Genomic DNA, 72,089 nt, shown 5'->3' on the forward strand with positions numbered 1-72,089 from the left:
CTCTAGAAAGGAAGGGCATAGCTGCATTGAGCAGTTTGGTTGAGAAAGCTGCTGCAGAGGAAATGGTGTTTACTTGTTGGGTCATGGAGAGAGAGGAATTGAGGAAGATGCATAGTGTTTTTACCGAGGTGGAGACTGCTATCAAGGATCCATCAATATTTATATTGGGAGTCAAGGGTTTTTAGAGCAGCTGCCAGGCCGACAATGAGGAGCTCAGTCTTTCCGTCATTGAGACAGAGGCCATGGGTAGCCATCCAAGCTTGGATCATGGCATAGGTAGTGCTAAGGGTGGCTGAAACTGTGTGGTATGAACCTGTGAGTGGGAGAAGAATCTGTGTGTCGTCGACATAGGTGGTGTAGGCTATGCCGAGTGAATATAGGTGGTCAAAGGGAGCTTTGTGAAGATGTTGGAAATCATAGGTGAGACACAGGATCCCGGTGGGACCTTGCAACTGATTGTGGATGGAGTGGCATCTCTGGCATCAGAGTTATTTCTTGCTCAAGATTTACATTTCCAATCCTGAAGAGTGTGTTGTGATATTGTTTGTGTCCTAATGTTCTGCAAATAGGTTGAACTTTTACTGGTTAAATGGTCTCTGAAATCAATAACATGTTTTATCCAAACCATTCTTCATAATCAATTTTTAGGACTTCTTGCATTCTGAGATGGATTAAAGACAGCATGAGGTTGGAAACCATGCATACTTCATCAATCAGGAGGACTTTCATTTGTTTTAGAATTCTACATACTTCAGTAGCAGCTTCTGCTGTTAATTTGTAGGATTCTAATTTGTGTTTCTGTTCTATTGGGAGGAGCAATAGTTAGTGTAAAGTTACACCTCCAATATTGTAGGCATTGAGTACTGTGGGGGCTGATACAACAGATGAAACCTTGTGTTTGTTGAGTCTCGTAGAAGTGTGCTGATTATTTTAATTGAGAACATTTTGACAGAACTAGCTTCACCACTTACATAAGGAGCAGAGGTTTATAATTTTTTACAGCTCCAAGTTTTAGTTTAATTTTTAACACCATGTTCCATTTCTTCAATGACTTCTAGACAAACGGTGAGTTGTTCATTATTTAGCTGTGATTTGAGCACTGACAAGGCTGCTTCAGATTGTTTATATTGATAAGCAATACAATTGCAAGCTCTGCGTGGTGAAAAGGTGTGCACGCATCAATTGTGAGAGTAGCACTGCAAAAGAGGAAGGGGCTTCTTTTGTTCATTACACAGGTCAAGCCCAAAATAAAAGTAATTTACATGTAAAGGAATTGCAGGAGCACTGGTAAGTATAAACAAACGTAGAGGTAGCTAGAATGCAGTACGCCTTTGCAGAAAACATGTGTTCATTTTTTAATCTGCAACAACGCCGTAGTGGCTAATAACACATCACAGGCCCCACAATCCAAAGTTGGTATGATAAAAGTTGTTATTTTTCCAAAGTCACAGAGTATAACCCATGGGTCCCGTGGACAGACATAGAGAGCATAACCGTTTTAATAATTCAAAGTGATTAGCAAAACATGGTATTTAGATGGAGTCAGGAGAACTGCAGCAGTTTCAAATTGCCCCTTAGTGCGTTTTGCCTGGGAAGAAGGTCAACAAGTTCTTAATATGCAACATTTGTATAACAGTACATCCGTGGTTCAAGGCTCTGGCAGTGTCATGATAGGGAGCGCTTCTCATGAGAACCTAGATGAGATGTCCAGGACAGAAGAATAAAGTTCCACTGGTTATCTCACATGTTTCAATGAATTGTCATTATGATGTGGGAAGTTGGGGTAGGATTGTGACATTACATATTTTAACTATGGGCAGTGTGGGAAGGATTGTGGACCCAATTGCAGAATATAATGTATGTTTTTCTATAAGGATATAATGTGCAAGCACCAATCAGCTGTCCAAGAACTGTGTGGACAGATTTTTTCATGTTACAAGGTTACTAATGTTAATTAGCTCAAATATTATAACAGCCTCAGATTTAGGGACATTTCTTTGACAGCACCTTTTCATGCAATTCTGTTCCACGAGCTGTGAATAAGCCTGCATTACTTCTTGCCTGAGTGCACTCCTTGTTTGAATACTTTTGTAATTTTTATTGGGGAGTTCCGAGACGGCCCCCGACACAGATACATGGTATTTTCAACCTCAGTCATGTGGTTCTTGGCTTCCTGTAAAAAAAAAGTTTGAATGCTTTCAGGAGTGTCCTTATCTATTATAGCTATTGGAGATTCAATGTTTTCCTCTTGTTCCAAAATGTGTTTGTATTATTTAAAATTGAGATTTGTTATACTGCTTTCAGTTGCCTTCAATGCAGCTTAACATGAGTCATTGTCACCTAATCATTATTCTTCTATTCTCCAAGGTTTGAAAAGTTGTAGTAGGATCATGCAATAAAGTTGTAGAAATCTAAATGATACATGTATATGATTAATTAGACATGGGTCCTCATTACGAGTTTGGAGGTAAGGTATGGCCCTTACCGGCATGGAGCAAATACTGTGTCTGCGTTGCCACAAGGCCGCTATTAGAGGGTGATTACGAGTACGCGGGCACAAGCTTTGCGCCATGCCAGTAACGACCTTACCACCCTGCCATAAAAGGGTGAAAAAAATCGCCCTTACCGGCATTGTGCAAAGCGCAGATAGCTCCACCGCCATCCAAGCCATCGGCATTAGCAGTAACCGCTATTAGCGGTGTCCGCAATTAACGGTCAGAGCTAATAAGCGGAACCGGAAGTAGCGTAATCGCACAGGAACGGGAATGAGCACGGCGGCCATCTTTAAAAACACAATCCTTTGCCAACCTCTGTAACCAGGACCCATCTCACCACCACACCTCTACCACACCTCTACCTCTACCTGCAGCATATCACAATGCCCAAGGCACCCAAAAAAAGTGTGCAGCGCTTCTCACAAGAGGAGTTGAACATGCTGGGCGAGACGCTGCAAGAACATGCGGATGTCGTCTTCTCCACCAACATGTCTCGACCTGCAGTGCAGCGGAAGACGGAGAAATGGGCGGAGGTGGCGCAGAAAGTGAGTGCCGTTGGCACCACCCCCCGCCCTCCTAAAGATGTCTGGAAGCGCTGGGAGACCTGCGCTTACGCGTGCGGAACATCCTCTTGGCCAACTGCAAGCAGGGGATGGCAACAGGTGGAGGTGCGGAGGGGAGACGAGGAGGGGTTGAGGGTGTGTGGGGGAGTTGAGGGGGTAGGGGGAGAGGGTATGTGGGGTGGAGGGCTTGTGCACTTGATATGTTATATATTCTGAATATACCTGTTGTGAAATCACATGTGCGGACATTGCTTATTGTGTACATATGCTTTATTGGTGAACAGTGTACAGTGTCCATGTCCCTGACCCACCCAGTGCCCTGAGTTCCACCTCCATGTCACATTCTCCATCCATGTGTGCTAGAAACATTGGTCAATTAGAGTCTGACGCATGGCACGTCCCTCCTGTGCATCGCTGCCTTTCTGAAGTGCAACCCCATCTCCACCCTCCTCATCCTCATCGTCAGGTGGTTGGAGTTCAGCGTCAGGGGGCAGAGGCACATTCTGTCTGATACACATATTGTGTAGCATGACACATGCCATGACAATCTTGCCCACCTTCTCATGGCCGTACAGGAGTGTCCCACCGGACCTGCTGAGACAGCAAAGCCGTGCCTTCAAGAGGCCAAATGTCTTCTCAATCACCACACGGGTACGTGTATGCGCACAATTGTAGTCCTTCTTGTGCCTGTTCTGCGGGTTCCGGACTGCGGTAAGGAGCCACCTCTTCAAGGGATAGCCTGCATCACCTGCATGTGGGCAACAATGAGTATGTGTGGGTCCTCACATCATATGGCACCTGCATCAATTACACCATAGCATGCATTTATTTCCTGTTTGCACCCACAGTCCATGCATGAATAGAGACACATGATGTGACTGCTATGTGTGTATTCCTCTTATAGACAGGTGTGCGTGCCATCGTGTAGTGGGCACAGGGGGGGCCAATTCCTTGTGAGTGCTCATGAACTGTGGTAGTCCACACTGGTTGTTCCCATGATATGGGTGATGTACAGTGATTTGTATGCTTTCATCCAGTCAACGTTGATGCAAGCCTCATGATGATCTCACTATGCACGACAAATGTTGACATGCTGTTTTGGTGGACCTCTGTGTTGGTGTAGGGGTGTGTTCATGTATTTTGCCCTCATGTGGCTCCTTTGTACGCAGTAATGGAGACCTGTCCTTTTTGATGATGGTATTTGATGCTGTGCATTGGCCATCCTAATAATTGCTTGTCGCTGCATTGTGTTGTGGGGGCTATGGTCTGATTATGTGCAGTGTACATGTTGATGGCTATGGAATGGTTGTTGCACTGCATCATTTTCATGGTAGGGCAGCTTACGTCTTGTATTTTGTGGTCAGGTGTCGGGTCAAGTCTGGCCTGCTTTGGGGTATGAGCATGGTCCATCCTCTCAGGTACTCTCAGCCAAGTGAAGTATGCATCTCCACCCCCCCCCATCCCAGCCAGGTGAAGTATGCATCTCTCCCCCCATCTGAGCCAGGTGAAGTGATTAATCGAACTACGGTCGTTGCCCCCACGCGCACGTTATTTTAACCCCTTGACTAGGTCTTATGTTGGACACGTAGTGCCCTTCTCTTAATGACCATTTGTCATTTAATAGCTGTTATGTGCATCCCTTTCTCCGGACTGCTCGAGACCGCCCCGTCTCTTTCAGTGTGTCACTCTTGTTTACTGTTACATTACCTTGGCAACGCTGCACTCGTTGGCGCCCACACCAAGATGGACGTCGCTTTTGGTGCTCTCACGTGCATGCGCGGGGTTACCAAGATTACGCTGTAGTTTTGGGAAGCTCAGTTACTTTGCTCGCACTGCAGCGGCGAGATGTTCATTGCGTGTTCGCATTGGAAGCTATGCATTTTTTATTTCCCTGAAACCAGTTACACGTTGCAATAACCTGGTCCACGTACCTCGCTTGGTTGAGACTTTAGTATTATATTATTGTACTCGCTTTTATTAAATACCTTGGACTTCACTGTACAGCTAAACCTTACCGGTATGTGTTGCTGCACTTGTGCAGTGTTCTAAAGCCTCCAATTCCCCTTGTTCATGCGGTTTACTTGCATTTGTTCGCACGGGCAAATGCCTAACGATTTGTCGTAGTCTGTCATTGTTTATTGTCTGTACTTATATTTTAAATCTCTCTTTCTCTTCACTATGGACTGATTGCCCATTATTGGTGGGCTTAATAGCTTAACTTTTGTCCTTACCTCCATAGATACCCCAACATACTGTGGTTTTTGGCTATCCGTTGTTTCTTGTCTGGATTACCTGTCTGTTTCCTGGCACTTATATCAGCAAGGTTAGTGACTCTGACTCGTCTCACTATGTTAATTGACTTCATGTAAATCAGAGAGTTTTTATTGAAATATCTTTTTTCTTTCCTACCCCACAGAGACTGTGTTAGAATCTAATGTTTATGAAAATAAAAATGAAGTCTATCCCCTAAAGATGGTTCCATGAACCGAAACGCGTCGGTCTTATTCGGGTCACACCTGAATATGAGACTTCATTTATGAACTGTTGAATGATAAAATCCATACATCTAGAGTTTGTTTGCACTGTAACTATTATACAGCTTTACAATTGTGTTACTCCTTACAAGCGTTTTTTTGTAAACGCTTATTGCTCTCACCTTTGTTATATTGAATACCTACAAGTGTCCTTTCCATGTGCAAATAGGGAACACTGATTGTACTACTGTTTGCTTACTAATGTACGACTTGCTGGACTCAGAAGATTAAAATCCATAAGTCAGCTCTAGTGTTTTCGTTCTGATTGTTCTATCGGTTTGGCCTCTATGACTGTATATTTTATCCTGAATAATACTGACAAATGCTGTAAATGACCCTTTCTGTTGCAAATAAGAGAAGTTCACACGTTGTTAACACATCGTAAAATTTACGCCTCTTTTGGCACCAAATGTTTAATGAATTTTAATAGAAATAGAGGGATATCTTTTTCCCTATTTGAGTGCATCTGGGCTTGCTGTGTAGCAATACACAGCTTTGGATTCTTTTAGTTATTAGTGATAGCACGTGTTGGCATTGGGTTATTTGTCAAGCTTTGTATTGCCGTACATGCAGAGTATTGAGGGGTCAGTTATTTTGTTTGCATTTTCTGCTGTTAGCTATGAAGCTAATTGGAATCATTGGGATTCCTCATTGTCCTCTATTTTGTAGGCTATGTTTACTAGTTTTGTGCTCTTTTTATAAAAAAATGTCTGTGACAACAGGCACATTCTTTGTCTGGTATTTCAGCAGATGTGTTTTGAAACATTGCTATTTCTTTTTGTATGTGTTTGTAAGATGTTCGCTAATGTTTTCTAAAGTTACTGAATTTTCTACTTCAGTTCCAAAATATTTACTTTGGATGTGCTCTATTTCTCAAAGTAGTGCTTTTGCTGTTCTATGCAGGGAAATGTTGCAGCACTACAGCAGGACATTTTGTGTGTTACAGTCTATGCACAAGGTTTTGAATAGCGGAATGCTATGTTGCTAACATTTTGATGTGGTAAATGGTGTTCTTACAAGCAGGCTAATGAATGCCCTTGCAGTCCAGTGTAGATACGTACTGTGCAGGAGTACATGTTCTGTAAAATTTTGATTCTACTTTTGTCTTATAGTTCCACACAGTGATTGAGGATTTGTTGAAAAGATTTGAAGGATTTTTAGCGAATGTTACATATTGAGCTGCACGTCTATTTTTATACTGGATGGTTTGTTTGGGCAAAACAAACATGGTTGAAAGTTTTTTGGGGACTTTTTTTTCCATAAGGGTTTCTTTAGCCATAATGGTGTATTCTACCACTTCATAGTCTTGGTCAATCGTTTTTCTTTGTTCTTGTTTATAAGCCTCTCATTACAATATGTTTCAGTGCTGCTTGTGTGAATACATTCACCATCACAGAAGTTTGAAAAGGTATCTATATTTTCATTCCGCTTGTTTAGAAGTGCTTTTTGTAAAGTATTGATTAGTTTACTTTTTACCAATCAACCCTAATTTCCTACAAGTTCCTCATAGCTATTTTTCAAATTACACCACAAAATAAGACTCACCTCCAATGTAGCAGCTCTAGAGTCCACAGGCATTATACACATCCCCAAACTGCAGGTAGCATCAACAAAACCCAGAAGCACATGGGACAACAGAACATTTTCTACCCTTCTAATAACAAAAACATATACATAAACCAACATTACTAATAATTACTACACGCAATTCGACATTTACAAATGCAAAAATGAATGTTTCCTTTAACACACAATATCATAGAATCTACCAAATACAAAGCATAACTGTACATCTCATTTTATCAGTTTAGTACAACGTTTCAGAAGGACTCAGATACAGCAATAGCACATTGGAAAATAATCTTTTACCAAATAGTAAGTACACTTTATTTATTTCTCTATCATTGCCATGCATTATATGAACATTTCTCATAAGCAAGTATAAACATTCTTTATTTTGACAGAAATGGCAAACACACTTGCGTGGCTAGAAGAGTACTTTCCTAAAGAAAAAATGAGTGATGATGAAATCTCTAATGGTAAACAATATATCTTTTACATATACCTATTACCTGATTTGTCCTATATATCCAATGTAGTTCCCTACAAGAGGCTAATGTCCCATTGTTGCATATACCTATTACCTGATGTGTCCCATGTATGCAATGTAGTTCCCTATAAGAGGCAAATGTTGCATTGTTGCACATACCTATTAAATATCCGTGTCATCAAACCTAGCTGTAACCATTGGTCAGATTTCGCTAACTGCTATTGTTGTTCTTTGCTATGTATGCAACTCTCAAGTTTTTCCAGCGCCCAGTTAGCTCAGGGTTCGGAGCATGATACAAATAATAAACATATACAAAAATCTTTTAATGCAAACAAATAATGTAACTTGTATAGAGCTTATTGAAATATGAATTTATTTGCTTATAGTGCACATTGTAGTTCAAGAAACCACACTGCAGAGTAATGATGGAGAATCTCAACAATCAGAAAGACAATTCCAATCCCCAACTGTACAGAATGAAATAGTGAACTTGTCTTCAAAATTAGATGTATTTAGCAATGACTTTAAAGAATGTTTAATTTATGTTAGAAATCATGTCATTAGAAATCTTGATTATCACTACCCTACTTGTACCTTTCTGTTCCTCTTGCCCACAGCAATCACACCATCATCACCAGAAGACTCTCATAATAAACATTGTTGACATTTATATCCCAATTCCCCAAATCATGAAAGTATTCAACCCCCAAATCCCCCTATTATGCTTCCTACTCAGATTCCCAGTCCCTTTCTTGAAATAAATAATTATAAATGTCTGCCCAGAACTCTCATTGTGTGAGGAGCGGCTGCGACTGTTTTGATTTTCTTGCCTTTTTTTGTACTTTTTCTGCTGGCCCTGTAACTTCACTTTGACTCCACATTAAAAGTTGTTTGCGGGCACGGAGCGCCGCGCAGAGTCCCGTGAGAGTCCCAGTCTTCCCCAGTCCGCCTCAGAGCAAGGGGCGAGGAGCGAAGTGAAACTTGCTAATGGCAGCCTATAGCCCCCAGACTCTGCAAAAATGCTATATGAACGCCGCCAAAATAGAGTGGAGAAACTTCACGGTGGAATCGTAACTCTGGAGGTAAGCGGTGAGAAACTAGCATCTGAAAGAAACCATGAGAGGTTAACACAAACCTGGTGTGTTCCTTCTTTTTCGGTGCTAGCCAGGGCATGCACGAATAATACGATCTGGATTAACGCACTGACATATAATCAAACAGAGTGTTTGACAGTCTGTGCTGACAAACACATGATCATTGGTGCCTTAACTGTGCCTTTAAGATTGGCTGATACTCAAGACAGAAATAACACAGTCAATAATTGTAACAACGTGGATGGTGTTGACGTTGATACTACCCTATTCCAATAACTCTTTGATGTTACTGATACTGAACTGCAAGAAATACATGTTCCATTTGGAACTATTGAGCAAAATGACCTGTCTTTTGTTCCGCCCATAACAGCTGTAGAAATTGTTGCAACGGCCCGCAAGTCAGACCTTCATCAAGAAACTAGCAATGGCATGTGGCTCCAATGTTTCATTTTGAACAAAATGACATGCTTTCAAAAAGCAGCCAGGAGGTGAATTTGATAAAAATAACACTGACTGCACAGTCACTCCCTCCAATAAGGCACGTTTAGTTGGAAACTTCCACCGCAAAAGTGACTAACTTTCAAACGGGATAACAATTAGCAAATAGCACAAGTTGTATCAGTGCAGCTAAATGGACAGTAGGCAGCATAAACTTACCAAAATCACACCAACGTACTGATGACAGCCATGATAGCAGTGGTCAAATGAATAACAAGTTTCACATTCGAATAAGGATGAGGAAACGCAAATACAAACAACAATTGCCCCAGCCGAATTGGCGAATCCGGTGGTTTCAAAAATGCATCATTATCTATTTTGGAAACTCAGGGAGTTGATCTTGCTTGGCGTGAAGCCCGGTTAGCAGAACGCTTGAAGGTGGATTACTTGATAATCAAGAAAAAGCTGATCAATAGCTTTGCATCTTCTGGAGGGCATAAGACATTATCCCAAGAAACAGACACACAAGTCGATGATGAGATGGCTAGATCGATACCTCTCTCATTACAGAAGCAATGTTATGAACGCACAAGTACGCCCTTGGCAAGCAACCACCTATGACAACTCCAGGAAACAATATTCCAAATGAGATAAATGATTTGGAGAAACATATTTCAATTGAACCACAACAGAAAAGAAAAAAATATAATTGACGGCAGATGTAAATGGTCAGCCTCTAAATAGAATCAAGCATGGCTATGAGAGCGAACTTGAATACACTAACAAAACCAACTTATCTGTGGCCACAGCAACTCAAATTCATAACAATGTGCTGGCAGCAACATCTCTTGCACTTATTCCATTTGTAAAATGATACAATACTCTTAGTGAGTCATTGAAGGGTCAGGGATCCCTGTTAACTAACTTGAATGCACAACTGTCTAATATAGAACATAATAATGACATATTGCAACAAAAGATTGAAAGGGAAGCTGAATTAACATCACAATGGCAAAACCGATTAGGCATCCTTGCTATGAGAGAACATACAAATAAGGCAGACCTAATGGATGCAATTCTTGAATGCATGAAATGGTTTCGACATCTCAATAAGAGTCACCTTGATCCAAAGGCTAGCATCGCAAACCAGGCATCCTGCCAGCAATCAGCGGAACCACCGCCACTGCAATACAATGATGACATACAACTGGAGTAGAACAACAAAACGTTGGACACACAAAAATCTTAACGCATAACACGTAATTCACAAAAAACAACAATGTTAGATTCTGGTTTGGAAAAGACAAAGGATTCATCTAAAAAACAACAGGATGGTCAAGTGACTAAAGTACAGATGAATCTTTGGAATTTTTGCTGGGTCCGCAAAAACACTGGTGATAAAATCACAACCACTGAGACCATTGAAATCCTTAAAAACATCAGCAATTAAAAAGTCCACGAAGAAGGGAAACACTAAGAGACACCCGGCTAAAACAAAACAATGTGTATGAAATTTAACAACACCACAAAAGTGGGGGGTATTTCAGCATAGCACTATGACCCAAATCAACAGACCTGCCAGCTCTGTCTGAAAAAAATGATAATAATTCTGAATTGAAAGAGGTGAAAAATCCCCAAAAAATGTGTGAGGCTTGACTCAGAAGTTGAATTCAATGGTTCCCATGAAGGCTCGGTCAACCTATGTGAGTGGTCGACCTATTCAATTGACACACATGAAGACATTATGTTTTCTGACTGCCAAGTGGACGCTGCACCAGTTTGTACAGCAAGAATTATACCAAAACCAACTCATAAAGCCACTGACCTAAAGGCACATGTGGACATGCCGACAAGCAAGGAAAAATCTGTGACGAACCAGAGTAATGCCTTAAAGAGTGCAAGTTCAAGTAAAAGTTCCAGTCCACGAAGAACTATACCCTTAAAGGAAAGTATAATGAAAAAATCATCAATAACCTTAATTCCAAAAATGACGACAGCCCAATGGCAGAAACAAAAAGCAAAGAAACCAATTGAGTGGACTGAAAGAAAAAAGAAGAGTCACTGCATGAAATGGAAGGTTCGGATTGAAAATACGTTCCCAGGTGGAAATTAGGTAAACCTAAACAGAGGGAATGTGATGCATTTACTGCACATTATTCCCTCACTGAGAACAATCACCTCTGAAGGCATCCTAATAGTCGAATACATCACTGAAGAATGCTCTGATCAGGTATTCTTACATATTAGGTCTCAGGCTGTGGAAAAAACCCTTTTGGCAGCAAAGGACAAACTTTTTTCATATGGTTTTGATCATTCTGTAGAAAAGGAACGTCAATCCCTGCAAGATGACAGCTCAATGTCAGAAGTTGATATTAGATCAGCCAATGAAATAAGTGTGTGCACCTACCTGGGTGGAAAAGAAAAAGTTCAACGGCAGTCCCACAAAGCCCCGGCATGGTCCCTGTCCGTTCCCCCGAGGGAAATTCTGTAATACTGCCTAGCCAGATCTCCAGGATGGTAGGGGGTAATGTCCCTGGCCTTGGGTGGCTGTGCCTCATGTGGGTTGACCGACCTCAAGTCCAGCAGCAGTTTCAGGGAGTCTCCGCTTGCTAGGCCTCATATGACACAATAACCATATACACTAGTGACATGACCAACATGAGGTTTGATTTCCAAACAAGTCTGGCTTATTTTCAAAGTATCTCAGTCGGCCGACTGGGTCTCACCGTCTCGCAACATGTGTTCCCAGACCTCGTGAGGCGCAAGAGAGCGAGCAACGCTCAAGCAACAATATTTATATATATTACATATTCAGTAAAAAAAACTTTGTTAAAGGGACGTTATGGTTAAGTTGCGCTACTAAAAACCTATGTGATGGCATCTTTGATGTCCTGTGTGTTAGTCTTAGCAGTGCACCGTGGTGGTGCGAGTTATGGTTGCTTAGCTTACCATAACTGGCGAATTTCAGGGGTTTTTCGATTTTACTTGGAACCATAATGTCCCTTTAACCAAGTTTTTTCACTGAATTTCATAGGTTTTTAGTAGCGCAATTTAACCATAACATCCCTTTAACAATGTTTTTTTACTGAATTTCATGGTTTTTAGTAGCACAACTTTACAATAATATTCCTGACTTTATGTACATGTAACATAGAACATACTGAACCCCTGCTACTGAATTCGATGTCCGCAAACTTTTCCTATGTCCGCGACAGGCGCAGACAACAGCCGCACTACTCAAAAAGTCTGGGGGTATCTTAAATTGTTATATCATAACATATGAACACTGCACAAGTTCAGAAACCAGCACACATACACATTATATGTAGTAATAAATAAAAAGTGTAACCCATATATGTAACACATCAACCATTCATTTAAATACAATATGTTCTATAATGTAATATACAAAAAGAAGAACGTTAGGCTTCCAACATGATTACCTCAGAGAAACTGCACAACTAGGAACAACAGCAGAGCTACAAACAAGTAAGAACACACCTTACCAGAAGCTAATAAGTGTACTTAATTTTACTCATATATTTCTAAAATTTCTGTAATAGATACAAAAAAAGTGATATATATATTTTTTACTCACAGAAATGTCTAGTACTCTGGAGTGGCTAGAGGAGAATTTCCCACGTGAGGAAATGTCTGAAGATAGTGAACCTAATGTTAGACACTTTTCTATATAAATCAATTAATAAATATTATTGTATATACATTTAACATACACACTTTTTTTTCAACAGACCATACAAAAACTTTGTGGAGGATCACTTGAAAGAAAAAATTAGATACCATTGCCCCACATGTACCTCTCCGCCCTCACCATATCCCAGTCAATTATCCCCAAACCCTCTTCATGAACAAAAACGTTTTGATGAGACTTCCAGCCCTTCTTCACCTCATATGAATCCTCTTGCAACCCCCAATTCTCCTGTGCTTGTTTCAGTTTCTGCTTCACCTTCTCTGTCATAAATTTAACATCCATATATAATAAGTAAAATTATTATATTGTGTCCTAATTCATTTCTTTTTTTTTTTTTAAACAGTTGAGGTGTCCGCGGACAGTGCGGGTGTCCGGAATGTTCGTAAGCAGATTAAAATGGGGGCGTCCTAAGGACACTATACCTGTCCGCACTGTTCGCAGGCAAGTTGTAACAGTTCTAAGAATAAACCTGGTGTTCGGGATGTCCGTAATTAAACAAAATGGAAGTGTCCTAAGGACACTATGCCTGTCTGCATTGTTCGCAGGCAAATTGAAACTGTTTTAAGAACAGAAGAGGTGTCCGCGATGTCCGTAATTAATCAAAATGGAGGTGTCCTAAGGCACTATACATGTCTGTACTGTTCGCTTGCAAGTTGAAACTGTTCTAAAACAAAAGAGATGTACGGGATGTCCGCAATTAACCAGAATGGAGATGTTCTAAGAACATTATGCCTGTCCATAATGTTCTCAAGCAAGTCCAATCTGACACATCCAGTGTCTGGGATGTCCGCAATCAAACTAAAATGGCGGTGTCCTAAGGACACTATACCTGTCCGTACTGTTTGTAAGCAAGTTGAAACTGTTCTAAGAACACAAGAGGTGTCCAGGATGTTCCCAATTAACCAAAATGGAGGTGTTCTGAGGACACTATACCTGTCTGAGATGTTCGCAAGCAAGTTGAAACTGTTCTAAGAAAACAACTGGTGTTTGCGATATCCGTAATTAATCAAAATGGATGTGTCCTAAGTACACTATACCTGTCCGTACTGTTTGCTGGCAAGTAGAAACTGTTCTAAGAACACACGAAATATCCAGGATATCCATAGTTAATCAAAAGGGAGGTGTCCTAAGGACACTACACCTTCGGTACTGTTCGCGGGCAAGTTGAAACTGTTCTGAGAACACACTCGGTGTCTGGGATGTCCAATTAACCAAAATGTAGATGTTCTAAGAACACTATTCCTGTCCATACTGCCTAAAGAACATCTACGCACATGTGCACCACAACCGTAAGTTCTGCGAACATTGCACCTGTCCGTTACTGTTCGCGTCGTTTGTGTCGCACTTTTAATTAATTTCAGGACCCGAACATTGTCCGTAGAACACCCGCGCACATGCGCATAACCGTTCCTGTGCAGCTGATGTCCTGCGAAAACCTCTTCCGTTTGCGGACATGTTTGCAGCGCCATCATGTGACCGCACCCACGCTGAGCGTGTGTCCTGAATTGCGGACACTGTCCGGGTCCCTGAACATTTTAAAAGTACCTTTTTTGGGCAATCCACAGTATTTTATACTATAAATGCACCATGGCACATGTCCCAGACAATAACCCTGACTTTCCACATATTTGATATTACTTTTTTGAGCCCTTTTGGGGTGTTTGTTCTGTCCGCGGACAGCTCGGATGTCCGCGAATCGCGCACCAGCACCCCTCTAAAAGGCCACACCTCAGAGCTCATCGTCATTGTGTTTCTGGCTACCTAACAGAACACAGTGCATTTTGCTGCCAATATTTGAAGATTTTCTTCTGAATCCTGATGGCATGCATGGCTCCTCTACTGCCACCTGGTGCTACATCTGCCTCAGCACCACCCCCACCTCCTCCACCACCACCACCTCCCCAAGGGCCTGAAGAGGGGAACAGGCGTGAGGATACAGAGGAGGATGAAGAGGATGAAGAGGATGAGGTAGTGGAAGTCCCTACTACCAGCACTCACCTTGAGTCTTGGCTGTGGCGGTTATTTACCATTCATGGTAACGTACCCAAGGCACGTGCGAACCAAGTCACCTGCAATGAGTGCAAATGGTACTGAGTCACGGGAGGCCTGGTTCGTACAGTTTTGGTACGACTACTATGAAGCGTCACCTAAAGTCATTCCACGGTAGGGCCGTTCGTGAGGTTGTACTTTGCAACGAACGTAGTAGGTTGAGTTCCTCTACTTCATCCTCTGTTTCCGCTCCTCTTACCACATGAGACACTCTTGTGGGAGAGCGCATCCCTCCAGCTGCCTCACAGGCCATTCACAATGCTGATGACCCTTACCTTTCGAGGGTCACAGTTTTGTGTATGTACTGCAATGCAGTACTCTGCAGTGGAGAGAGACTTTGCTTTTGAGACTCTGGTCTCAGAGCACGAGAATACTTGCTCCCTACCTAAATAAGGCCCACCCTACATCTTCCTCTCTCCACCCGCCCTTTCTTATCCCTGTGGTTGGTGTCCCCCCACTTATCCTCCCTCCCCCTCCTCTCGTAGTGTGTCATGTGTAAAAAAACAAAAAAAATACAAAACAACAAAAAATAAGAAAAAAGCTCTTTTCAGAGCCGGCTTTCACAGTCAAAAAATAGAAGTGTGAAATAAACTGAGCAGGCTACTGTTTTTTTTTTAGAATTCCGCGGCCAGTTCGCGAACATCAAAATAAATTGGAGTATTGCCCTATCAAAATTATTGCACTTTTATTTGGGAGGAAGTGGTGGCTCCGAAAAGAGCCTTTTGTGGTATTTTTTGTATTTAAAAAAAATTTACAAAATCAACACCTACTGCAAAAAAGCTGGCTGTAATTTCACAAAAGGACACAAGGCATCTTGTATATTTCTCAGAAAAATCTGATTACAAGCATAAGATGGACTCCATCTCTACGAAAAATGTTTGTGCTACGAAACATAATATTTTCAATGTGAAAAGAGGACATGCCAACATCTCTTTGAAAGGCACAAACAGCCTTATTGACATTACGCCTCGCTTTCTCCATTTGAGGACCAAATGAAGAAGAACGCAGCCACATTTGTCTTTGCGCAATACGAGAAAAAATCACTTGGGAATTTGGAAAAATATCCATCCCAAGTCCTTCTTTCATCGCAAATTGCAAAGAAATTCCTGACACATGTCCCAAACTGTTCCCTCCACAATGAATTATAATTATGTCTGGATGATGCTCTGTCTGCAAACTAGCAAAGAGAGGTAGCAAGTCTAGCCACTTCATTCTGCATACTCCATGCCAGTGCACTTCCATATGAGGGAATCCAAGATCTGTAGTTACTCCACAGCGTTGTGCAAGTACCTCCAACCAATGTATCCATGAGTCTCCCAAAATCCAGACAATCTGTTTTCTGAAACACACAGCCATAGCTAACTGTTCTTCTCTCAGGAGAAAGACCTTCTGACAAACTGCCTTCTTACACAACACACCAACCAAACTTTATTGACCAATCTATTCCTCTGCTCATTCTCATTTGCATGCCTCTCCACCCCAAAATCCCTGTATGTAATTTGCGGTGTCCGCAGACTTCCGTTATGTCCTGTGGACATATCATAACCAAGACAGTCCTTCTACCATTTCCACTTCACTCTCTGTGCCATTCCCTGATTGGGTAAACAGTCACACAGCCATCCACCAATCACATTCAAGACCTCTACATCTAACTGCATCATCAGAGTTCAGCACTTCAAATATACTGTAGATTACTCTGAGTACAAGTTTCATATTATTGGAAAGCACCTACTACAAAAACTACTGCACAAGTCTCCAAGATTTCTACTTGCAGCTGTATGCATATCCACATGCATGAATACAAACAACAGGTATGTATTTTTTCTGCCCAGTACAAATACAAATCTTATGAATGCATATAAAAAGAGTAACTGTCCCTTAATCTGTATAACCTAAAAAATAAACTTACTGTCATTTTTCTCATCTACTATAATCAACGGTCACTTCCAAACCTGTCTGCGATCTAATTTTTTTTTTACATATACAGCTATCGAAAAAATTACACACAGTCAATATAAGGTCAAGCACCTTCAAACACTCACAAACATAAACAGTAACATTGAAAAACTCCCAACTGCAATAACACCACTACATGTACATCATATCCTTCTGATCTATTACCCACACCTTCACAAATGCATACATTCCATGCTTTTCTATAAACTATCTGTCATTTACCTTATAAAAATTGCAAAATAAGTATATCATTATTTTTTCTATCTCCTAACATCCAATAACACAGGCTTACAAAATCAAGCATATTTCATATACTTTCTATTCTATTTATTTGCATAGCATGTTCAACTAACATAATGTAAATAAAATATAAAGGCTGCACATAGTCAAAGGAAACTACATACTATATACACACAAAATTACTAACTTCTTTGCTTTACAATTACAATGAAGAACCCACTCCTGAAAAGCAGCAGAATCCGAAGTACAAACAACAACTCAGAAGAAACCTAATCTTTCCACACAAAAAAGTAAGTACAATACTCAATACTGCCATAATGTACTTACTGTTACTCAAACACACTGTGTGGTTGATTCATGGTATTTGTGCATCAAAAAAAGATAAGAGCACCATTCTGTCCACAAATACCCATTTGTTAAACAGGAATTTGCAGACAGAATTCTGCACAAATCCCAATTTTTTCGGAGCACAAATGACATAACTCAGCCTCTTGAATGTTATTACTGCAGAACAAAGTACTGTTTTAATCCTGTACCATTAGATTTAGTATGTGTGCTTCTCCTCACCATTAGCTTACTTTCTACTGTCATCTGAACCCCAGCATAGTAACACACAAATAGAAGAATAGCCTCCACACACCATCTCATACATCTCTACCATCATACTCAGACAATCATGCACACAGCACACAAGCATTGCAAAACAACCCAACCCATACCTTCTTTATTTTTTTCAACAGACCCCAAAAAATACCTACCAAAAAGCAAGTCCGTAGAAAACAACGTAGAAGTAGAGCAAATTAAAAAAGAAGTATCCAAAATAAGCATCCATCTCTAGCAGAATTTGTACAAAAAGTTCTAACAAAACAGCTAATACAGTCATTTAGCAAAACTAAACATGTTTCCAGTTCAGAAACTTTTCTTCCTCTATCAAAATGTAAAAGGAAACAGAAAATGATTTTCAAGAATTCAGCTACCACTACTGCTAAATCTACTCCTATAAATCTTGATATAATGGCAAGTAAAAATACCCCAAAAAAATATTTGAGCAAAAATGTTTCACCGCAGAGTCCTTCAAAATCTTATAAAACCAGGAGAGAAATCATACACAATCCTTAAAGCCTACCTACCATAGAAAATTAATATTAGAAGCCTTGATAGATAGTGAAATCCTACTCAAAAGAAAATTATTTATTTTAGTGTTAAAAAGAATGAAACCACTAACAAAACCAATTAGTAAATTACAAAAAAGACTTCTCAATAAACAGAATGTCAACAAAAATAACTTCTTAAATATCTGTGGAGGTGAATGGAGTCACACCACAAACAAAGAACCATATTTTAATGAAGAAGCATACAAACAAAAGAAAACAAATACGATTGCTATACATAGCAGTGGACGAGGTTATGAAAGCATTAATAATACCATAATAGAACAAGAAATACTGCTTACAAAAATATCCCCTGAAAATGTGTAACATTCCCAAAAAATATTTCACATCTTTACGCCAATTTCTCAATCAATATGTGAAAGGCAAAGACAAAATCAAAATGAAACTGCTGCAAAATATGGATAGCTATCCAGTATGTAAATACACAGGGCTACAAGGACATTGATTAGCCTGCATTTCAGGACCAATTTGCAAAAGCACCTTCCATCATATCAAAATGATTTCAACTCATCATCCAACTACAAGAAATCTAGTCTATAAACTGTACTATGCCCAAAGTCCTGCATTAGCTCCAGTCAATTTAAATAACAATCTTCTACATGGTACAGAACTACTTGAAGAAATTGACCATATCCAGGAAAAATATTTTGGAAGTGAAAGCCACTTACAAAACGCAATACCTTTACAACAAACTAGCAACAATTGTACACATGGCAACCTTCTACTACACACATACAAAAAAAGAAATACTAAAATGTAAAAGCACATCCGCTGAAATACCAAACCATGTGTGTGTGTGTTTCCGCAGAACTTTTTTATAAAACTAACACAAAAACTATAGACATAACATACAAAATAGACGACAATGAAGATTCCAAATGGTTTGAATTAGCTCTCTATCTTATAGCAGAAAGCAAATATGAAATAACTGACCCTTTAATACTTTGCAGTTACTGCACTACAAAACTTGACAACAAGCAAATTCCTTCACGTGCTATCACAAATAATTTGGAATTATTTCCAATACCGAAATCCCTGCAACAACTCAATTTATATGAGAGCATCACAATTCAAACAGTACACCCATTTCAAACAATAGTATGTCTTCAACCAAAAACAGCAAAATTACCTCCCTCAGAATTGGTAAAAGGTATTTGTGGCAAAGTAGTTTATTTACCATTAAATCTGACAGAAAATGTACACACTCTAGCAGTGCAACGTCCAATAGAACAATCTTTAATTATCTTAGTAAATGGTGTACCAACAAAAGACAAAAACAATTTGGCAACAACTTGTCGACTTACATAAAGTTAGACAAGCCTTGCAATATTTAAAAGACAATAATGAGTACTACAAAGAAATAAATATTGAAGAAAACTTAAGTGGCACAACTGAAATAATTCAAGAGTCACAAGAAACTGGTCAATTTGAACGTTTGGATACTGATGCAGTATCCAATATTTTAAACCTTTATACAATACATCCATTGCACTCTAAAGGCAGCATATATGATGCACTAGAAACATACCAAATGCGACAAACCAAAGGATCACCAATGAGCATATGGGAAAAAAGTATAGAAGCATGTGCTTTTCCTCTACTATTTCCTACTGGCAAAGGAGGAAGATACGATGACAGACCCACACAAATAACAGCATCAGAATACTGCTCATTACAAATGTATTCTGAAGACCCCAGATTTAGACAAAATGTGGAATACATATTCCACCTATTCTTTGAAAGTGAAATAGCAACTCTATGTTTTACGGAGTTGCACATATATCGAAATCAGGAACACAGTTTCAAAATATGTCGGATGCACAATTAATAAAAAAAGTGTAAGAAAAAGATGAGGTTTTACAATCAAGTATTACAAATCTGTTGCAAACATGCATGGTACGAAAAAATACTGGTTCCGACGTATGATCAGAAACCTTGGACCACCCACTTGGTTTGTTACATTAAGTTGTGCAGAATATGCATGGGAAGATTTACATGAATTCCTACGCATATCAAACAAAAACAAAACAAACATAGACATACTCTAGGCCCTGACGGCAACCACCGCAGCATATCACACCCATAGATCACACCCATAGAATCAAACATGGGTGTAATGTATGGGTGTACTAGATATACTAACACCTGGAGAAATTTGCTCTCTAGATCCTGTTAATGTTTCAAGATATTTCCATCATCGTTTCATTGCTATGCTATACTTTATTTGTAATAAAACTGTTCCTCCACTTGGAGAAGTGCAACACTCAGAGGAGCACCACATATCCACATGCTTTTATGGATTAAATATGCTCCTAAAATTTGGTCAAGACAGTGATGCCACTATTTTGCAGTTTATCCAAAAATATGTCACTTGTGAAATCCCTTCACAAATGACAAATAGTGACCTTCATGCACAAATTGTACAATTTCAAAGACACAATTGTAGCCAATATTGTTGTTGCAAATACAAAAATAAAGGGAAATACTACACCAAATGCCCCTTTGGTTTCCCTAGACCAGACACAGAAACAGGTGAAGTAAACAACTTCATGTCTTCAGTTAGACATAATGTTAAAGGTAAATCACCTAAGAACACATATTACATAAAAAGAAAAGAAGAATCAAAATATATCAATGATTACAATGCAATCATTTCCCACCTATGGAATGCAAACTTAGATGTGCAGTACATTGCAGACAATTCCACTGCAGTTGCATGATATGTTACAGCATACTTAACAAAAGCAGAAAAAACAGCTTCAAGACCTCTGGAATGACCTATCATCAGACAAAACACTATCTCAGAAATTGTACAGTTTAGGAATAAAAATGCTCCCGGATAGAGAATGTGGCACCTACGAAGCTGCAGATTGTTTAACTGGTACTGCTTTGTATGGAAAATCTGAACATATAGTATGGCTAAGTCTTCGTCCTGCTAAATCTAGAAAAAGAGTTCTCTAATCATATGGTGACATAGAAACAATAGCCAAAAATGATCCAAACAGCCAAGAAACTTTGAAAAACAATTTAGTAGACACATACTACCCGAACAGGAGTACCACTTTGGAAAACATATGTCTATACCACATAGCCCAAAACTTTGCATACAAAAATAATATAAAACCTGATGAAAGCAAAGGTAGATATACAGTGACAGATTGTGAAGGCAGCTTAGTAAAACTTACTAAACCAAGTTTAATTAATAATATCAAATTTCATTAAAAACTCCTCAACAGAAAGAACTATATTACATGTCCCTCCTACAACTTTTTAAACCATGGAGAAAAGAAGAAGAGTTACTAGATAACTATGACTGCTAGAAAGATGCTTTCAAAGCAAATTAAAGCACTATCACCGATCTGAACTTTATGCAGTACAAAACAATGTTGCAAAATGAACAGCAACATGAAGAAGAACTCCAGGCCCAACTAGATAAGGACACTCCCGACAGTAGTCAACCTTCTATAACAGGAAGCCAAGTACCACTGGGACAGCCACTAATAGCAAATGAGGCAGAATTAGCTATGCCAGAAGTAGAAAACACCATGTTTCACTTTGAAGAAGACACAGAAGACTTAACTGCACTTCAATAAAAACTAAAAAAAGAGCAGCGCACCGTTTTCGAAGAAGTAACAAAACAAATTGCACATGGTGTACAGCATGAAAATAAAGAATGTACCTGCCAAAATTATAAACCTATACTACTATACGTCAGTGGTGAAGCTGGTTCAGGTAAAACATTCTTAATCAAAACCATTAGCAAGTTCCTTTATCAATTGCCAAACAACAAACTGTCAGCTGTTGTAACTTCCCCCACAGGTTTAGCTGCTCACAACATAGGCGGTGTCACTTTACACTGATTACTACTCCTTCCAGTAGAACACCAAAACAAATTAGATAATTACAAACTTTCTACAGAAGCTGCAATGCAACTATGCAGAGATTTGAAACAAATGAAAATGCTACTAATAGATGAAGTGAGCATGGTCGCCAACCTAATGTTGGCTTTGATTCATCTCAGATTGTAAGAAGTACTTAAAACAAACTACGAATAACTCTTTTGAGGAAAACACATTATTGTTTGTGGAGTTCTTCTTCAATTGATACCAGTGAAAGGTGAACCTATTTTTAAAACCTTAGGACACAAATTCTGCTGTAAAACTATTGGCAGCATAGGAAATGTCAACCTTTAGCAACATTTCCAATACAGAGAATTAACAGTGAACATGCACCAATCTACATGCCAACATTTTAAAAAGTATTAGAGTTGGTGTACTATCTCAAGAAGCACAAACAATATTAAAAACCCGGCACATCCATGCACTTTATGGCGATAACCCATGTGCTACTGATGTTATGGAACAATTAGCACAAAAACATTTCAATTGTATGGCCTTAATGCCAACTCTTGCAAGCTGTTCCAAATTCAAAGAAACAATGTTAAAAAAAGAAATGCAAACAATAATTGAAATTTGCTCCAAAGACAAACTGGACGTACATGGTATTACACTACCTATGTGTCAACAAGACTAAAGACTAAATACCTTAGAAAATTCAATCTCAAACACAGCTGGCTTGGAAAAAATATTAAAATTATCCTTAAACTGTAGAGTAATGCTTAAACGTGACCTGGACGTGGAGCAAGGACTAGTTAATGGAGCACTGGGAACAGTTGTTAGCTTTCAAACATACCCACGTTACAACAACATTCAGTTTGTCAATATACTCTTTGACAAACTTTCAAAAGTAAAAAGGATAGTGCGTTCAACAACTTGATTCCTTCTCTTCAAAGACATGTATGTACGTAGAGAACAATGTTCTCTAACTATAGCCTATGCAGTTACCATTCATAAATCCCAAGGTCTTACCAAAGACAAAGCATTGATAGATATTGGTAACACAGTCTTTAAAGAAGGCATGAGCTACGTAGCACTATCACGCTTACGTACACTTGAAGGTCAATTTCTAATCAACTTTGATGCAAGTAAAGTCAACGCTGATATTCCTTGCATTCTAAAATACAATAGACTACGTTCACTATACACCCCCAATCTAAAAGCATATCCTGTTCCACAAAAAGTAAAACTTGAAAGAGAACTAATTCAAACAGAGATGCAACAGAATCTGACTGCAAATCCTCCAAAGAGAGTAAAAGAAGCTAATACTTCATCAATCACAATAAGTAAACAAGAACCTATTAGTCAAAGTAACTTAGGTACTTCTTCAAAAAGGCAACATACACTCCGAAATAATGACTTGGACACAGAACTACCTGGTCCATTCAAATTTTCAAATGTAACTGGTGTAAGTTGTTACACAAATGTAGCAATTAATATTATATTTCAATTGCCACCAATTGTTGACAACATTTACTTACACAGAACAGACCAACTGTGTTTGCAAATGTTAGTCCTCCATAGAAACACAAAAAACAATCCTGACAACACGTATAGTGTTCACGGAATAAGACAAAAGTTGGACTACTGTGCTGGAATGTTAAAATTCACTATAAACTCACCAGAAGATCCACAAGAATTTTGAATGTACTTACTACAAGTATTGGAAAACAAAAACATACCTATAAATGAAATCTTCCAGATTTCATACATGTGGAAACATACCTGCACTCTCTGCAACAATGTTACACAAGAAGAAATCCCTAACAAGCTCTTCGTGTATGTATCCATACCAAATTGTGAATCCATTCCATTTCAGCAATTTGTACAACATGCAAACCATGGCAGATTATGTACTAACTGCAATTCAGATAATCGCCCCTCCTTACTAATACAAACACATAGTAACTATGTAATACCAATGCTTCTACATTACAATGCAGATGGTACCAAAAACAACTGCAAGCTGACTGGATTCACACATGATCAAGTATCACTTGGTAGAAAAACCTTCACAACAATAGGTATAATCTACCAGGCAGGAGCGACAACCAATGCAGGTCTTTACACTGCATATATAAAAAAGAAATGTGGATGGTTCGAATGTAATGATAGTACCATTACTCTAAAGCAGAGATTACCAGCAAATCTTACAAATGCTTATTTGATCTTCTTAAAACCAAAATTTAATAACTAATCTGTACTTAAACATTAACAAAACTTCAATTAGAAAACTATAAACTATTACAATATAACAACAGGTATCCTAATACCCCAAGATTCTATAACAACCAAACAGATAAATCAATACCACTAAATAAAAAAAATAAAAAAAACGTTAAAGTTAGAATACAACATCAGGTATCTAACTGCTTCAGAAACCTGCAACAAAAATGTGGATGGTTACTCTAAAGCAGAGATTACCAGCAAATCTTACAAACACTTTTGAATTTTCTTAAAACCAAAATGTAATAACATTAAAAAAAAAAGTTCAATGAAAATACTACAAACTGTTAGAATATGCCAATAGGTATCTAACTAGCCCAAGATTGTATAACAACTAAAAAAAGACAGTTACAATACGCCACCAGGTATGTAAATGCTTCAGAAATCTGCAACAATCCAACAGATTGAACAGTTAACCAAAAGCAAGAAGTAAACACTGAAAGGAAACAAACAAATAGACTGTAGCAAAACAAAAAAGGGTTTTTTAATCCAACAGACCCAATGATTTAAAAAACAAACACAGAAACTGAGCAAAATGCACAGTACACTGGTTTGTAAACCAAATATGAGGGTAAAAAAACTGAAATATGTATTATGAAATGTAATAAGTCTTTATAGAATACATACACTAACATTCTCTTTTCTTTTATCACAGAACATGAGAAAGAATACTTCCTCCAGGCACCAAACTCATATAAAAAATGTATCGAATGTCAACAAATCATGCAGTAAGTATAATTGAAACCATTTGAAAGATAATCAAATCTATAGGTATGATCTATGGCTGTGATATGGTGCAATGGTTGTGGTCAGGACCTAGAGTATTGAGTATACAGCCTACAGCCTACAGCCTTCACCCATGCACCCTGCCACAACCACCACAACATATCACACCCATAGTAGCTTATAACTTAAGTATTTATAACTTCAGTCTTCGGTACATTCTGGCCACAACTCCAAAACATATCACACCCATGTTTGATTCTATGAGTGTGATCTATGGGTATGATATGCTGTGGTGGTTGCCGCCAGGGCCTAGAGTCTTGGGTGCATGGCCTTTGGCCATGCACCCAAGAATCTTGGCCCTGGTAGCAACCACCGCAGCATATCATACCCATAGATCACACCCATAGAATCAAACATTTTTAAGTATGATCACACCCATAAAATCAAACATTTTTAACTAGGCCTCATGGCATTTTTAATGTCTGCGGACACCTTGGATGTCCTTAGAACAGTGTCTACTTGCCTGCGAACAATACGGACAAGTATAGTGTCCTCAGGACACTTCCATTTTCATTTATTTGAGGACATCCCGAACACCACATGTTTTCTTAGAACAATTTCAACTTGCCTGCGAACAGTACAGATAGGTATAGTGTCCTTAAGACACTTCCATTTTGATTAATGGCGGACATCCCGAACACCAGGTGTGTTCTTAGAACAATTTCAACTTGCTTGCGAATAGTAGGACAGGAATAGTGTCCTTAGAACACCTCCATTTTGATTAATGGCAGACATCCCGGACACCAGGTGTGTTCTTAGAACAGTTTCAACTTGCCCGTGAACAGTACGGACAGGTATAGTATCCTCAGAACACCTCAATTTTCATTTATTTGTGGACATCCCAGACACCGCGTGCATTCTTAGAACAGTTTCAACTTGCCTGTGAACAGTACGGACAGGTATAGTGTCCTTAGGACATTCCCATATGGAACGATTACAGACACCAAGGACAGCGCTACTGTCCGCGGACACAACAAACACAACAGCGGTGCCTACCACCTAAATCTCTCGAGTGGGTTTAATCCACCAACACTGACTTAGACCTATTTGGGGACAATGGTGATCATTCCCAAGCTTGTGATCTGGCAGCAAGCTCTTAGCAGTCGATTGGGAAATTAGTATTTTCTTCACATTATGCACTTTATTCGTGCTGTATAGTTGTATGTTCTATATTTACATTTACTCTTATTCATGTATGAGCTCTGACTTATTTAATAATCATTTTAATGTTTCTAATTAAATAAAGGAAAACACATTTTTCATAAATGTTTTTGTGAATTATGTGCAGTGATCTGAGGAGTTTATAGAGGGACCGCTCCCGACTGCCGGTGGGATTGTGCTTCTTTCAGTAGACTTATTTACATATCCGCTGGCTTGATTTTTGTGCTATGTTGCTGGTTGCTTCCCCTTTTGCCAGCGACGTAGGGGGTACCCATCTATTACATTGTTTTACCACATAAATAGATACACTATTTGAACCATCCCTTACCCCCCACCATCCCCAAACAGTCTTACAAAACAACACACTTGCCAAAATTGTATTTCCCCACCATTTGACACCGTACTGTCTGCGGACGTCCGCGGATACAAGATGGCGGGCGTTTCCAAAAATCTGACTCACTTCATGCTCTTCACCATCCAATCAGCAAACATGTTGCATGTCCGCGGACATGACACAAGCCGATTAGCCAATCAAGACACTGTCTGCGGCCCGAACAAGGGAAGTGTGTCCACGGACTGAACATAGATATCACACATTTTTGTTGAGCTACTTTTTGGTCAATTTTTAAAAAAAATACTGGATGGATTTTCACCAAATTTACAAAAGCACGCTTTCGAGACCAAGCCGCTTGTCCTGGTCCAAATTTGGTGAAAATCTGTCCAGTGGTTTGGGCTTTAGGCATGAGCAAAGTTTTTTCCCCATTCAGTCTATGGGAAAAAAGGCATTTTGGGACCCCCCTATAACTTTGCCCCCCCTGGACCAAACCTCACCAAATTTGGTGAGGATTCGTCCAGGGAGCGCGAAGTTATAAGCCGCCTAAAAAGTGCTCTTCCTATAGAGTCAGCAACTTAACCATAACTAAACGGCTAGTACCATGGGCCGTGTAACAATCAGTACGAAGGCAATTCGATCCGCCCATAAACGTATCATTCAGGCTAGGGTTCGGTTATCGAAAGTAGTGACAAATATGATACGTTATGACAAGTCTTCATTCAGTCTAAACATAGTAATGGCAGCAGAGACAGCTTTCTTGTTATGGGGAACTTATAGCTCCTAGTTCAGCAAAAGTATCATGTTCATAGCAGAGAAACATTGCTTAGCACGTTATCTGTGTGTTTCGGTTCATGAGCTAAGGGTCAGACAGTTCTGAAGCAGAAAATATCACTCGCCGCGAAAGAAGGAGTACCGCTAGAAAAATATAATTCATGGTTTAACTGCCTTTTACTACAGCGTTTGCTAGACAGGACTACTGATTAGAAGCGGCTTCTGCTCGTCTTCAAGGACTTAGTGAGAGAGAAGAACAATGTATCTCTTCGACATTCCTGTCTGTGTTAGTATTTCAAGATTCAGGCTGTGGCCTTGCACCATGTGTGAGTTCGAAGCATAGAATAAATTTTGCAAAGCCTTTTGACAGAAAAGAAAAAAGCCGATGGCTGACATTTCACAAAATGGATGCCGTCTGGTTACATTGACAATTCTGCGATTGCGATATTTGTCACATGATGCGAATGGTTTCTGGCCAACATACTATACATACTATAGGGTTGTTTCTGGTCTACAAACCCTCCTTTTGCCTGTAAGCCAAGAGCATCATCCATACATTGCGTCTTCATCAGACCACGTGTCCAATTCCGAACTACCCATACTACTGTAATCGTCATCAGAAATATTAATTGCCATACATTCTTTGATTGTTTAATTTTTGTGTTGTGCACCTTCATTTAATATGCGAGGAGATTTCATTTTGATCACGTGTATACCCTCATTTGTAATTTGGGAGCAAAGGATTGTCAGGCATTGTATGCAACAACAGCATAACATGAGGATTCCAAATATCATGACCAAAATTGCAATTAGTTTCCATCCCCATGAACGCAGCAGTTCCCAAAACCAGGAATTTATATTCAAATTTCAACCACCTGTAGGAACATGAATTTCAGAATTTAGGACATGCAATTTCTTGATTCCTTCAAAGATCGTGGGGGAGGAGTTACTTATGCATACACAGCACACTGACCCCACCAATTTGCATACCCCTCCATGATCAGCTAGGATTATATCAAGTACCATTCTATTCTGAAGTGCAATTAATCTGATTGTTTTCTGGTCTAGTGCCATATTATAGAGTATGTCTGTAGTTTAATTTATCATTTTTTCTAACACCCCGGACAGTTTCCTTATATTCCATGAATTTATTGCTTGACCCAAAATGGTATGAATGACTTTGCTATATCCCCTGCAATCTGTCGTGCAGTATCATCTCGGTAGTGGCCTAGATCTGGATAGTTTTGATATTTCAGAAGCTTTGGAAATAAATACTCCAGGTAAAAGTATACCTAAATAACAGGTCTCTTCCTAAGTTCAAGGTAACCATGGATAGGCCTGATCTACACATACAAAATAAACAGGACCTCCTATATATAATGGTTTCTCCTCTTGCTCAAGTACGGCAGTATTCATGCATCTAGTAAACGTTCCCACTGGATAGGAGCCCTTTTTCCGTAGGCAAAATGGGACAGAACTTGGAATGTGATTAATAGTATAGGGGGGAGGCACAGCATCTTTGTTTCCAAGGGGCCATTTAAAAGTGATTAGGGATTTGTAAGGCCTAGAGAGTCTATCTACTGGACTCCTTGTTACCGTGTTTATTCTGCTTCCGCTTGTGAATACGGAGCAACCTAACGGTTCCAATACTAATCTTTCAAACTCATTTATGTTTGTTCCATCAAACTGACCAGTAACACTATCGTTCCACTTTCCATAAAATAACGCTCTCAATGATGCATAACAGGTGGTATTAAGTGGCAAAGGATGTACATACCAACCCATTTGCCTTTCACCATGCTGGGGTAAATGGGAGCAGACCCAACAATTGGACCTATTCAAGATAGCATGAGTCATATTCATAATCAATAGCAATGTATTGTTGTCGTAACCTTTTCTATATTTCACTTCTTGTGAGGGGAGAGTATAAGAGAGCCCAGGTGCTGGGCTCCTCGCGGTAGGAGCATTGGTCACAGTTAAAAGAGAGTTCAAATGATGCACAGTTTCCAGATACCAAACTATTGGGACCAGTGTAATCAAAATGCAAAGCGGTTTCATAATCATTAGCATATTATTTTTTCAGAACCAGGTTTTTCTAGGAACAGGCTTAGTCTCTATTTCTATATCATCAACAGCATTGGTTCAGGAGGAATCCGGAGCGAATATAGACATTGTCTTGCAATGTTTTTCTCAGGAAAAGTTTTCAATGCTCGTCAGGGAAATTTCTCCACCGCAACACATGTTAACAGCAACGCATTCAAGTAGTAGCAAAGCGTTCAGGCCAGTTCAGACCAGCCTGCTTAACAAATGACAGCAAGCAGAATAGAGCTCCAGGATGGTCTGGGGTGATGTCCCTGGCCTTGGGTGGCTGTCTCCCATGTGGTTTGACCATCCCCAAGCTCAGCAGTGGTTCCAGAGAGCCCCAGCTGGGTAACCAACCTTTCCCGGAGGGAGAACCTGTAACTAAGGCCTACCAGAGCTCCAGGAAAGTCGGGGGTAATATCCCTGGCCTTGGGCAGCTGTCTCCCATGTGGATTGGCCATCCCCAAGTGCAGCGCCAATCCCAGGGAGCCTCGGCAGGGTCCCCTTCCTTTCCCAGAGGCAGAAGCTGCAACACAACCTGGCCAGAGCTCCAGGGTGGTAGGGGGACATATCCCTGGCTTTGGGTGACTGACTACCATGTGGGTTGAGCGTCACCAAGCTCAGCAGTGGTTTTAGGGAGGCCCGGGACATTCCCATTTCTTGCCCGGAGCTAGAAGCTGTAATGCTGAAAATGCACTGGATGGACAGGGCCTGTCTTTTATTGCCTTATCATGTATGTTCTGACTTGTTTTCCATCCAGGAGTTCATGTGGGACTCCTGGTGGTGCGGCTCTTCCTCTTTTTGGTCATGGTGAAAAGACCCTTGTGATACCTTATGGCAGCCATGGGTGCAAGTACAACCCTGTACTCCTAGTGTATGTTTTGGGAACTTGTGTGGTATACCCACTTTTGGTGCGGCCGTTTCACCGTGGGCCGGTTTGGCAGGGCCAGTTGGCTGCAGCGGCCAGTTCGGCATGCCCATTTTGGCGCGGGAGCCTTTCTGGAGCTGTCGATTTGGCACGAGGGATGTTTGAACGTGGCTGACATTGCAGCCACGTGTAAACTCCCACACGCCAGATTCAAAAGAATAATTATTTTCAAATGCAGCATGTTGGCAGGAAATGCTATTGTGTTGCATTTGAAAAGAATTGTGGCTGTGAGTTGATGTAAACAGTGACGGCAAAAGAGGGTGTGCCGCTCTTTCTGCTTATATTTCTCTCTTACATATTTTTTTTTATTAGACTGTTGCATCATGGTGGTTAAATATGTAACTTTTGCTGCCCCAGCCACAAGATTTTATTTTATTTTATTTGCAAAATATCCCATTATTTTTATTTTACTGAAAAAATAAAGAAAGTTTCAGTTTATCCACAAACCATTACAAGCAAGACTATGGGGTAGAGAAATTAACGCAAGGCCAATAGCTCCATCAAATTTTCAAATATGACACGCATATACGAATGCGAGTGCCTGGAGGCTGTAAACCCTGGGATGGACTATCAGGGAGGAGAGAGGTGGTAGGGGGCAGGTGGTAGGAGGAGAGAGGCGGTAGTGTGCAGGGGGTTAGAGGTGGTAGTGGGCAGGGGGTGGAGGAGAGAAGTGGTAGCTGGCAGGGGTGGGAAGAGAGGTGGTAGCTGGAAGGGGGTGCAGCAGAGAAGTGAACCACCGCACCTGTGACATTTATCCCAACAGGTGGCATGAGAAGCTGCTAATTGCCGACATGCAACATGCTGCATTTGAAAAGAATTATTCTTTTGAATTTGGCGTGAGGAAGTTTAGACGTGGCTGCAAGGTCAGCCATGTCAAATGTCCCTCGTGCCAAATCGACGGTGCCAGAAAGGCTTCTGTGCCAAAATGGGCACACCGAACTGGCCGCTGCACCAAAGCCGTTGAAGCTCTTGCCTCCTACCCCTGCCAGATACCACCTCTCCGCCCACCCCTCCCAGCTACCACTTCTCTCCACCACCCCTGTCAGCCAAAAGCTCTCTCCTCCTACCCCTGCCAGCTACATCCTCTCCTTCCACCCATCCCAGCTACTACTTCTCTCCTCCACCCCCTTCCAGCTACCACCTCTCTCCTTCACGCCCTGCCTGATACCACTTCTCTCCTCCCCCCTGCCAGCTAAAAGCTCTCTCTTGCTACCCCTGCCCACTACCACCTCTCTCCTCCCATCACCTGCCCACTACCACCTCTAACCCCCTGCCAGGTACCACCTCTCTCCTCCACCCCCTGCAAGATGCCACTCTCCCCTCTACCCGCTGCCGGCTACCACTTCTCTCCTCCCCCCTGCCAGCTGAAAGCTCTCTCCTCCTACCCCTGCCCACTACCACCTCTCTCCTCCCATCACCTGGCCACTACCACCTCTAACCCCCTGCCAGCTACCACCTCTCTCCTCCACCCCCTGCAAGATACCACCTCTCTCCTCCAGCCCCTGCTCACTACCACCTCTCTCCACCCACCACCTGCCCAGTACCACCTCTAAACCCTTGCCAGCTACCACCTCTCTCATCCACCCCCTGAAAGATGCTACCTCTATGCTCCACCCACCCCATACCCTCTACTGCTTTTCTCCTCCACTCCTGCCAGCTAAAAGCTCTCTCATCCTACCCTTGCCAGCTACCACCTCTCCTTCCACCCCTTCCAGCTACCACTTCTCTCCTCTACCCCCTGCCAGCTACCACCTGTCCTCCCACCGCTCCCAGCTACCACTTCTCTCCCCCACCACCTGCCCACTACCACCTCTAACCCCCTGCAAACTACCACCTCTCTACTCCCACCACCTGCCCACTACCACCTCTCTCCTCCCTGATAGTCCACCCCAGGGCTTACAGCCTCCAGGCACTCGCATTCTTATATGCATGCCATGTTTATAAATTTGATGGTGATATTAGCCTTGCATTAAGTTCTCTACCCCAAAGTCGTGGACGGCTATGGTTTGTGGATAAACTGAACCTTTCTTTATTTTTTTCCATAAAATAAAAATAATGGGATACTTTGCAAATACAATAAAATAAAAAGCTGTAGCTCAGCCACGAACCATGGCCTGCAACATTGTGAGGCTTGGAACTTAACCACAAGACCAAACTGGCCTTGTGCCTGGGGCAGCAAAAGTTACATATTTAACCGCCATGATGCAACAGTCTTATAAAAATAAAAGAAATAAATATTAGAACATTTCACAATAAAAAAGATTGAACCCTCCCATGTGAGAAAAAAGAATAGGGAAAAAAACAGTAATGAAAAAAAACAGCGCCAAAAGATCCTTGCGTCCAAACATCGCTGTGCCGAAATGGGCGCGCCTATTTGTCGCCTGCGCAGAAGCGGTCACGGCGAATCAGCCCGCACCGAACTGGCCGTACCTAATCGTCCTGCTCCAGCTGTGTGTGGTCCACAGAGCAGGGTATGGGCTGGTGGCAACTCCATGCTGAATTTGACAGTTGCACTGAGTATCCGCCATTTTGGGGATATCCAGGCCCTTCCATTGGAATCAGTTGTTTCCTGATAGGAAACAAGATGACCCTGGTGGCCTCCTGCTTTCTATCGCCTGTTACCTTACTTTTCCCAAAGTCAACATGATGGTCGCCCATATGGTAGGCAGTCCACCAAGTCCAGGGACATTACCCCTGACTTTCCTGGAGCTCTGGCTGGCCTGTGTTACAGCTTCTCCCTCTGGGAAAGGTTGGGGACCCTGCTGGGGCTCCCTGGAACTGCTGCTGGGCTTGGGGACAGTCAAACCACATGGGAGACAGCTGCCCAAGGCCAGGGACATCACCCCCACCCATCCTGGCACTCTGGTTGGGCTGCGTTACAGAATTTGGCCCTGGGGATGGAAAGGGACCCTGCCAGGGGCTTAGAGATGGTACACCCACATGGGAAATGGATGCCCACGGCTAGGGACATCATCTCCAACAGTCCTGGAGTTCTGGCTGGCCTGTGTTGCAGTTTTTCCCCACCAGGAAGTCCCGGCAGTGTGCCAATACCTCCCTGAAGGATCCTGGGATCCAGGAAGGTGGCAGTGATGTCCATGGCCTGGGGCGGGTGTCTTCCCTGCGGGTTGATCATCCTCAAGCCCAGTAGCAGTACCATAGAGCCCTGGCAGGGTCCCTGTCCTTTCCCAGAGTGAAAAGATATAACGTAAGTGAGCCAGAACTCCAGATGGCCAGAGGTGAAGCCTCGGTCCTTGGGCACCTTGTCTCTCAAGTGAGTCGACTGTCCCCAAGTCCAGCAGCAGTACAAGGGAGCCCCTGCAGGATCACCATTCCTCCCTGGAGGTCACATCTGTAATGCAGCAGAGCCAGAGGTGCAGCCTGGGCTTGCGGATGGTCAACATACATGGGGACAGCAGCTCCCAGGGAAACACCAATGTTATGCTGACTTCGGGGCAATTTGTGGCCTGACCCTGCAATTGTGTCCCCACCCACCAAAATACCTCCCCAGACAGCCCACTCCCACCCACACCACCAACAATCCAGCCCTAGTCCCACCCACCACACTCACAATGGGCCCTAACCATAGAATAAAGGGGCATAGGAGACCCATAAAATCTGGGGGGACAGGGGACATCTTTTCTCTCACATGTTTCAATAGCTGTGTGCCAAGTTAACATGTGAGATTGTCAATAACTAATGAAAGTGTAACATTTCCATCAGTACATTTGATTGATCTCATGGAACATTGCGGAAGTGGCAACAAAGGTGATGTGGTTTCTTTTCTTTATGTTACACAACAAAATCGGCCATCACTTCTTTATGGTTACAGGAATTGAAGCCTGGGCACAAGGAATTCTGGGGATTGTGACATGAAGTGTCATTGAATCTATTACTGAATTATAATTTAGATGAAGCCGCCTCTATTTCTGTGTGCTGGGTGAGGTTAACAACAAAGAAGAGGTCGGGTTAGCTGGTTCTTTAAAGGCATATGGGCAACTTCCCTCTGACCTTCATCTCACCTGCCATTGCTGGTTTATTTTAGGCAGCTGGCATAAGAAAAGGGGGGCAGGTGCTCAATGTGATTAAGGAAGTCATGTGAACTACCTTGTTTTCCTTTGTATTCAGCTGCCACTGCACTGCAACTATGCAAGTGAGCCTGGTGCACACAGCCTTGGTTATCAAATGCAGATAGACGCACGGGAAGTCTCACATATGACTTCAGATTTGGGAGAATTTTGGGAGAGAATTTGACAGTAACTATAAATGTATATGGATTTTGCTTGGTTTTTACAAGTGTAAACAAGTGATTGAACCCAAAGGGTTTCCAGTATCTCCACCCAGTTCAACCCAGGCCAAGCTGCAGGCTGGTTGTGTGCACCAAGCTGTGTTAAGAGGCAGAACAGGCTTTCTGCCATGTGCTCAAGCTCTGGCCATTAGGAACAATGGAAATTGCCAGAGCGTACTTGACTGGAGGAGGGCTTCTCTTTGCCAGTTACTCTAGGCCAGTATATGCCATCAGTAAAAGGAAAATATCGTAAAGCCCAATGGATTCAAAAGAGGAAGCAACTCATGAACTTAGTTCAGAAACATTTTAATAGGGCTTTGCATCGTCTTGGGCAACTCAACAAGGTATGAATGGAATGAAAAGGCTTCTGACAGTGAAATGATTCTTCATGCAAAGTCTCTCTAGGTCTCTCTGTGGAGTCACTCACAGTCTCGTGTGTATATGCTTTGAAGACAGTTGCTCTAGTTGCTGGCTGTTTCCTTTCTTGGTGGACTATAGCTGGAGTAGGGTTACTCAGATATTGCATGTATTGGCTCTTATTAAGTAAGTCCCACACTATATCCCAGAGGTGAACTACCTGGAGTCTCTTGGGATGCTTGGTAAGCATGTGGCACTCTTCTCTGTCTTAATTTACTCTTTGCTGAGTCAATGCCCACAGATGCCTTCACTCCTGTTGCTAAGACTTGCCTCTTGCCATTGAGGTGGCTGTTGACTAACCTCTTCAATGTTCTACCACATGCTTCTTCCTTCTCCCACTCCTCCCAGACAATCCACAGACTGGTGTTGTCTTACTTTCTGGATGTCACAGTCCTTGCACCTTAAAGGGACTTGGCACCATCACCCCATTTTACATCTTGCTCCTTATCTACTACTCCAACTGTTGTCCTTTTCTCTGTGCTATTAGGCTTCTCTCCCTTCCTCTCTTTAGATTATTTTACTTTTTCTCTATCTCCACTTCTTTACCTCCTCTATCCACTCTTGCCCACCACCCACCACCTTGTTCTTTCCTTCTTTTGACTACTTTTTCACTCTCCCACATTCTCAGCTCTTTCACCTGCCTGATGTTGTATCCCCTCATCCTTCTCATTCAGCTACTTCTAAACCTGTACCTCCTACTACCCCTTCAACTGCTTCTGCACATGTACCTCCTACTGCCCCTTCAACTGCTTCTGTACCTCCACCTCCTGTTGCACTTTCCGCCCCTTCTCCATTTCCTCCTACACCTTGAGCTCCTTCTGCACTGACACTTCCTCTTGCACCTTCTACTTCTTTTGTGCCACCACCTGTTCCTATAACGTAACCTCTTCTAATCTTTCTCTCTGTACCTCCAAATTCTACTATCCACCACTCTCTGCCCCTACCCTACCTGAAACTCCACCTAGGCTTCCATAGGGCTTTTGTTCCCCAAGGACCTGAATTCTTCCAACAAGATTCATGTGTTCCTGATAATACATTGGTTTTTGATAGTGATAAGGCTGTAAGGATTTGAGGAAATCATTTGTTTGTACTGCTTGTCTCATAGCAGGCTTTACAATGCAGACTGATGCTGGAATAGGCCGGTTCTCCAATTTGGAATTCTTTTTCTCACACATGCATGTGGCAGAGCATAAGAGGAGTTCACAAAGTGGGTAGCTGCGCCTGTGGGAGAAATGTCATGCCGGAGACTCTGTTTGGTAAATTCCATCTTTCCATTGTCAGTATTTGAATTCCATGAGTCCACACACACACATTATTGTAGGTGAATTCAAGGAAGTATTTTCCAACTGCAGGGCGCAGTGTTGTGGGGTTTCAAAGAAGTCTCCCCAGACTACCATTAGGTCCCACATTACATAGTGAGTGGTGGGGGCCTGAGTCACTAACGCAGACACCCTAATAGCTAGGAAGGAGACATCTTTACAAGCCCCCTTAATGTCTCCAGCTCTTGTCTCATCACTATTTTCTTAATTATATTAACTTACTCACATGACTATGTGCAGTACCCAACAATGGGACTAACCCAGCTATCTATACACCATTTGAACAGTTTCTTGTTTTCTTTTTCAATAAATAGAAACAAGGAATGTAATGCACAGGGCACAGTTCATGAGTAATGTACCATGTTATTGACATCCACTGCACTTTAAGCAAAGTTTACCAAGAGCTGTAAAGTAGATACATACCGCATTTATGGTAAACATAATAGAAGCAACTATGTGCATGCATGCCTCTCAACTAATCATTTCTTTCTGCAAGTTGTGCTGCTGAATGGAATACCACCACACCTGCCTCACCCATGAGCAAATAATGCTGCCCAATCTTCTGGCACTGAGCCAATAAAATGCTTACAAGACTGGGGATACGCTCCAGGAGATCATGGACATGGTAGTAGTGCCCCTGTGTAAAGCTCATTGCCTTAACATAAAAAGCATAGCATGCCTGTTTTCTGTCTCCTGCTTTACCTGACTGACGTAAACGACTAGTCCAGAGCATAACTCATTACATCCGTCACCCTTTAACTGACCACACAGCAGTGTTCCAAGACTCCCTCCCGTGCAAGGACAAAACAAAATGAAACATGGGTGACTTAACACAGTAGTGCTAATTCCGAGGGGAGAAAATGTGAGAAAAAAAATACGCCCCCTATGAACTTTTATTGTCTTTGCTTCCTTCACTGCTTATTGCCAACTGGGTGGGATCTGGTGGCCCCAAAGTGAGCCAGCTGGAATGCCAAAACAGGAGGCCAACCCTTGCTCCTGACTATCCATCTTTAATAGAATGGACTACCCATTGCCTCGCCAACCACACGTATAATTACAGAAATGCACTATACCCCATTTATTTCCCTATCTAAACTAAATATGCCTCCCACAATACCTTAGACACGCAGCAGCAAGAGCATCGAGTGGAATTAGAGACAGAGCCCAGAAACATGGAGAGGGATCAGGACTGTGGACGGAGGGCAGAAGCGTGGACATCCGTCAGAGCTAAAGAAAAGGAACAGGACCGCGGAAAGAGAGCAGAGCCAGAGCCAGAGCCATAGTAAGCGGAGGACAGAGGGCAGAGCCACAGTAAGCGGAGGGCAGAGCCACAGTGAATGGAGGGCACAGTGCAGGGGCGCAGTGTGCTGGGGATTTGGGTGGATGGCAGTGAGTGGGGTAACAGAGGGCAGAAGCAGAGTGAGTGGGGGAAAGAGAGCAGATTGAGGAACAGTAGTTGGAGGAGATGGCCTTTTTATTACAGCAGTCGCTGATGTTTTAGGGTGCCCTCCAACCACCACCAACAAAATGTATTTTTTAATGTATTTCTTTTTTACCCCTAACCCCCTGATGGTGGGCAACATGTACTGCGCCATGCTTTGGGGGGCCAGTGCTAACTTTTCCTGGTGGCCCTCCCCCACACCCCAAATGGATGGGGGATATCTCATGTAGCCGTCCTCGGGGACAGACAGGGGCATAAATGTCATTACATACATCGCTGGTGGTTTAGGGTGCCCACCAGCCCACCAACTTTTTTTTTGCCCCGACCCTGGGAGCAGATGGCCACATTACTGTGCCCATCTGCCACCAGAGTGAGCAAAACATGCTGCCCCATGCTTTGGGTGATGGGGGTGAGAGCCGCTTACATAGTAAGCAGCCCCCTCACCCCCCACTTCAAAAACAGATCCTTCGTGGTCTAGTGGCATTTTGGTTACAGATTTAGCGATCTGGGAGCAGCGATGCTTCAAAGAAGGTGTTGTTGGGAAGGTGTTGTAATTTACTTTCAGTTTCACGTCAGCGTGCAGTATGCATGCTGAAATGAAACTGAAGGAAATCCAAACCCCCGGGCCGTGAGGCTTTACAGCGATCGCACAAACAGCTGTGCCAAAAAGGATGAGGTATTGCATTCTTGGCACTGCAATGGTAATGTCAAGGACGAGTTATCTCGTCCTGGGAACTTAAGGGGATAATCACCATTTTGATGTTCACGACTATAATAATGTCTGTGTCCACATATTTACATACCAGTGACGCAATAAGGATGTTTTGTTGTCCGTGAATCTACCACATAGACCGCAAAGTGAACTACTGGTTTTTAATTTGTCCACAACTGTAATTGTCAGGGTGAGGACACATGTGTCCATGATCGATGCATGTGATTCGTGGATATCTTTAAATTCAGGGCCAAAATAGGGACCTTAAAGTTCAAACATTGCACTTGCACACTTCCTAGAACCATCAGCACTCCTTCTATAAACTTTTTACAATGTTTTACGCACTTTAACCTGTACTGGAAGTCAGCACGGACATCCCCGGACATCGCCATGTGACCGCACCTGTGCAGCATGATGATGTGTCCGTGGTCCGTGTTCACACTTCATGGATATCTTTACATTCCATTTCTGGTCAATCTAGGGACTTTCAATGAACATCTTTGCCCTTCCACAGCTCCTAGCACCATTACCACTTCATTCCTAGAGGTTTTACAACTTTTCATGGCCTTATTTGGGTGCCAAAGTCCACGGACAGCATAGTAGTCCATGGACATTTCCTCCAAGGGGACCCGCCGATTTCTGTTAGTCATTCTCAATCTGCCAAACCAGCAGAGAGGACCTATTTCTTCATAGAGCATAGCAGACAGACGTATTGACAATGGCATCTGTAATGGCCATGACTCATACTGCCCAGGGGCCACCACCGCCGCCACCTGGAGGACCTGGACTGGGGAACAGGGGGCCTGCAGCAGATAACAGGCAGAAGGAAGAGGAAGACAAAGATGTAGTGGAGGAAGTGCCTACTATGTCAGGTGAGCAGAAGAAGTCTTAAGTTTGGAGGTTTTTTACCAGCATTGTAATAGTACCAAAGGCTCAGCCTGCCCATGTGTGCTGCACTGTGGGTACAATTGTATGTAGTTGTGACCAAAAGAGCCAGTACTTCTTTGGTCCTAACTCCATGTGCTGACACAGCTGCCCCTTCCATCCAGCTGAACTGAGAAAGGTGATCCTCTATTCAGGTAGTGGGCTTTCTTCGGGCAATACACCCTCGTTGGCCACTTCGGTCACCACTTAGGACACTGCAGTAGGACATTACAGGAGGCTATTTACCCGTACCTTACTCGGTCAACAGTCATGTGTGTGTACTGTGACACGATTATCTGCAGCAGGAGGTGCTATGAAGGCTCATTAAATGGATTGCCCACACGTTAATTGTTTTGCCTGGTGGTTGGTGACTCCCTCCCTAGCTCCTTCTCTCCCTAAAATCCCTCCCTCGATCCCTCCCACTTTCCCTCTGCAAATAAATAAAAACAATAAAAAAAATAAATACAAAATCAAAAATAAATTCCTCCTGGAACCTCCTTTTAAAGTTTAAAAATAGAATCAGAAAAGAATATAATCTTATAGACTCCATCTACTTTATATGTATACTTAATGTAGTAAGACTCCATAGGAACATACTTTGTATGCTAATGAAAATTGTAGACAATGTGCATAGAAATGAAAAGGTGACAGTAACACATTTGTGTGTGAATCCCTTTTCTCTGCCATACAAAATGTTAACATAAACTTTAATATGCGTAGGAAGTGTCTAGCCATTATGTAGGGCTTCCACATTTCCCAATCATATTACATTACCACAAACAAATGACACATCCACATCCATCCACCAATCACATCCCAAAACTCTACATGTAACCCTTTCACCTCAGTTCCATACTTCAGATGCACATTTCAACTCTCAGAGTACATATCTTCTGTCATTCACAGCCTCCTTCTCCAAAAACTACTTTGAAAGTCTCCAAGATTTCTATTTGCAGATTCAACAATATCTACATCTAACAAGGCATAGTACAGATATGCTTATCATTTTTTAAAGTATTGTTCAACAACTTTATAAATAAATATACAGGGATGTTTACATTGTAAAAAGCATCTCAATAAGCATATTCTCTTTTTTAACCACTGCTTGAATCAAATGCCATGTATTGCAACATTCTGCACCTAGTCACATCAATTGGCAGTTACATTAACTGCCAATATATTGCACTTCCTCACAACAACTGGCACTTATCAGTGTTCTAAAAATCATGTGCAACTGCATTTCCCTTACTTGTAGAAAAAAAGTTACAAACACTGCATCTCTACATGCATAGAATGTTCCTTATGTATAAATATCATATTATCAAACCTTTAACATCACAATCATTACCAGTCACCACCTGCTCACATATATGTCTAGAGTGCCAATGTATGTACCAATGTATGTACCCATATTTCCCCTTTCCGTACAGTCCTACTACAAACATGGAAACCTTAATGCAGCACATTTGCTTTCACAAAAAAGACTAGTCTTTTCCAACCAGTATTTCAACACACCATATATTAACAACATACACAGCTGCAACGGCAAAGAGCCACAATATTACCGCTAAGTCACAGTTTGCCTTACTTTTTAAAAATAAATACGGGAACACATTACACCAAGACAAGTGCACTTTCCATATTAAAAGCACCAGGACAAAAAATGCCCTATTGCAAAAAAATGCATCTTTCATGCATTTTTGCATCAAGGCAAACATTGGTGTACACCTAATACCATTCCATATTAGCCATAGAGCAAACTTTCCCATGCTGCAAAAATGAACAAAATATGCACCTTTTTAATGCTATGCCAATTTTTGCCTTGTTGCTTATAAGTGCAATCATTGTAGAAACATAGTCAACATACTAGCACTCCACACTTAACAGAACTTTATTCACTCTTTTTTCCCAATAATACTTAATAAATAAAACCTTTTGTTAGTACAACTACTTCACCATTACCACATGTACCAACTAAATTTCTTTTACAATTACCAATTACAAGAAAAAAGAAGATTGACAAAGATAGCTACCAAAGACAACTCTTCACATCCTACAGTGTAAGTATATTAATATAGTATATATATATATATATATATATATATATATATATATATATATATATATATATATATACCTAATTGTAAGTATATTACTATAGCATGTATATATCTCTAATTGTAACAATGTATTTACACTGTATATTAGCCTAAAGTATTATTTTCTACTCAACATTGTTGTATTTCACTCATACTCATTCTATTGCAGCAGTTACACTATTTCTAATTTTATCTGAACATTGACCAATTCCTTACTGCCTAAGAACGCAACCATCTCTCATCAACTTCTATACCAGAATATAATTTCTTTATACTTCCATAACCATTTCCACCTCAAGCCCTCAGTGCCAACCCAACGACGTTCATACTCACTGCATTCCAAATTACTAATACACATCAGCACACATTCACACTCATCCTCACCCCTTTTCAATTACACCCACACAACCCTCATACTGAAATAAGCTCAGAATATCGCTCTTTACAAATGTATTCTGAAGACCCATTATTTAGACAAAATGTAGAATACATTTTCCACCTCCTGTTTGAGAGCAAACTAGCAACTCTGTTATGGAGTTGCACACACATTAAGAACAGGCTCTCATTTCTCATACATGTCCGTTACCCAACTATTTCAAAAGATTAGAGACAAAGATGAAGTTTTGCAGTCAGGTATTACAAATCTCTTGGCAAACATTACAAAAGAATACTGGTTCTGATGTCACGCTGATGTATGTTGTGTGCTATGGAACCTAGGCCCACATACATGGTTTGTTACTTTAAGTTGTGCAGAATATCCATGGGATGACTTGCATTACTTCGTACGCACTGCAAGCCAAAATAAAGAGGGAATAGATGTAAAAACAACAGAAGAACTATGTTCCCTTGATCCTGTCAAGGTTTCAAAAGACTTTTTTCTATTGTGTCATTGCCATGCGGCACATCCTCTGCAATAGTACTATCCCTCCACTAGGAGAAGTAGAACACTTCTTTTGGGGAAAAGGATGTCAATCCAGAGGAGCAATACAGATCCTAATGCTTTTGTGGATAAAAGATGCTCCCAAATTTGATGACACTATTTTACAATGTATTCAAAAATACATTTACTGTGACATCCCTTCAGAAACCACAAATAGTAACTTACCTATAGAAATCGTACACTTCCAAAAACATAAGTGTGGTAAATACTGCCGATGTTGATATAAAAACAAAGGTAAATACCATACCAAATGTTGCTTTGGCTTCCCTAGGCCAGTTTCCTCCAAAGGACAAATAAATAGCTTGATGTCTTCTGTTAAACACAATGTAGAAGGGAAATCCCCTAAAATCACACACAACATTAAAAGAGACACGGCATCCAAGTACATCCATGACTACAATGCAATCATTCCCTCTTGTGGAATGCAAATATAGACATACAAAACATTGCAGACAAGTCCCTTACAGTTGCAAGATATGTCTAAAAACGACCTTTGGGATGACATATCATCTGACACAACCCTATCACAAAGATTGTACAGCTTTGGTTAATAGCTACAGTCGCCATTTTCACAGAGTTTACAGGTTGCGGCTGTGCACCTTTACCGCTACCCTGTATTCTTTGAAGGTGTGCTAGTAGCAGCTTTTAACTGTGCCTGGGCCTGCATCCAGTATTCCATAGGTCATCCACCTCTGGATTTAACATGGGTTATCTAAACAGTCTTAAACTACTGCTCGCGGCTCAAAGGACTCACCAATTAGCTATTGTGGACAAATATATATCTCTGTGACTAGATCTCTTAGAGGTGTTGCCCTTGCCCAAATTTACCCCAGTGGGTAATGAGGATTGTGCACAGGATTTATGCCTTGACAAATGCAATAAGGATTCACAATAACGGCATTCCCTTCTACTAATCCTGGGTTACATTTGAGCGCCCCACCTCTGGCTATGCCTCTGAGTGGACTCTCCCCTACTCTGTGTAATGCTCAGCTTACAAATATAGTTGAAGCCTCTAGTGCCCTATCTTTGTCTTGTAGATTACCTCTCAAGATGAACGATTATACAACCCCTGTTCATCAGTGGGTGATAACCTCACATGCTATTCCTGCCAAGACTGTAACAACAAACAAGGCCATTGCTAAACTTAACTGTGCCTTACTTAACATCGGTTCACTTCGTTAACATGCTACTAACATTAATGATTATATCTTGGAAAAAGGCCTTGACATACTTTGCTTCGCAGAGACATGAGGCCTCATTACATGGTAGGCAGTAAGGGTTTACCGGTACCGGTAAGGGTACCAGTGCCGGTAAACCCTTACTGCCTTACTACGAGGTCCCTTTGTGGGACCCTATCTTAACGGCTGGTTTTACCAAGGACGGAACCCGCAAAGGGACCTTGGAGATAATTTGCGGTACCGTAATTACGCCTTCCCCATTCCCATTGAGCCCTATGGGGGCAAAAATGGGAATGGGGAAGTGCCATGGTGAATGGGGAATTAGCGCCCCCACATACCTTGGAATAGGGCGGTAATTCCGCCATTCACCATGGTGGACTCGGTAAAATACTGGCGGCAACCATGGCGCCAATAGCGCCATGGTTACCACCGTCCATGTAATGAGGCACATGGTTAAACAAAGCAAATGGTCCACTGATTGAGCTGGTCACCCCTGATAGTTATAGCATCTTCTGTCAGAGCCACCTCTCAGGCCAAGGGGTGGGGTTATCTATTATTGCAAAAAGTCACCTTAACATCTTTCATTCTCCTTGCTTGCTTAATGATTGTGAAACTCTCCCCCTGACTGAAACACCCAACTTTGACCAAGATCTCTTACACCTTCTTAATGAATTCTAGGGACCTAATTGCTCCACATTGTTGGTGGGGGAATTAAATCGCTGGTGTAATGATGCCACTGACAAGCAAGCAACCACCTTAGAAAATCCATTAAATAACGTGAATTTTCACATCCTTAATAGTGCTCCCACTCACAATAAAGGTCATACCCATGTTTGGGTTGTGCTAACAAACTTGTCATTAATATGGTGGTCACCTCTCCATGTATCTGGTCTCTATTCCAACCCCACTTCCTAAACTACTCAACCCGCAGAAAACCGTAAAAAAATTGAACTTCACGAATGTTACGCAGCTAGATTTAAAAGACTCCCTGGATTGTATCATGTCAGCTACATCTGACTTGTATTCTCCTTCTGTTATTACTGCCACTTTTAATATGCTTATGCTCTCTGTGCTGAATTGAGGGACCCAGTTAGGAATAAGCTGGTTCGAGACAACCCTTCCCATCAGAAATGGTTTACACAAGATCTGTGCCAAATGAAAATTGGAATACGTCAGGCCGCGACCAAATTGCTTAAATGCCCTTCCATTTACAACAAAGATCAATGAAAGACTCTAGGAAGAGGCTATAGGACAGCTTTCCTGAAGCTAAAAAAAACTTTTAGAACAAACACATTGAGGAAGCTAAAAACTCTAAAAAAGCCATTTCTGATTGTTTAATCTTTAGGAAAGCCCAGTGCCCTTTCCATAGCTATAGTCCCCACTGACTAATCTGTTCTGACATACAGCGTGCCTTTAATGCTAGGGTAGATAAAGCATGGGATAAAATTAGATCTAAATTCCTGGCTGACAAATGTCCTTCCATCTGTCCCCCACCAATCCCCCCCTGATTAATATGTCAGAATGTATATTCAGCTTGCGTCCATCTCAGTTCCCAGAGTACACTATCCCAGCTAACGTTATCCTGGATCATAAGGATATCTGTACTCCTTTCCTAACAAGATTTGTCAACTCTTCTTTTTCTAAAAATCTAGTCATTGATTCTATAAAAAAATACTATCACCCCTTTGATTAAAAAGCCAGGACTTGACCATAATGACCCAGGTAACCTTTGTACCATTACCAACAGCCACTTCTTCCTGAAGGTGCTTAATAAAAGTGTCACTAATCAAATGTAAGCATTAGTCGAGAAATCTAATATCCTGCACCTGAGACAGTCTGGCTTTAGACCTCATCACTGTACTCAGACTGCTTTGCTAGAACTACAGACACATGCTGAAAATCCCGGATATTGGTCACTGTGGCATCTTGGTCCTTTTGGATTTATCAGATGCCATTGATCTGCTCGATCATGAACAACTGCTGCTTGTATAGGAGAAACAGGGCTGTTGCAACCCTGATTCTATTATATGGGTGAAATTGTTCCTTCAGAATCGCAGATCCTGTGTATGTTGGGGTGAGGCCACATCTCCCTTCTCCCCCATATCCCATGGGGTTCCTCAGGGAGCATGTATGTCCCCTCTGCTTATATCCAACCCTTTTGTTATATCTTGGATGAGCTTGGAGTGTATTTTTCAAACTATGCTGATGACACCCAGCTAGTACTTGAGTTATCAGGGGACTATGCTAAGGACGCAAGCCTTCTTCAGTCCAACTATCTCCACGTTGAGACCTGGATGAGTAACAACTGGATGTGTCTAAATGGGGTCTTTGGTACCAAGCATGCTCGAGCAAAATTACATTGTAGCTTTCAATCATTTTCTATCCATGGCAATCCCTGTCTCAAAGAGTGTTAAGATCTTGGGCTTCTATCTCGACCTGCTGCTCAGTGCAGATGCTCACATCAATCAGACAGTAAAGAATGAATCATACTGTCTCCGGCTGCTGAGAAACCTGCACCCTTTCCTGTCAGCATCCAATTGTTCTTCTGTTGCCCATGCCGTGATCCTGTTTAGATTATATGAGGGCAATGCTCTGTTAGTCAGAGCCAAAAAGAAAAACATTCAGACTCTACAAATCCTCCAAAATGATGCAGTCTGAATTATTGCAAAGAAATATAGAAGAGATCATATCTCGGATAGCCCGAGAGATCTTCATTGGCTCATGGTTATCATTTGGCTAGGATTTAAGGCTGCTGCACTAAATCACAGAGCAGTATATGGCACCACTCCATTCTATATTAAGGACCTGTTCACCCGTTATGAGTCACTGAGGAAACTGCACTCATTTGGCGTTGGTAGAAATTCCCAAATTCTCTCTTGCCAACAACTTGGGAAGAGCCTTCCCTATCAGGGCCGCTAAGGTCTGGAATGCCCTGCCCCTGGGGCTTAGGTTGATAAAGGAATACAATATTTTACACTGGAAACTGAAGACTGCTCTATTCATCTACAATTCTTCAAATTCTACCTTGAACGAATGCTGTTTTCTCGGCTTTGCTAGTCTATCCTGCTCACTTGTCTTGTTCCTTTAAGCCCAAGCCAGTCAAGGGCGAGTTTCAGTGCATAAAGACTGTTTCACTGTTTGCTGCTTTGCTGGCCGCTGTACGTGTAATCGGAAGAGACGTTGCCCAGAACAAACGGCATCAGCGTAAAAGGCGGAATATTTTCACGGCCCATAAAGCTTAAAGAAGCAAAGCCTTGAATGAGCTAGGGGAGGAAGCGTCACCTGCTGCTGGTCTACTGGAACGCAGGGACGCAACATTCCCGCATCCAATGGGAAAATACAGGCTTAGATAAAGAAAAGAAGGTAAGCATTTGCAAACAAAAATCCGTCGTAGTATTACAAGGGTGAACGTGTAGTCAGAAACTGTCATTCTGTTGTGTTGGGGAACTGGGATGTCAATAAACCATACACAGAAATATTCTGACAACCATACTGCCACTAAACAAGAGAAAGGTAAAAATGTACCTCTGAAAACGCTGTACGCTTCTATTGCTAAAACCACAACAAGTACTCAGAGTGAGCGGGAGACTGCGGGAGCTAATTCCTTTGATCCTGTCCACCCCAAAAAACAAAACAGAATGCTGCACGCTGCTAAAGCCACAACAAGTACTCAGAGTAGGCAGGAGACTGCGGGAGCTAACTCCTTTGATCCCGTCTGCCCCAAAAAACAAAATAGAACGCTGGTACCGCCAAAGCCACAACAAGTACCCAGGGTGAACGAGAGCCTGCGGGAGCTAACTCCTTTGATCCCGTCTGCCCCAAAAAACAAAATAGAACGCTGTACGCTGGTACCGCCAAAGCCACAACAAGTACCCAAAGTGAGCGAGAGACTTCAGGAGATAACTCCTTTGATCCTGTCCGCCCTAAAGAACAAAGTAGAGCGTAACACAAACAGCTCAGGTCCTTACCCGACATACAGCTCTCTGGCACAGAGACTGTGCGCATTTATGTGTAGAAGATCAGCAAGCGCTTGAGTGTGGGATAGTATGGGGTTTAGTGGCAGTTTGCCATAAACCCTAAAAACTAGTCCAACGCACCCAAGGGGAATTCCACAAGTGGCAAATCCAAAACAGCTCTCGAAACTGCAACCAGAGTTTGGACTTAAATATCTGAAATGAAATGACACCGTACAAAAGACATGTAGAGAGAAGGGGATGTGGTACATGTGGTCATCTTGTTTTTCTATATATTTCACCATGCATGAATATGGTTGTAATTAGGGGTGGGATTTGATACAAGAAAAATGCCCAATTACTGAAAGGCACTCCACCAATTCAGCACACTAGGCAAGGTGCTGAGTGCTTTGTTTCTTGCTTTGCAGCATTATCTTGTTGTGTTATTTAGAAGGGGATGGGTCATACCTAAGTGGAAGTCATGAAACTGACATTTCAGCAAACCCACAATTCCAGCAAAACATACACCTAAACACTCCTCAGCAAATCCAGGTACAAATACATGCAGAAGAAATTCCTAGCCAATCGGTAGGCAGCCATTAAGAGAAGAACCTAAGCACTGCAATAATAAATAAATGGAAACGGGGACTAGAGTATACAACAACAACGAAAAGAATTCAACAAAAAATAGAAAACCACTTCGGGAAGAAACGTCATAAAAGCCATTGCGATGCCGAAGGAGAATCACTTATCTTATGGGAAAATCAGAGGCAACCCCAAACTCCATCTTCTAGCACAGAAATCCCCTCATCACCAGCAAAACTGAGGAACAAAATCGATATATCACATGAGGGGGATAACGTAGCAACACCGGTCCATCAAACTACACAGTCACCTGAAAACACAGGACAAATTACAGAAGAACAAAGAGATATAGCGCATCACGAAGATCACAAGACAAACATAGATTCAAATACAGAAACATTGAAAGCCTTAAACGTTGTTCTTAACTCATTGGTTTAAATTTTTGAAATGCTAATAATGGAGGTTCAAGCACAAAATGGGACACTCTTGGAGATGACTAAAGAAATAGCATTATGTAACTCGTCCTTAGTAGGTCTGGTAGCCGCAACCATAACCAACATGACATTCCCGCTCCAGGATCTAAACCTGGAAATGGTAAAACAAGGACTAGCTATCTCCTCCATACAGCAAAGTCTGAAAGAAAAAAACGACATGGAAAAACAAAACAACTAATTATTGGGAGAGGTCCTCTCCTTATTGAAAGAAAATTGGAAAACAAATCCAGCAGAGGGAAATGTAGAAAATATCTGAGAATACTCACTGGACGATACACCGCTCTCGTAATCGGTGCTGGCAGAATTCCAAAGACTTGCCAATGTAGTAGAAGGAGAAACAGAAAAGAGGTGCTCAAAATACAGCCATAAAAGGCGAAAGGGAAACAAACAGAGACAGTCCAAGACTGGCAGCATCCCTTTGATAAGACGTCAAGAGGTAGGAGAAGAATGAGGAAACGTCTCGCACGAAGAGAGAGGTCAAAAACAGTACACTCTAAAACAAAGAAAAGCCAAAAGAAAGGGCTGAAAGATAACAAAAACCATGGAAATATAAAAGAAAGAGCAAATCCTCAGCCAAATCCTAAAACCTCAGGTAACAGCGATGAACAAGATAACTCAATATGTAACGTCCAAGGCCCATAAACTACCCTGGGAAAAAATATGATTAGCCAAGAGAAGGGAAAACATTTTAATATAATAATTATAATTATAATATAAAAAGAACTCTGAACAGGAAACTGTAACAAACCAGAAGGAACTGTAGCAATCACAAAAGCAAGTATCGGTCTGCAAACCGAGAATAAGGCAGAGACAAGCAATAACACAAGGACAGAAAAAGAGGAGAGTATCCTGAAAGATCAATCAAAATCAGAAAAACTACAAGCAAGGAAAGAACTAATTGGAGCCCCTCAAAAGAACATCGCTACAAAAGCAATAAAATGGGCCCTGATCTTCTTGGAAAAAAGAGTAATAGTTTGGATAACATCGTGAGGGTACAGTGTGATCAAAATATAAAAATTGCACCCATCTTTGATATAAAGAATCAGAAGACCAGGAAAGAACTTAGTGCATCTCTGACAAGTCCGACTACCGCCACAACCGTGAACAAACTAAAAATAATTGTAAGCAATGAAGACAAAATTGGAAACGGTGAAGGAAAGTCGGTAAAACTAAACAGCCTAGAAAGACAAGATGACACCTGTTTGACAAAATCTGTATGCATTACCTTCCTTCTGCATTCTGCATCGTGATGAGGGTAGTGATCACAGCAGACTCAAACTATCATTCCAAAACATTCTAGGAACAAAAACAGAAAGAGATATTCAGAACTTAGAGGGAAAAAAGGTAAAATCAGAGTCATGAAATACAAAAATGGGGGATTTAAGCTCAATGAGCGGCTAAAAGAGATACCTGAGTACATCTGGAAATTGAAATGCGACCCGCAAAGGTTTACTAAATTTCTCTGGGCAACACTAGCACCCAAAGATTTAGCGCGGAGAGATAAACAAAAACATCTCCATGCCTTTGATGAAACAACACAAGGGAGAAAAAGAGAGCATAAGAAAGCCCTGCGAGAAATTAAGAAAATAGGATATCCAGCAGAACAACTGAAAACAGAAATAAAAAGAGAAAAAAACAAATATAAATCTTGGTCACTCTCACAAAGGGAAATCCGGATGCAAATAGACGGGGAATATATACTTAATATACTTAAAGAGAACAGTAGCAAAAACCTTTGGGAAGCATTAAACCAATTTGAGGGGGAAATAGGAAACTCTCTTTGTAACCGAGTCTCTGAAGAAGGCTGGGTTGAATATCTAACAGAGTGCAACAAGAGTCAAAGTACTTGTCATTTCACAACCAAACCTTATATACCCTGGCAACTCAACATCAACGAAGAGGAAATTCACGAAATCATAACTAACTCTTTGACATCCAAAGCTTTAGGATTGAACAGCCTGACCTATCAGACACTCAAAAGCGAACTAGAACTATGGTCGAAATTACTAGCTGGTCTATTTGGGGAAATCCTTAAGAAATGGACATTTCCAATTTCCTGGAAAACGGCATTGGTAATACCATTCTTTAAAAGTGGGGATTGTCGGACAGCAGCAAATTATAGACCAATAGCGCTGCTCGACATTGAAAGCAAAATATTTATGAAACTATTACTAAATCATGTCTCAAAACTGAGTAGAAGATTTTTACATCCTATCACTTTTCCAAACAGGATTCCGGAAAGGACACTTGACATCAGTCAATGGTCTGATCCTAAATCTCTTGAATGAACATACAGAGAGTATAAAATCGTCCCCATTGTATGGAGCTTGGATCGACTTATCGAAAGCTTTCGATCAAGTAGAACGAGCATTACTCTGGCAAAAACTGAGACGTTGGGGAATGCCAGAAACGCTATTATCCATCTTGGTGGAACTGCACAGAGCCACAAACCTAAGAGTTTGCCTTGATGCAATGGGCCACCTCTCAAAACTAATAGAGGTAAATAGGGGGGTCAGGCAAGGGTGCCTAGTAGAGCCTCTTTTTTCCATCTGTTTTTGGCAGACATGGGACCTTTTCTAGAATCGGCTGCGCTGGCGAGCCCTGCCCTAAATGGGAGAAAAATCTGTTGGCTGGCTTACGCAGACGATATAGTACTTCTTGATAGAACACCAATTGGTCTGCAACGTCTGCTAACGAGGCTGAAGAGTATGTTGGGATAAACAAACTAACAGTCAACCTTGCTAAATCAAATATCCTCATCTTTAAACATCCTTTGTCAAAAACCAAATATAAAAACTGGAAACTGGGGGGCGAACACATAAGAGTTGTAGAGACCATAAAATATCTGGGCTATAACATACATGCCCACCCAGCCCAACACAAGGCAGAATCAGAGGTTATGGACAAGGTAATACAAGCCACATCACAAATGATCAAATTGAACTATAAATTCTGTAAATGTACCATCCTACCTCTAGCGAAGTACTACTTAGCAAAGTGGTACCAGTGATACTATATGGACTGGAAGCTAAACCGGGTCTTTGGTCAGCAAACTGGGAAAGCTTTGAGGGTCGAATTTGGAAAGGTGTATTGGGACTTCCAAGTTGTACATCTATAAGAAGCCTGAGATTCGAGCTGGGTCACTGAAATGTATGGCAGACTGGAAACTGATTTCCCTGTTTCGAGAAATAATTACGGGTAAAGAGACCTCCCTATATGGAGACCTTAGGGCTCAAAAGCTGCAGGGTAAATCATCACTTTTTATCTCACTCGGGAAAAAAGTAATGAAAGCACTCATAAAAATAGACCTGGATGAGGAAACCCTGGTCTCAAACCCACAAAAAAAACAAAAAAAACTGGAAGTCTTAGGGCCTCATTCCGAGGTTGGTGCTAGTCATGGCGCTATTAGTGCCATGACTAGCACCATTACCGGTACCGTGTCCGCCCTCATTCAATGGGGACTTACCGGTCTAGTCCGACCTTTGCGGGACCGGTAAGTCCCCATTGAAAATGTCAATCCCCATTCCCATTTGAGCCCCCATAGGGCTCAAGGGGAATGGGGAGGGTGCTAATAACGGTACCGTAAATTACGGTACCGTTATTAGCTCTGAAGTCCCTTTGCGGATCCCGTCCATAATGCCTGGTAAAAGCAGGCGTTAAGGACGGGGTCACAAAAGGACCCCGTAGTAGGGCGCAAGGGTTTACCGGCACCAATGTCCTTAACGGTGCCCTGTATCCCTTTGCGCCCTACTCGTAATGAGGCCCTTCAACTGGATTGAAACAATAGAGAAGGTTAGATCAGATCCAGTTCAAAGTGCGTTCTTAAGGGGGGAAAAGGAACTTGGGTGTCTTTTGTGCTACATAATGAAATTCCCAAACAGAAAGTTGTGTTCAAACTTCCTCAGAATGAGATTAAACTTGGTCCACTGCGGGGCCATTTTAGAAAAGCGAAACCAAGGGGACAAGGCAAAACAACTATGTTCCATTTGCATAAACCATGCCAAACAAACACTAAGTCATCTACTAATGGACTGTGAAGGCTCATGGACACGTCGGTCAAGACTATTTAGCAATTTTGTGCGCAGAGAGGAGGACATTATATCAGACTTTTTGTGGGACAGACTCATCTCCAGCACCAATGCCGCGTTGACGTCAGCAGCTATCCAGGTGTTAATAAACTGTGAAATAAACATCTAACCTGTATAAATTTAAGAAAATAGACCACCACAACATTGTGCACACAGACGGAATGTGGAAAAGAGAAAACCGAAAAGTAAAAATGCCTACAAAAGTGGCAGGGTTGGCAAAAAGAACAAAATGTTTTGACTTTCTTTTTTTTTTTTTTTGCTTTTTTCTTCTTTTTTTTCTTTTTTTTAATTCTTGTCCTAGTTTAGACAAAAAATGTGTATATTGGTAAAGAAACTTTTGAATTTGTTTGTCTTACTTGTCTTTTTGTAAAGGCTCATCGAGCCAAAACAAATGAATAAAAAATATATATATGTTCTCCTTTGTGTTTGTGTTTGTGCGCCCTGATGCCTGCAGGCTTTGGCGCCCTATAAATCAATAAATAAAATACATAAATAAATAAGACCTACAGTATGTGCTTGCTACGAAGCTGCAAACTGTTTAACAGGTAAACCCTTAAGTGGGAAATCTGAAAATATTGTCTGTCTAAACCTTGGTTCAGCTTCATCAATCACAAGGTAACTCAAATACTACCAAGATATAGAAACAGTTAGACACAAAAGATCCCAACAGCCAGGAAATTTAAAAAAATGTATTTGCCACATACTATTGAAACAGCAATACTGCTTTGGAAAAGAACTGCCTCTACGACATATCCCAAAACTACTGCTTTAAAAACAATGTTATTCCAAATAGGACAGCGGGCAAATATTCAGTCACAACTTGTGATGGAAGCCTAGTAAAACATACCAAGCCCAGCCTAATTAATTATTTAGTTATCGTTTAAATCTCCACAACATAGAGAACATTATTACATAGCCATACTACAACTTTTCAAACCTTGGAGATAAGAAGAAGAATTATTAGGTGCCCATTTCTCATTGAAGCTGCATTCAAGGCAAATAAAAGCAGTATAACAAATGTCAATTTCAAGCAATACAAGTAAATGTTGTACAAAGAACGCCAACAAGAGGAAGACATTGAAGCTCAACTAGACAAAGACACTCCTGAAGGCAGAAATCCAAGAACCACTTGGAGAACAACTCATTCTAAATGAAGCAGAAATAGCCATGACATAGATAGAAAACACAATATATCAATGTAAACAATCTGAAGACTTGTCAGTGCTCAAATTGCAGCTACATGATGAACAACTCACCATTTATCTAGAAGTCACTGAAGAAATTGAACATAGAATAAAACATGAAACTAAAACTTACACCTGTAAAAATTATAAACAATGTTTCTGTATGTAAGTGGTGAAGCTTGTTCTGGCAAAACGTTCTTAATTAAAATAATCAGCAAAAAACGTGGTGGAGAACAGAGCTTGGAAATATTTTTTGGGGAATTTGGTTTTGAGAAGAGGGGCTGGGAAGGGTGGAGGAGTGAAAAATGGTTGATATCATGTATTTGTTTAAGTGAAAGAAGACCGCGTGGAGCACGGCAGACTGCAGACGCCGCGGTAGTCCACAGAAAGGGCCTCTGTCGGGCAGCTTATGTGGTGAATGCAGGCAGGCTTCAGTAGGGTAGGGGAGTGGAATGTAAATGATGTGAGGATGTTTGCATCAGTTGTATTATGCTGTGGTGGTTGTGGCCAGCCCCTAGACTCTTGAGTGCAGTCTGCCCACTGACTGCAAGCACTGTAATAGTATGTGCACAGAAGTGGACAGGGCCTCGGTCAGCTGGTTTGTGTGTGTGTGGGTTGTGGCCACTTGCCAGATTCTTGGGTGCATGGCTGTATTATGCTGTGGTGGTTTTAGCCAGCCCTTACACACTTGGGTGCATGCACTCAAGAATCTGCATGCTGCTTGCAAGTACTGTAATAGTATGTGTGCAGATGTGGACAGGGCCTCTGCTGGATGGCTTATGTGGGTGGTTTGTGGGCACTGGCCAGATTATTGGGTGCATCACTGTATTATGCTGTGGTGGTAGTGGTTAGCCGCTGGACTCTTGGGTGCATGTCCGGAGGCTGCAAGTACTGTAATAGTTTGAGTACAGAAGTGGACAAGGGCTCGGGTGGCTGGCTTGGTATACACGCATTTCGCCGAATGAAATGTCATTGTGGGACATTTCATCGCCGGAATTCTCATCGCCAGAAACCCTTTTTTAAAAAAAATATTTTTTGGGGGGTGTTTTTTGCGGGTTGGGGTATGAATATTAAAATAGGGGGGCGGTCTGGGGGGGAACCCCCCCCAGAAATAAAAAAAAAAATACAGGGTTTCTGGCGATGAGATTTCGGCGATGAAATGTCCCACAATGACATTTCATTTGGGAAATCACATAGAACCGGCTGGCCTATGTGTGTGGGTTGTGGCCACTGGCCATATTCTTGGGTGTATGGAGTTATTATGCTGTAGTGGTGGTGGCCAGCCACTAGACTCTTGGGTGCATGCCGGAGGCCCATGCACCCAAGAGTCTGCCCTCTGGCTGCAAGTACTGTAGGCTGCAAGTACTGTAATAGTTTGTGTACATAAGTGGACAGGGCCTCAGGCAGCTGTGTGTGGGTTGTGGTAACTGGTGAGATTCTTGGGTGCATGGTTGTATCATGCTGGGGCGGTTGTGGCCAGCACCTACACACTTGGCCACTGGCTGCAAGTACTGCAATAGTATGTGCATAGAAGTGGAACTTGGCTATTAGAACAAAAACATTGCAACAATATGTGTGCAGTAGTGCATAGACCAGGAATTTGGGCAGACATCTTATTTGGTGAGTGCAGGCAGGCTTGATTAGGTTAGGGGAGTGGGATGTAGATGATAGGCGATTGTTTGATTAGGTTAAAAATAGGCCATACATCCAAGAATCTAGGCACTTGCAGAATGACTGCACTATCACATGGCCATGCAACCATGACGTTACCCACAAGAATTGCAGTAGCTGGTGTTTGGTGGCCAGTTGCAGAAACATGTTTGGGATTATTTGGTGACTGCATGAGGGATTCTTACAGTAGGGTGGTGGAGTCTGCATGCTATGGTGATATTGACGTTGAGGAAAAATAGGTTTGGTGGCCTACTTCAATATGTGAAGATGGTGTTCAAATTGGAAAGTTAAGGGTTAATTGTTGTGTGTGGGTTGTGGCTACTGCCAAGATTCTTGGCTGCATGGCCGTATTTTGCTGTGGTGGTTGTGGCCAGCCCCTAGACTCTTGGGTGCATGGCCAGAAGCCGTAGGCCATCCACCCAAGAGTGTAGGGGCTGGCCACACACACCACACAGAAATACGTCCATGCACTCAAGAATATGCCTACTGGCATTAGCATTGCACAAACTTTTGTATGGAAATGCAATTTGCCCATTACAAAGAAGCATGACACTCATACGCACATACTCACTATACATACTATTCCGGCACTGCATACTTTGTTTTTTGTCTTTGAAAAAAGCAGTATAACATATTAGGGAAGGTACTTCATAATGTCGTATTGTACACAATTCCACATATTCACATACTTTGTAGACCCTAATAATTAGTGCATTACAAGTACTATGCTTCAAACAAGTTTACTGTTCAATGTGCTCAGTTCCTGTGTTCAGATGCATAATCATTGAGTGTGTGGGCAACAAATATACATGCAGGATAAAAAAACCTAGTACATTTATTTAACGTCACGTGTCACACTATGTTTCATTGAGGTGTGCAGTACTCACTGGAAGGTTTAAGGTGCACAATTACGTGTTTTGCTGTCACAAGTACTGTTGCAGTAGGAGGAATTGAAATGGTTTTGCTTTTTGGAAGTCTTGGAGGTATGGGTGCCACAAGTTGGCTTATTCTAACTGCTTATCTGTTTTCACGTTTTAACACTATCCGTTCATGCACTTTGATTCCTGTTGGTTTATTGTAAGTACTGTACTATTGAAAACTAATATTGCAGTATTGTGGGGGAGTTTGATACCTGTTGGTGTTTTCTAACTGTTTCACAGTTCTTGAGGGTATCTTTTGAAGCAGTTAATTCTTGAAGGTGTGTACTGAGATACAAATTGACCTATTCTGGCTTTTGATACTTTACAAATCTTGAAGGGGATGTTTACAAGAACTTTCATGTTTGCTGGTAGATTTCAACTTTTGTCGTAATGGAAAGTAATATTGCGGTATTATGGGTGCAGTTAGATACCAGTTGGCGTAGTCTAACTAATCACAGTTTCACAGTTGTGCAGGGTATATTTTGAAGCACCATCGTTTCTGTTGGTGGATTTAAGTTTTCCACTATTGCGTAGTGACATTGCAGTATTATGGGAGCAGTTAGATGCCACTTGCCTTATTGATAGCAGTGATATTGACACAGTTACACAGCAGTTGGCATATTCTAACAGTTGGAAGTTTTACAGGTTAGTGAGGACAGTTTGTAGACCCTCATACTCAGTACTTTTTAAGTACTATGGTTGAAACAATATTAGTGCGTTTTTCCACAGTTGTTGTTTCTGTGTCTATAATAATTGGTTCATTGGGGAAAAAAACTGTATAGCAACGAAACTGATGTACTAACAGGCTAGTTGATGTATGGTAATTTTTTACTGTTTCACAGGGCAGAAGGGTATTTTTTGTTAGCAGTTACTAGGGCTGTGCCGAATAGCATATTTAGTATTCGTCCAAATACCGAATAGTTTGTCAACTATTCGGCCAAAGCCGAATATGAAGCCAAATAGTTACTTTATTTTATAAACCATGTTCCAAACTTGATAAAGCACACTTATTTAAAAAAAAGACCATTTTATATGCATTTTATATTATTTTTCTTCATTGTAGTCAATGTAGCATCTTTATTTAAAGTATAATAGCCAGAAAAAAACAGATTTAACGAAAATGAAGGGACCAAATATACAGAATGCTGTTGCATATTCAAAACCAGTACCAGTCAAAGTAGGACGCTTCACAAATGCAAAAAGGATTAGGTTGAACAAAATGGACATTGCAATTTGCAACCCACTGTCACACATTAGCCCACTTTGATTACCCAACATAAATTTCTCTGAAAGGCTTGTTCGGTCTGTGCATGTTACTCTGCCTGACATAAACAAATCATGCTAGTCTCCACCTCCTATTGTGACTTCTAAATGTATCTCCATAGGCATGGCCCATAGGAACAAATGCTGCTCACGTTTCACTTATTCTCACCACTCCTTTTTGCCAATATACAAACATATGCAATTTATCATTTCTGATAAAATATCAGATATTGTTAAACTCAGGACTCAAGTCTTTAAAAAAGAAAAGGGGGGGCTCTGATGTACGCAATGGCGAAATGACATGACTGGAAATGAATGAATCCTAAAGTGAAATATGCATATTGTCTTTTCCAACTGAAGAAAATGAACATTGCATATAAACATTTGTCCTAACAAAAGATTGTCCTGTATTGTTGCTGGATAAACATAAAACGTGAGCACCTGTTATGTCTAAGAATCTGTATCAAAACATGCCCTAAGGAGCAGATCACAATATAGGATATTTTACAGCTGTGTGATAGCAATTTGTCTGGTCTTGTGGCTAAGTGCCTGGTCTGATTCTATTCAGTTTTGTAAACTGAAGTCTATATTTGTCTTTCTGAGGTCTTGTTGCATTGTATTCAAATGAGAATGACAAAGTATTCTGCAACATCCGAATAGCAGGAAACTATTTGGCCGAAGCCGATTAGCTTTTTTTCAGCCGGAATTCGGCCAAATACTTACTCGAAGCCAAAGTTCGGTACACCCCGAGCAGTTACATACTTCTTGGTGCCTATCGGGCAGTAGGTTATGGTAATTGTATAGGTCAATGAACCATTTAGGTTTCAGGAATATTAAGTAGGCATTTGCTAGATTTGCTGATAATCTTTGTTTCAGAGTAATGGAAGTATCATTGCATTTAAACCACCCGCATTTCTTTTTAATGTATGCAGTATAGTGACCTGCAATGCTTGTGGCACCTGTGTGGTAGAATATGCCTACTGTTGTGAAGGTTTTCTAGCCAAACAATACTTGGCCGTGTGTGAAGATAGCAAGCTTGCAGTTATTTTTTTTTTCATCTATGTTGTACCTTAAAAGCATTACTAATAAGTACTGGCTATGCAAATGTATGTGTAAGGTGGAATGATTGTCTGAATTGCAAACAACACATAATATGTCATGATTTGCATTTTGCACCAGCTGCTGAAATGGAATGGATTCACAATTAGGGATAGATACATACACAAAGCGCTCATTAGGGACTTGATCTTGCAGCAGATGGTTGCAGTCAATGCGTATATGTTTCCACATATATGAAATCTGGAAGATTTATAGGTATGTTTTTGCTGTTGGACCACTTGCAGTAAGTACATTAGAAATTCTTGAGGATCTTCTTGTGTGTTTGTGGTAAATCTCACCATTCCCGGGCAGTAGTCCAATTCCTGCCTTATTCCTGAGACACTGTCACTGTTGTCAGGATTGTTTGTTGCTTTTCTATGAGGGAGGAGCATTTGCAAACACATCTGTTTTGTGCCGTTCACGTACATGTTTTCAACAATTGGTGGCATTTGGAACAGAACATTGATTGCTACATTCGCATAGCAAATGAATCGAGTTGTGTTGAAAAATTTTAATGGTCCTCACAGTTCTGTGTCCGTGTCATTTGCTTGAGCTACACTTGTTTTTTTAGAAGACATACTTCTCTTTCTTTGTGATGTTGGATGTGCATTTGTGTTTCCCCTACATCCTTTTGCGGTTCTGCTTCTTGATAGAGTAGCAGATGCTTTAAATTTTTGTGGTAGTACTGTTGCGAGATCTTTTATAAGTTATGTTTGCATTACTTTTCTTTTAACAAGTTTTCCTTTTAGAGGAACAGGGTAGTACGATGCAAGGAATGTCAGCCTTGACTTTGTCTGTATCAAAATTGACTAGAAACAGTCCTTCAAGTGTACGTTTACATGACACTGCTACGTAACTCATACCTTCTTTAAAGGCTGTGCTGCCAATGTCAATCAATGCCTGATCTAGGGTCAGACCTTGTGATTCATGAATAGTGACTGCATATGCAAGAGACAGAGAAACCTGTTCCACATCAAGGTTAAATTTTAGCATTACTCTACAGTTTAGACACAATGTGAACATTTTCTCCAAACCAGCTGTGTTGGAGATACAGTTTTCTAAGCTATTTAGTCGTGTTGTGGCTTGTAGACACATTGGCAGCGTCATACCATGCACTTCCAGTTTGTCCGTGGAGTTAATCTGCACTATTGGTTGCATTTCTTTTTTTAACAGTGTTTCATTGAATTGTGCACAGGTTGCTAGGGTTGATATTAAGGACATGCATTTCACTTTTTTGTGCTATGGGTTCCATGACATCAGCAGCAGCTGTTTTACGCCCATATATCTCATGGATACATTCTTAGAAAGCATACCAATCTGAATGCTTTTCAAAATGCTAGCATAGGTGAGGTCTGCAGACTGACACATGTTTTGAGTTACATGTCTGTATTGGAAATGTGCCCAAGATTTACATTTTCTATGCTGCCAAGTGTGTTATGGCACAGTTTGTGTCCTAAGGTTTTAAAAATAGATTAATCTTTCACTGGTGTTAATTGAAGAAGATCTCCGAAAACAATAATGTGTTTTCCTCCAAAGAATTCTTCTGTGATATTTCAAAATCATTACATGTACTCAGACTCATATACAGGTAAACAAAACTCCTACCTCTCTCTTCTTTGGGATCGACGGTTTGGTAACCTTCTGGAGTAGTGGGAAAATACCTATAAACTCCTCCACCATCCGACTTCAGAGAGTCCGACAGTGGTGGAGCCTCCAAGGAAAACAGCTTGTGGGGAAACAACCCTGTGAAGGGCTGCTAGAGAACGTTGTTTCCTGAAGACTGCTGCCTGAAGGTGTTTTGGTTGGAGAATAATCAGCTCTTTCGGTTGAACTTCCCAATCTCCTCCAAGCTCTATAAGTGCTAGGCGCAAGTAGACACAGAGGAATTAATGACACGAAGGATAGATGTGACAGACCCAAAGAGAGGATAAAAGGCTTATCCTAGGAAGACCTAAATCAGGCCCGGAAGACCGGAGGGTTAAGTTCCTGGATGGCAGTTTTGGAGACAACAGGGGGAATAGTTGCAAAGCCTAACAAAGTGTAAAGAAAATTAGACTTAGTCTTTCCCCTCCCAATCCTGATCTTGTTAACTGAGAAGGCAAGTAACTAGCTAACCTCCTGAAGGAGAGACTGACCACCTGCTAGTACTGGGAAGAAGTAGGCAGTGTAATGGCCCATGTAAAGAGATGAAGGAATCCTAAAGAAAGGAGAGTGTGATGAATGGAAAAATCCTGGGTAAAGCAAAGGAAATGCCACTGAAGGAAATCTGACTTCTATATCAAAGATCGTACCAAGACCTGCGTCCTGGAATCCTTGGAAGAAGGATCGTCTTGTAAAGACAGGGACTCCTCGGATTCCACGGAAAGCAGAGAAGAAGGCAGAGGATCTAAGCTGCGATCAGATGGTTGCCTAAAGCGAACGGTAAGGGAGTTTCAATAATAAGTAGGAGCAGAGAAACAGACACAGGATAACCACTTAGCTGTATGAAAAAAGAAGTGGAAAGGCTGCAGGTACGAGAGCATACTTACGTCTGCGAATCGCGGCTGGACTCTGGATAGAGAGTAGCAACGCGCCAATGTGCAGATGCTGGATACGGAAGTACTGCTCGCCAGTATGGGGGCGTGGCTACAGCCACTTCCTCATGTGGCCCATCGACTATACCGTAACTTGCCGCAATGGGATTCTCCATGTTGGATGAGTAAAATGGACACCGTACATCTCGTCCGTTTTCCCAAGGTTTGTGTATTCCACGAACCATCACAGTATGCCCCCTTTTAGGGGTGTTCCCCCCCGGTTTGTCTGGATGTTTCAGATAGAACTGTCTTACCGGTTTGGGAGCATGTACTGCAGCCTTGGATTCCCAATTCCGGTCGGCGGGAGTGTAACCCTTCCAATCTACTAAGTATATAACTTTCCATGATGGTAACGAGAGTCACAGATACCGGAAACTTCATATTCCGGACCGGTAGATGATGAAATGGGATCTGGACATGCGAAATTATGAGGATGGAAAGAACTCCGTTGGTCAGGCTTCAATTGGGATATATGAAAAACTGGATGGATGCGAGACCAGGTCTTGGGTAATCGGAGTTTGAAGGCAGCTGGTCCAAACTTCCCCAAAACTCGAAAGGGACCCATGTATCTTGGAGAGAGTTTCGATGGTCGTAAATGACGAGGTAGAAAGCTAGAAGACAGCCATACCCAGTCTCCCGGGTTCAGGATTGGAGCCGGGGTTCGATGCCGATCTGCAAACTTCTTCACCCTCAGCTGGGAGTCTTTGAGTGCCTTTTCAGCAGATTGATGTCCCTGACAAATCTGTTGCATTAGATGGTTCACATCTGGGAATTTGCTATCTGTTAGTCCAGTCTTGGGAAAGGACGTAGGATGGAAACCATAAGTACAAAAAAATGGTGAGGCGTTGATTGTAGTTTGTTTTTAGGACCTCTTCCAATCTGAGGTGAATCAAAAAACAACATTAGGCTGGTTGGGGACCATGCTCATCTCATCTATTACGAGCATTTTCATTTGTTTCACAATTCTGTATAGCTCCATAGCAGCTTCTATTGAAAGTTGGTAGTACTAATTTATTTTGGTGTTCTACTGGAAGGAGCAGCAGCCAGACAAAGTAAAACCAACTATGTTGTAGGCAGCTAAACCTGTGGGGGCAGTTACAACAGCTGAAAACTTTTTGTTTGTCAATTGTTGGCGGAACTTGCTGATGATTTTTATTGAGAATGTTTTGCCTGAACCAGCTTCACCACTTACCTAGAGCAGTACATGTTTATAATGTTGACAGCTACAAGTTTTAGTTTCGTGCTGCACACCATGTTCAATTTCTTTATTTGCATCCTGGAAAATGCTACATTGTTCATCATTGAGTTGTGATTTCAGTAGAGCAAAGTTTTCTTCATATTCATAATACTGACACATGGTGTTTTCCACTTCAGCCATGGCTAATTCTGATTCATTTACTTTGAGTGGTTCTCCAAGTCATTCTTGGCTTCCTGTAAAAGAAGGTTTACTGCCCTCAAGAGTGTCTGCATTTAGTTGTGCTTGCACGTCTTCCTCTTGTTGGCGTTCATTGTCCAACATGTTTTTGTACTACTTAAAATTGATGTCTGTTATACTGCTTTCATTTGCATTGAAATCCTCTTCATAGGAGTCATGGGTGTCCAATAAATCTTCTCCTTTTCTCCATGGTTTGAAAAGTTGGAGTAGGGACATGTAGTAAAGTTCTCTATGTTGAGGAGTTTTAAATGATAGCTTCATATGATTAATAAGGCTGGGTTTGGTAAGTTTAACAGGCTTCCTTCACAACTTTTGACTATGTATTTACCTTTTTTTCATGTGGTTTAATATTATTCTTGTATGAGAAATGTTGGTCTTTGTGGTCTCCTATTTGGGTAATCTGTGTCCAATAAATAATGTTTCTAAATGTCCTGCTGTTGGGATCATTTTTGGCTATTATTCCTATATCTTGGTGCGATTTGAGCACTCTTTTTCTGGATGGATTAGGACCAAAGCTTAGCCAGACTATGCTTTCAGATTTCCCATATAAGGCTCTGTCTGTTAAATTATCTGCAGTTTCTTAGCAACCACATTCTCTATGAGAGAGAATGTGTATGCCAAAGCTGTATAATTTTTGTGACAGTGTTTTGTCAGATGATATGTCATCCCAGATGTCTTTCAGCTCTGTTTGCTCAGCGTTCGTTAGGTAGGCTGTGACATATTGTGCAATTTCAGTGGAATTGTCTGCGATGTACTGTACATCTATGTTTGCATTGTAGAAGAGGGCAATGATTGCATTGTAATCATTGATGTACTTTGATGCTTTGCTTCTTCTAATGCAGTATGTGTTCTTAGGCGATTTGCCTTTCATACTGTGTCTAACAGAAGACATGAAGCTGTTTACTTTTTGCTGAAACATGTCCAGGGAAAGCAAAGCGGCATTTGGTGTAGTATCTCCCTTTGTGTTTATATCTGCGTCCTCATGTATGTCTTTGAAACCGCAAAATGTGTGCATTTAGCTCACTCTGTCTTCTTTCTGAACGTATGGCACAAGTTGCAGATTTGTGAATGAACAGCATTACCAAAAACTACCATCTGTTGAGATATTGCAACTGTTTTTCATTTAAAAAAAAAACATTGCAATACTATTAATGCAGTTAGATACTAGTTGGCATATTCAAACCCTTGATAGTTTTACAGTTCTGAAGGTTATTTTCGAGAGCAATTAGATATCTGTTGCTGTACTCTAACTATTTTGCTATTGAAATGTAACATTGTACTATTATCCATGCAGTTATATACCAGTTGGCGTATTCTAACTGTTGATAGTTCTACAGGTCAGTGATAAACGTTTGTAGACCCTCATAATCAGTACTATGGTTGAAACTACATTACTGTATGTTTTTGTGCAGTTGTTTCTGTTTTCATGATCATTGGGTCATTGGGAAAAATAACTATATAGCACTAAAATAGTAGTACTTTTATGCAAATTTAACTTTCACAGTATGTTTGTTTGAATTGTGTGGTACTTAAGGGAATGTCTAAAGTGCACTAATCTTGAGAGATTTACAGGTCAGTGACTACATTTAGGTTTAAGGAATATTAAGTAGGAATGTATTAGATTTGCTATATATTCTTTATTTTAGAGTAATGGAAGTGGTGTTGCATTCAAACCAACCTCAACTGCTTTTGATGAATGTAGTATAGTGACCACCAGTGGTTGTGGCACCAGTGTGGTAGATTGTGCCTACTGTTTTGAAGGTTTTCTTGCAAGGAGAAAGGTGCCCATGTGCAAAGCTAGTAAGCTTGCAGTTGTTTTGGTACCATATGTGTTGTACCTTAAAAGTCTTTATTTTAGAGTAATGGAAGTGGTGTTGCATTCAAACCAACCTCAACTGCTTTTGATGAATGTAGTATAGTGACCACCAGTGGTTGTGGCACCAGTGTGGTAGATTGTGCCTACTGTTTTGAAGGTTTTCTTGCAAGGAGAAAGGTGCCCATGTGCGAAGCTAGTAAGCTTGCAGTTGTTTTTGGTACCATATGTGTTGTACCTTAAAAGCATTAGTATTACATATAGTATTACATATTGGCCATGTGAGTTTATGTGTAAGGTGGAACAATTGTTTGAATTGCAAACAGTGCGTAATATAGCATGATTTGCATTTCGCACCAGCTGATATAATGGAATGGATTCACAATTTGATATACACAAATTGTTCATTAGGGATGTGCTCTTGTGCAACATGGTACGAAATGTGAAAGATGTCATGTATAGGTATGTTTTTGCTTTCCAGTACTTGCAGTAAGTACATTACACATTCTTGTGGATCTTCCTGTGTGTTTATGGTGAATTTTACCATTCCTGCACAGTAGTCCAATTCTTGCCTTACTCCTGAGACACTGTACATCGTGTCAGGATTATTTGTGGCATTTCTACGAAGGACAAGCATTTGTAAAAAAACTGGACTGAGCCTTTCAAGTAAATATTTTGAACAATTGGTGGCAATTGGAACAGAAGATTGATTGCTACATTTGCATATCAATTTACACCAGTGGTTTTGAAAAAATGTAAATGGACTGGAGAGTTCTGTCTCTGTGTCATTTGCTGGACCTCCACGTGTCTTTTTAGAAGACATGTTTCTCTTTATTTTCTGCTGATGGGTGTGCACTTGTGTATGCACTGGATAGTTTTGTTAGTCTGTAGAGCTAATATGCACTATTGGTTGCACTTATTTTTTAAACATTGTCTCATTGAATTGCGTACAGCTTGCTAGCGTAGGCATTAAATACATACATCTTACATTTTTGTGTGCTAATTGTTCCATGACATCAGGAGCAGATGTGTCATGCCCATATAGCTAATGTATGAGTCTACTAATTAAGATAGATTGTGCATCTTTAGAAGGAAGAATAGTAATGCTTTTCAAAATGTTAGCATAGATGAGGTCTGCAGAATGGTGCACATTTTGAGTTAGTTCTTTGTATTGGAAATGTTACCAGAGATTTACATTTCCTATGCTGCCAATTGTGGTGTGGCATATATTGTGCCCTAATGTTTTAAAAATAGGTACAACTTTCACAGGTGTTAATTGTAGGAGATATCCAAAAACAATAGAGTCTTTTCCTCCAAAGAGTTCTTTGTATTCCATTTTAAGGACTTCTTGTAATCTGAGGTGAATTAAAGCCAAGATTAGGTTGGAGATCATGCTTACCTCATCTATCAGGAGCATTTACATTTCTTACAGATTCTGCGTACTTCAGTAGCAGGTTCTGTTGATAGTTTGTAGTACTCTAAATTGATTTAGTGGTCTATTGGAAGGAGAAGTAGTTGGTGTAAAGTAACACATCCTTTATAATGTTGACAGCTATAAGTTTTACTTTCATGTTTCAAACCATGTTCAATTTTTTTAGTCACTTCTTTAGTCACTTCTAGGAAAATGCTAAGTTGCTCATCATTTAGCTCTGATTTCAGCACCGGCAAGTTTTCTTCTGATTGCTCATATTGATTCATGGTGTTCTCTACTTCAGTCATGGTTAATTCTGCTTCATTTACTATGTGTGGCTCTCCGAGTGGTTCTTGGTTTCCTGTAACAGAAGGTTGACTGCTTTCATATAGTTGTGCTTGAACTTCTTCCTCTTGTTGGCGTTCATTGTCTAACATGTTTTTTGTATTGCTTGAAATTGGCATTTGTTATACTGCTTTCATTTGCATTGAATGCATCTTCAAATGAGTCATGGTAGCCTCATAAATGATAAATGCCTATAATTAATTAGGGTGAACAGTAGAAATGAGGTATGGCGGTTAACGGAAGCGCTCTAGCAAAAAAGGCTGAAATTTGGATCTAATTATACAAACACCACTAGCTGCTGCAAAGTAGTGGAACTAGTAGGAACCTCAGGCCTACATCAAATGAACAAAGGTTAACAGGGAGGGGTTTAGTTCCACTTGGTTAATTGTGTTGCTAGATCAAAAAGGTTTTTAGAACAAACAACAAATATGTTACAAAGCTAATGTGAATCAATCAACTAGTTGAAACGTAAGTAGTTGTTAAAGAATATTGTATTTTAATTCTTATATTAAGAATGCCAGAGAAGTCTGCCGACACCTGTTTCGACCTTCAACTGTCTTTCTCAAGGCAAGACTCTGTATTTTGCAAGCAACAAGTAATACAACCCAAAAACCTATTGTACAAAACATTTTCCAAAACAACATTCATTCATAAAAGACTCCAAAGTAGCATTGAATATGGTCACCATGCATGAGAGGTCAAGGGCATAGATAACAGAGATAACATCAAACACATTAGTGGAACCAGTATTGAATCAATACATTACCATGATGCACAAAAAAATGTTCATGCAACCAGGAACATGGCATCACATGTCCACGTGTTGAATGCCCAAGCGCGGAACAGAAACAAAAACATAAGACAAATGCCAGAGGTACCATGAACCTCATTATGTAAATCAGAAAATTGCAAACACGCATTAGAGAACATTTTGCTCGCTTAAATAGTCCTGATCTTAAACTGCCCATTGCTATGCACTGGCAGAAATATCACCAAATGGATAATGTCAGAGATATGTGTTTCATTGGACTAATACAAGCAGGTGTTCATTTCTGAAGGGATGTCACAGGTTATGTATTTGTGAATACACTCCAAAACAGTGGCATCACTGTCATGACAAAATATAGGAGCTTTTTTTATCCACAAAAGCATGTGGATGTGTGGTGATTCTCTGGATTGATATTCTTTTCTTCAAAAGAAGTGTTCCACTTCTACGGGGGGGAGGAACATTTTTATTACAGATGAAGTGCAGCATGGCAATAAAGTGGTGGTGAAAGTATCTTGATACATTTACAGGGCCAAAAGAGCAGAGTTCTCCTGGTGTTTTTATGTCTTTCCCTTCTTTGTTTTAGTTTGCTATGCGTAGGGCATCGTGTATGTCATCCCATGCATATCCTGCACAACTTAAAGTCACAAACAATGTGGGTGGGCCAAGGTTCTCAGCATACACCGTACATCAGAGTGACGTTGGAACCAGCATTCTTTTGTAACACGCATTGTGATACATGACTGCAAAACTTCATCTTTGTCTTTTATCTTTTGAAGTATTTGGGTAGCAGACATGTTTAAAAAATTGGATCCTGTTTTGAATGTTTGTGCAACTCCGTACCATAGAGTTGCTAGTTCACATTTGAACAGGATGTGGAGTATGTATTCAACATTTTGTCTGAATCTGGGGTCTTCAGAATACATTTGCAAAGAGCGGTATTTTGATGCTGTTCTTTGTGTGGATCTTTCATCATATCTTCTGCCTTTTCCTGTAGGAAAGAGTAGAGCAAAGGCTTGTGCTTCAACAGCCTCTACACTTTTCTCAAATATGCTGATTGGAGATCCTTTGGATTGACATATTTAATATGTTTCTAATGCATCATCTATGGTGTCTTTGGAGTGCAGTGGGCGAATTGTATACTGGTCTAAAATATTGGATGCAGTAACAGGATCTATAAGTTCAAATTGGCAAGTTGGTGAGGAATCCTGAATTATTTGGGTGGGTTCTGTTCAATGTTTATACCTTTGTAGTCGTCCTTGTTTTATTTAGATACTGCAGGGCTTGTCTAACATTGTTTAAGTGTACTAGCTGTTGCCAAATTTGTTTGTCTTTTGTTGGTACACCATTAACTAGGATAATCAAAGATTGATCTATTGGCCATTGCACTCCTAGAGTTTTTACATTTTGTTAAGATGTAATGGCAAATAAACTGCTTTGTCACAAATGCGTTTTAGTAATTCAGAAGGAAGCAATTTGGCTGTTTTAGGTCAAGGTCGTATTATAGCTTGAAATGGGTGTACTGTTTGGGTTATAATGCTCTAATTCAAATTAAGCTGCTTCAGAGGTTTGGGAAGTGGGAATATTTCCAAGTTGTTAGTGACTGCCCGTGAAGGCATTTGGTTATTATGAAGCTTTGTATTGCAGTATGTGCAAAGTATTGAGGGGTCAGTTATTTTGTATTGGTTTTCTGTTATATGATATATAGCTAATTGGGATTCCTCATTGTTTTCTATTTTGTACAGTTTTAGTGCTTTTATATAAAAAGTTGTGTGAAAACACACACATACTTAGTTTGGTATTTCAGCAGATGAGCTTTTAAACTTTGTATTTCTTTTTGAGTGTGTTTATTAGAAGATTGTCATTTGTAAGGTTTTTGCTAATGTTCTCTAAAGTTACTGAATTTTCTAAGTCATCTTCACTTTCAAAATATTTACTTTGGATGTGGTCTATTTATTGAAGGAGTTCTTCGCCTGTCCCATGTAGGAGAATATTATTAAAATATTGCAGCTGTAAAGCAGTACCTTTTGCATAGTAAAGCCTCCGGAGCAGATTCTGTATATTGTGGAATGGTGTGTTGCTAACATTTTGATTTGGTGGAAGGTGCTTTTGCAGGCAGGTACCGAAATGCAGGCTAAGGAACGTCCTCACAGTTCAGAGTAATTGCGCACTGGACAGGAGTCCATGGTTTTTAAAGTTGTCATTCTAATCTTTTCTTTTTAGTGATTGAGGAATTGTTGTAAGATGTGCAGGATTGTTTCCCTATGTTAAACATTGAGCGGCATGGCCATTTTTGTAGACTCGACAGATTGGTTGGGTGGATGGAATAGTTGATTTGAAGTTTGTTGGGGACGTTTTCTGTGCCATAATAGCGCTTTCTAGCATTTCCGACCCTCGGCCAGTACTGTGTATGGCAATTAGGTTTTTCTGTTCTTGTTTATAAGCCTCTTCATTGAAATAGGGTTCTGTGCTGCTTGTGTGAATCCATTCACCTTGACAGAAGTTTGCAAAGATATCTATATTGAAATTTCATATGTTTAGAAGTACTTTTTGTAGTTTACTGATTCATTATGTTAGTGGTTTCATGCTGTTTAAAATTAATATAAAGAATTTACTTGAGGAAAATTGCACCGTCAATGAGAGCTTCCAGGATTAGTCTTCTGCTGTAATTTTTAAGGGTGAAGCATGACTTTTCCACTGTTTTTTATTGTGAAGTACTCAATGGTAGAAAATATTTTGTAAAATGCATTTTTTGGAATGCTTAATTGTGACTATGTTAACATTGGTAGATATAGTCATAGTATTATTAGAAGTGTTTTTCTTCTTTATACATTTCTTTTTCTTTTTACTTTTTGGAAGAGGGGCCCTAGTTGTTTTTAGTGCTAACTGGTTCAGTTTTGTTGACTGACTGTATGAGCAGTATTATTTGAATATTTGCTATACATTCAGCTAGAGGTGGATGAGTACTTTGCATGCTTTTATTTTTATCTGCTCTATTTTTTCTTTGTTTCTACAGAGTTGCTTTTTAGTAGGAATTCTGTTCTGTCTGTTGGAGAAAAAAGAAATTGTTGGTGTGCAAGTTGTGGAATATATTTGTGCGCATTGTGAATGTGTGTGTGAATATGATAGCAAGCATAAATAAAGGGTTGTGTCATTGTGCAATGGGCTGCTAGTTCTGGTTGGGAAGGTTGCAATAGTAACTGTGTGTGTAGATGTGTGAATGGCTTGGGTTAGTGCATAAGAGAGTTCTAGTTTGCATGAATAGGTAAGGGCATCACAATGTTTTCACAATAATAGTGGGTGTTATGATAATGGTGTTCAGATGAGAACACAACGAGTGTACCTGCTGAGGTGCAATGCATAAGATTGAAGTAAATGTGGGTTTGAAATGAATTGTGTAGGCTACTATGCAGCTACAATGTACTATATGAGTAACACAAAGAATACTACTATTCTTTCTACTACTAGCCGGTTCAATAGCACAGCGAATAGCACGCTCGCTTTGACATCTGTGCAAAGCCTGCTGACGCAGGCTCGAATCCCAACATAGTCAAACTCAGCATTTCATCCTTCCAAGGTCGATAAATGAGCACCACACACCGTGGGTAATAATAAGCAGCGCTCAGATGCCTGAGGGTTCGTAGCGCTATATAAATACTAAATTATCATTATTATAGTATTATTATTATTACTACTACACTAGTACACTTACTTTGTAGGATGTGAAGAGTAGTTTTCTTAAGGTTATTGTCTTCCAGGAGGTAGGTTTATGTATTCCATGAGATTGTTCTTAACTGCAATTGGGAAGGAAGAGAATTAGTGGGTATGTGAGGTAATGCTGAAGTCATTTTATTACAAGAAGACATTATTTTGGAATGTAGGATGAGTTTTTGGGAAGACGAGTTAGTAACATTGGACCTCATTATGAGTATGGTGGTAACCCTGCTGTTGCTGCAGATGGGTTGCCAGCAGACTCCTAATAATTGTTTGGCAGCTAGCTTCCAGTGGCACCCCGACATTACAGGTCCTCTTGGCCTGCAAAGTCAGGTACTAGAAAATATTAGTCTCTATGTCTATGTAGTTGTATAGCACTGTATGAGAATGGGGACATGGGAGCACCGGCAGCATTGCTAATGGGGCTGGTGGTCCTGTGATAAGTATGCACCGTGGGGCTGGAGCATGATATTTTTTATACAATTTAAAATGGAAAATGCTGAGCATTAAAAAAGCTGTCCTTTTTGGGAGGATGGACATGAAAGGTAAGACATGGGGCCTCATTACACGGATGGTGGTAAGGATTTACCGGTACCGGTAAAATACCGGTACCGGTAAATCCTTACCGCCTTACTACGAGGTCCCTTTGCGGGTTGGGGGATTTAACGCCTGCAAAAAGCAGGCGTTAAAAACCAACACGCAAAGGGACCCACGGAGCTAATTACGGTACCGCAATTTGCGGTACCCTAATTAGCGCCTTCCCCATTCCCATTATGCCCTATGGGGCAAAAATGGGAATGGGGAAGGGCAATGGTGGAAGGGGGAATTACCGCCCTGCCAACCTTGGAATGGGGCGGTAATTCCCCTTTCCGCCAAGGCGGTGCTGGTATTTTACCGGCATGAACCATGGCGCTAATAGCGCGCCATGGTTCTCCGCCATCCGTGTAATGAGGCCCATGGTGTTGTGGATTTAT

This window comes from Ambystoma mexicanum, chromosome 6q (genome assembly GCF_040938575.1).
Source record: "Ambystoma mexicanum isolate Mex_15411 chromosome 6q, UKY_AmexF1_1, whole genome shotgun sequence".
NCBI classification, from domain to species: Eukaryota; Metazoa; Chordata; class Amphibia; order Caudata; family Ambystomatidae; genus Ambystoma; species Ambystoma mexicanum.